Source organism: Cucumis melo, chromosome 11 (genome assembly GCF_025177605.1).
Source record: "Cucumis melo cultivar AY chromosome 11, USDA_Cmelo_AY_1.0, whole genome shotgun sequence".
Classification (NCBI taxonomy): domain Eukaryota; kingdom Viridiplantae; phylum Streptophyta; class Magnoliopsida; order Cucurbitales; family Cucurbitaceae; genus Cucumis; species Cucumis melo.
In genome coordinates this window covers 19,732,296-19,804,384 of record NC_066867.1, presented here as the reverse complement: position 1 = coordinate 19,804,384, position 72,089 = coordinate 19,732,296, and the positions used below count along the sequence as shown (strand labels likewise).

Genomic DNA, 72,089 nt, shown 5'->3' with positions numbered 1-72,089 from the left:
TGTTCTTTTCCTTCTGGATCACTAAATATTACTACAACATATTACTATACGATTACTAAATAGGGGTCTTTTTACAAATAGAACAAAACGACAAAAGATTTATATTGTATAGAACAATTTTGAAAATGGAAAAAGTCCACAGACCCACAATGTAAAATACCAAAAATATCTCATCAACAACGCGCACGTAATATATTTGGTACAAAACGTGTGCGTAATATATTTGGTACACGATCATTTAGATTTGACTATTGTTTGGTACACAATTGTTTATATTTAGTCATTTAATTTGGTAATTATTTTTTTAATTCTATCGTTTAATTTGGTTACATATAAAATTGGTTACATGAACGTTTTGATTTGATTGTTTAGATTTGGGTAGGCAAATTGTTTTTCTTTTGATTTTACTTTTTTTTTACACGATTGTTTAGATTTGTCTACATGATCATTTATTTTTTCAAGATTCTTTAGTACATGATCGTTTAGATTTGGATAAACGATTTTTTTAATTATTTTGGTAAACGATGGTTTAGATTTATCTACACGATGATTTGTTTTTTTACACGGTCATTTAGTTTATTTACACGATCGTTTACATTTGGCTACTCCAATCTAAATGATTTTTTTCAAGATTCTTTATCACGATCTTTTAGATTCTGCTATTTTTTTGTACACGATAGCTTAGATTTGGTTACCCACCTTTAAACGACGTAAAAAAGAAGAAGAAAAGAAGAAAGACGATGTAAAGAAATCGTAGAGGAAAAAAGAGAGGAAAAGAAGAAAGGTGATGAAAAGATTAAACGACGTATAAAAAGAAGAAGAAAATAAGAAAGACGATGGAAAGAAATCGCAGTAGAAAAAAAGAGGAAAAGAAAAAATACGACGAAAGAAATCGCAGCGAGGAGGAAGACGATGAAAGAAATCGCAGCGAGGAGGAGAAGAAAGATGGAAGGACAAACCTGAAATATTTAAAAAATTGCTAATTTTGTGAGCTTTGTTACATGGGTCGTAAATAGTTTGGTGTTTTGTTACCTTCATGAAAATTTGTCTACTAAATATCTAATTCTTTCTTTTGTATCACTAAATATTACTATTTTTTTATTTTGCATTGCTAGATATTATTATATGATTTAGTAGGTATCTAATTTCTAATTTTATATTAATGCTTTAATCATTTTATTTTTAATTTTAGAAAAAGAAAAAAACTATTTCATTATCAAAACATACACAACTTAGTTAACAAAAGTTGACATGAAATATGTTGTTATTCGTCGACAGATCCAAAAACTTATTTATTGTGTTGTGAAAAACGCTGCTTTGAAAGCAAATTCGACACAATTCTAGTGCGAATCGTTCTTGTCGATTGCTTGCCAAAATTAATACAACTCCTTATTTAGACGTGCGTTTATCGGATGAAAGATTGAAATCACGATAGGAGAAGATCAATTGCTTTATTAAATTGAAGATGAGGAGAGAATGAAAAATGAGGATTGCATTTTCAAAATTGAAATATTAAACCTATTAAATCTTCAATGGTGACTAAAATAATAATAATGATAATAAGAGTATTTCTTTCTTTTCACGTGAGCATAATTGTAGTTGTCAGGAGCCCCCCCATACATGCTGGGAAAAAAAACACCCTTACCCACTTTAACAATTTTTGGAAATTTCTAGAAATGATCTTATTTACTATATGTCCCTCCTAATTAATTTTTGAATGCAGAACAAAAGTTCATTCTCAGCCTAGGAGTTAACGATTGCCAGTTTTGTAGTTTAAATCTTTTTCATTCTCAAGTTAAAAGTAAAAAAAGGAAAAAAAAATAGAAAAATAAGTCTCTTCCATTTCTCTTATTCTAACAAACATCAATTTTTTGTTGTTAAATTAAAAATTTAGTCTCCAATTTTAGATATACGTGATGATTATTTAGTTATTCCACTTTCTTTCGATAAGTTTTCGAAGTTATAGTTTTGTATTTGATATTTGTTTATGTCTAAAGAACTATAACCTTTACTTTTATGTCTAATAGATCTTTAAATTTTAAAATTAACGTGTAATAAATCTTTAAATTAATTTCAAATTGAAATTATGTTTGGTTTTATGAATGTTTTTTATTTTAATCTTCAAATTTAAGAAAATAAAAAATGAAAAAAATTAAAACCATGTAATTTTCGAAACTTGAAATAGATTTAAAATATGGTTAGAAAGTAGGATAAAAAGACAGAAATTCAAGGGAGAAATTAAATATATTTGTTTGATAATATACAATATAAATGAAATATGTATAATTTTAATTCCAGATATTTATATGTCTGATTTGAATCTCACTTTCAATGAATTTTAAAATTATTATTTATAGCTAATTTATTATTAAATTTCTTAAAAGAATAATTATTTATTAACCTTTTTACTATGAATCTGAAAGACATATTGATAATTTCTTCTCTGTGAAACTTATAGTTATTTTAAAATAAACTTGGATAAAATTAAACATTTGAAAACACATATATTAAAATGAAACAAATTTCATAGGACGAAACAATATTTTATTCCTTTTTTATTTCTCTAGTGAGATTGAGACATTCCATTACCGCCCCTCCTCCGTCCTAGCTGTCCCTTTTCGCTTTCTTGTCGGTTTCCTTTTATTTCTTTTGTTAAATAAACAAAAACGTCAAATTCCTTTTGTTTTTATTAGGTTTATTTTGTTTTTATATTTTCCCTGAAAACAAATTGTTTTTCTTTTAATGAGGTTCTGTGTTGTGTTTCTTTTTATTAATTCCCATTATTTTAATATGAATCATAATTATCTGTCACTATTCCATTGGACCATTTTTTTCTTCCCTTTAACGGCTCGCGGCGTAATTTTCTCACTCATGAAGACAGCTTTGACCGAAAATAACATTCCCCCACAGATTTAGACGCGTTGTCCTAGCGTTTCATTGGACGGTGTAGATCTGTTGCTCTGACTTCTCATTGGGAACGAATAAAGTCAGAGGATTTTTACTGCCACGTGTATCGTGCTATATAAGTTGACATACAACTTCTAGACACGTATGCGAAGGAACGAAGGTCTGAAGTTCTGAAATTCCTAATATACCCTCTTCTTTTAATGATTTTTTTTTCCTTAAAACACTTCTTGATTATTGAATTATCTTTAATGTTTTTTGTTTTAAGAAGTATTAGGTTAGGTAAATGTAGTTTAGCATGCATACCTGGTTTATGAATCTTATCTCCATACTCCCGCTGTATTAAAAAAGAAAGTATTAGTTCACAAAAATAGTTATATTATTTCATATATTTATTACATGATTACTGAAACCAACGTACTTATTCCATGATATTAATTAACATCCTGCTAAAAAAGAAAAGGGGGTGGTACCAGACAAATTACTCCACTGTTGTGTTTGTATAGTAATTTCAATAATCAACTTTATGCTTAATATTATATTAGGAGTCTAATTGGATAAAGTGTTAATATGCATGTATACAAGACAGTATACTATAAAAAAAAGGTTAAAAATAAAAAATTTATAATTAAGAATTGTGTTTATTAAACTATTTTTCAAAAACTAAATATTTATGGTAAGAGGCATACGCTTTTCTCTAAAGTTGACAGGTTTTGGAAAATCTCAACAAAATGAATTAATAAAACATATAAACTTACAAAAAAAAAAAAAAAAATCATGGACATAGAAATTTTATGAGAAAAGTAGATTTATAAACTGAATTTAAAAAATTAAAAATCAAATAATGAGGGAGCAGTACAATTATCTTCACAAATTCTAGAAGATATTCTTTGAAAACAGTTTCAGTGTTAAAGATGTGTAAATTTACAGTACTAAGAAAAAAAAGACTTTTTTTGACGGTTGTGGTTTTTATTTTTTGAATTTCTTTTAAAAAAATGTAAAAAAAGAGTGATTGGAAGGATAATTCGTTAAGAATTTTTATGAAAAGTTGAAGTAGGCCAATTTTAAGATTTCTTGATTTTTTTAAACGTTAAGTAATATGTATTTTTTTTTTTTTTTTGCGTTTTAAAAACGTTAAGGATTATTTATTAAATTTTTGACGTTTTTTAAAACATAAAAAATATTTATAAATTCAATATTTTTGACGTTTTGTAAACGTCAAGTTATATCAATTAAATTCTTGACGTCAAGAATTTTTATAAAAAGGCGAATGAGTCATTTTCCAAAGTTAAAAGCCAAGATTTACTGAGTAATTAAAATAAATAAAATATTAATTTTTTCATTAATTAAAAAATTAAAAGCACTAAATTTTCTTTACGTGTTTTGCCTCCTACCCATTGCGCTCTGTAGATACTTCTGCTGTTTTCCTTTAATTTCGCCTTGTCTATTGTGTTTCCCCATGTTTCCGACGAGCAAGTGTGTGGTGTGGTTGTGCCGGTTTCCGTCGAACGTCGCGTGTGGTGTGGTTGCACCATATTTTCACCGAACGTCCCGTGTGGTGTGGTTTTTGCTGTTTAGTGGTTGCGCCATGTTTCTACCAATCGTCCGTTTGCTTGTGGTTGTGGTTGTGGTGTGGTTTCCGTCGAACGTCCCTTTCTTTAGTGGTTGCGCCGTTTAGTGGTTGTGGTGTGGTGCGTCGAACGTCTCTTCGTCTTCCCCGTTTAGCGAAAGTTCTCTGCTGTTTCTGCCAAGCACCCAACTTCATCTTTGCTGGAAAACGGATTCTTCACCGTTTCTTCACCCAACACGGTCAAGTTTCTTCACTGGAAAACATCAAGGAGGAGCTTAACGTCAAGTTTCTTCACTGGAAAGACAGAAAATTTCTTCAAGTTTCTTATCTCTTTAATATTTATGAAGTTTTTCAAAACCATGTCTAAATTTTAGATGGAAATTGTGTGGTTTGGATGAGATTTGAAAATTGATGTTCTATAGGCCTTCTTGCTGTATTTTTCTTGATATTGTGTAAAATTTGTTAAATATTGAAGGAAAGGAAATGTTACTTCATCAACCCAAGTACTTTTTGGTCAATCCTCGATGAGGGGTTTGCCATAATATCATTGATTATTTTGTAGTTGGTCTCACCAAGCCAAAGCTCCGCTTTGAAGCTTGAAAATGAGGACTATGAGTTTTACCTTCTTTTCTTATGGTTCGATGGCATATACGGAGAATTCTCTGCACATTTTTTACCCAATCAATGAACTTCCCAATATCCCTCCATTAAAGCTTGGTAGGACAACCATCTTTCAAAAATTCAAGATTTCTTGATCAATTGGTCCGTTTTGATTACTTCTCGGCAACCTTTTCTCAATCTTGGTTGTCTTGGATGTTTCTTGTTTTATCCATAATTTCTACAACATTTATTGATTTTTGTTGTGAGTTGATTCTTTTGGCGAGATTTTTACCGGAACATTCGTTGTATCTCAATCATTCTTTTTCTTTATTTTCTCCATCAAGTTCCTAATTGGATGCAAGCTTTTGTCCAAATCTTGGTGAATACTTGAAGAAGCTTCTACCACCTTACTTTGGTCAATGCAGTTAAAGCTTCGATTTTAGAAATTGGGTTTAAGCAGAACCAGAGTCTTCCCAATAAGGTCATAGATTGGTCAGATTGGTTTGGATGGTTTTTTTGCTAGCATCTTCCTGGTACTCGCAATCAAAGTTCTTCATTGATAAATCTATTTGAGATATTTGTCTTTACTGGAGTGCGTTTATTTCTTTCATTATAACCAAGCTAGTTTTGTCTTTTGTTTATTTCTATAATAGCTTCATCTTGTAGATAGATTTGATGATGATGCTACGGGAGGTGCCAACCTACCTATTGATCTCTAGATCTTTTAATTTATATGTTCACTTTGTTGAGCATTAGTCTTTTTAAAAAGTTTATTTCTGTAAAAAAATTTGAAAGCAATCTAGCCTTTAAATGACGGGGGGTTTGATACTAATTTGATGTAAAGCTAAAACATCCGATGCACATTTATATTGATTTTCAAACAGCAAAAGCTAAAACAACTCGTGAAATATGCATGTTTATAAGCTGGACAACAACACCTTTACCAAGCACTAACAAACCAAATCATTAGTATTTGAGCTTTCTTTTTATTTGGGATTATCCAACAAACTGTTGGATTTTTTCACGGTCACGCTCCGTTTCAATTTACTCTATGCGATGGAATGGAGATGCTACCGTCTAGACATCCTACACGAGACTCTTCACATAGTAATCGTGAAGAACGTCTAGTAAGCAAAATTAAAAGGCAATTGCAAGATGCTTAACATAGAATATAGACTTGATGAATGTAACTTTTATTGATAATCCAAATATAGGTACATCCAGCACTATTACAACATTTGTCACAAAACTAATAAACACGACGAAACAAGGTTTGGAGTTTTCTCGCCTAGTAATACGCTATGCGAGTAGACAATGACCACTACCAAAACGATGCGATTGATGAGGCACGGTAGGCAATCAAGACTGCAAGTTCAATGTCGAATGTCCTTCGCTACCTTGGGGTGAGATAAAACAACACATTTAAAATGTTAGACGAAAATGTCTAGTGAGTGAGATCTTTTATTAAACAACTTAAATACGATCAAGTTTGTTTTATTTTAACATGATCGGTTTCCAAATCAGGCATTATAGTAAATCAATTTTCACAATGTTTATCACTTGTATGACTCTCACATACTAAACGTTTATCTCATAGATTTATTCTGCATATTCAATTATGTTTTTGTACCCTCTCATTGACTCAAGAGTTTACCACACTCTCTTGCCAAGTTATGGTCAAGTGGAGAAATCTCAACGCATTTGACAAATACCATCGATTCCCTCACGCATAAAGCATCTTCTAATTTTAGATAATAGAGCAAGCAAATGGCATCCCATACCAGATCACACAGCAAGTATTAGGCATCCTATTTAAGATCACACAACATGAATATGGGCATTCTATTCTAGATCACGCAGCAAGAATAAAGCATCTTACCCTAGGTCACACAACATGGACAAGGCATTACATCTCGTAGGGTACAAAGATATTCTTATTAGTTGTTTAATATCTCACAAGTATTTTTATTTTTCTGAATAATACTAACCTCATTAACAATGTAAGTTACAAGTCACATGTTACAACACATTTACCATATAAGGTCCAGAGGAAATGGTTTTCGAACCTTTATTTCTCTTGGAAGTTCACATACTATAATGCATGAGTAGTTTACTACCTCATCTGAGATTTTCTATTCATTCATATGTCACACATATTTTGAAAATTTGACAATAAAAGGAAATTCACGTCATCATGGTTTCCATAGAAATAGGGCCGAGTTAAGGGTTCAATTATCTTTCAAAAATTCCTTTCCTTTTGAGAAACATTTGTAAGGAGAACTATTCACAATCAGAGTCGGCTAGCTCCTTAGCCTAGCTTCCTCGACCAATAGTCTCTTTTACACTTCTCAAAATCCTTGCTGAAAATGAATTTGTTTCTCGTCTTGAATCCTTGGATACACCTATGGTTATTTCTTAGCAAATTCAGGGTAAAAGCAACTTCTAAACAACTTGGATTTTCCCATTTATTGATCTCTCTGGTGAGTTTCCCATGCTTAAATGATTACCCTTACTAGCGACGAGAAGTGATTCAATTCCAAAATGCCATGTGTCTTTATTAACACTTTTTATGAACTCGGATTAGGCAGCGGAATCCAATCAATCGTCGACCTATTGATCTTAGGGTCACATCATTGTTTCTAGGTGCAGCAACTCAACTTGCCCAGTTGTTTCGTCGCATAATTATGTTTGCTTAGAGGCCTTTCATCACCTAATCCATTCGCATAGTGTCCTTACCGCATGGCCTTTATTGTGTTGGCGGTATGCGATCAGGGCCTAACAACTACTACCTTTTTATTGGAATTTCATCCCCGAAATTCAACAATTTGATGAAAACAACTGTGAGTGCTTAGCTTTCATTAGTCCTTCATGCTCCCAAGTGGTTTCTTCGATGCCATGATTGTTCCACAGAATCTTGACCATGGGAATCACCTTCACCCTCATTACTTTCTCTCTTCTATCAAGGACGCGTAGATGTCTCTCTTCATAAATCAAGTTTTTTTATACTTTTAGGGCTTGATCTTGGAGGAGATGTGAGGAGTTTGGCATGTTCCTCAACATTGAAACATGGAAGATGTTATGGATTCTAGAAAGTTCTGCAGGCAACTTTAATTTATAGGCTACTGGCCTCACGCATTCTAGAATCTCATAGGGTCCTATGTATCGTAGACTTAGTTTCTCTTTTCTTCCAAATCGGTCACTTCTTTCCATGGTGATAGTTTCAAGGAAACTTTGTCTCCTACCTCAAACTTCAGTGCTTTGCAGACGATTATCTGCATAACTCTTTTGCCTATCGCGAGTGGTTTTCAAATTATCCTTGATTTTTTTTTTATGTTCTCTGTCGTCTCTTGGACTAACTCTTGCCTGTATTGTTTCCTCTTGCCAACTTCTTTCCTGCAAGCTAGCGTTCTACAACGGCTTCGTATAATGCCTCAAAGGGAGCCGTTTCAATGCTAGAATGATAACTATTGTTATATGTAAATTCAATCAAAGACAAGCGCTCATCCTAACTTCTTTTGAATTGTAGAATGTAGGCTCTCAATATGTCTTCCAAGGTTTGAATGGTTCTTTCAAATTGACCATTTATTGGTGGGTGAAACACGGTGCTAAAACGTAAATTAGTTCTCAACGCATCTTGCAATTTTGGGCAGAACTTGGAAGTAAATCGTGAATCTCGATCCAACACTATAGACACAGGAGTCCCGTATTGGCTTACAATTTTGTCAATATATAACTTAGCCAATTTATCCAAGGAAAAGGATTGTTTAATTGGAATGAAGCGTGCCGTCTTAGTGAATCTATCTACAATTACCCAAATTCCATTACAACCACTTGACGTTCTAGCCAATCTAAACAGGAAATCCACCGTTTTCGTTTAGAACTCGACAAAGGACATAGCAACCCACTAGCCTTTTGTCGTTGAGGTTTAACTTATTGACAAATCAAGCATTTGGCTACGAACTCGACTATCTGTTACACCCCACCTCGAGCACCTTCTTGCTTGGCCCAAGATGTGGCGTGAAGTCAACTGATATTGCCCACTTAAAAAACGACATCAATTGACTCTTAACTTAAATCCATAAGCAGTAGTCAATAGCAAAAGCTAACACATAAATTTTAAACACAACTGGATAAAACCCATTTCATTAAACAAACTTTATATAAGTTTACACAGACATGTCTTAACTTTAATTACATAAGACAAAAATCAACACCAACCTTTCCAAACCTAAGTCTGATACCACAAAAGATCAACTTAACATAAGTACAAAACAACAAGACTCATATAATAGGAAAACAAGACACTTTAGCATAACAGATAGTAGCGATTTAGGCTTCGAGGACACCGTCTCTTCCTGAAAAGTGAGAAAACATTTAAAGAGTGTGAGTTAAAAGAGCCCAGTGAGTGATAGTTTTCTAAATAACTTTTCATAAATTGTTCAAAAATCACGATTAATAAATCCTTTGAAACAGTAAATGATAAACAATAACATGAACAATAGACACTTAAGAAATAATAACTTAAATCCTTGTTTTTCCTGCTTAAATACCAAGTATTTACTCCTGGGAGGTGGTAGAGATTACTTGATACAAACTTCAAACTTTCAAAGATGGGCATCCCCAATCCTTGTTTCTAAGAGATAGGTGTCCCTAGCTCCATTCCTAGAGATAAGTTTTCTTACCTCAATTCCTCGACGCCCCTTAATCCTACACCGTTAAGGGATATTTTGAGACATCTTGGTTCCGAGAAGAACATTTATAAAACCAAAAACTTTTAAACTTACTTAAAGCATTTTTTTTTGTATAAAGAGCTTATAAATCACATAATACTCTGGTAGCACATTTTCAGTAACCTTAAACATTCCTTAGTAATCAATATTCTTGAATAAATACTTAAACAATAACATGCTCGAAAAACTATTCCTTAAACATTTTAAACATTTAATACGAATCATTCACAAATCATAGTTTAAGAACATGCTTGAAAACACTTTAATAAATTCATTTTTCACTCACTGATGCAAGCTCAAGTCCTTCGTCTATAAATTTTCTCGATCTCTTCTTGACCTGAAAAATGAAAAAATAATCCATGTTATTTTTTCTGACCATGAAAATATCAAAAGTGTACTTAAAATTTTCAAAAACCACCAAAAACTGCCCAAAACACCTCATAACACTGTCTGGCGCTGAGGGGGTGGGTGGCAGGGCTTTGGCCAACGAGCTAGGTATGCATGCTAACCTCACGCACAAGCACGCTGCATGTCACAATCGTAACCTTTCAAACACGATTGTGCGGTACTTGTTCTGCTCGATCAACAAGTCAGCCATTCAAAATTTGAAATCTGGGGACAAACTCGCGGTATAATGTAGCCTCCCTTCACATTCTTGAGAAAATGGTTTTATAAAATGTGAGAGAGAAAATAAATTATTGAAAACATCATAAAAGAGAACATTGAAGACTGTTAATTGCAAAGAAAAGGCTTAGTTTGCAAAGAGTGCGACAAGGCTCGGGCGGGGGTTCAACTACTATGGTACCCCCTATAGTACATATTGAGATTTTTGGCCTTGACAGGCTTGTATATGAAAATGCCGAAATGTCACACTCTAGCTCGGTGACACGAAAATGAAAGCAATAGACTAAACTACTTACAAGACATAAAGACAAAGCGATTTCGGGGTATTCAGACATACGACCATAAGCAAACAGCGCCATGGACAAATATGCCCGTGACATTCTCCCCCACCTAAACGGTTGACGTCCCTGTCAACTGACGAAGCTGGAGCTCTTCGGTCTTCTGTTTTCACGCTTCAAGATCTTTGACACGTTCTCGACTTGTTACCTGCACGATGATGTTCCTCCACTTCACTAGGAATTTATGTATCTTCCTCGTGGGTCTTCTACCTTTCCTTACTCTGTCAGCAAGGACTTCCTTGACTTCTCTATCTTCTTCCTGTTCCAGGTTGACAAATAACCATACGACATTGTGGCACCGTTGATCAAAAACTTGGTCATCCACTCAAACTTAAGGGGGCATCGATTTTGATCCACTCTTTCCTCCATCGGCCTTGAAGCTTCTTCTAGGCACACTTAAGCGATGTAAGCCATTTGTTCTCTTTCCTTTTCAACTATGTGAACTTGAGGGTTGTTCCCTACATAAGGGCCATCATGACCGGCGGCAATACAAAATGCCTACTACTATCAATCTCAAATTGAATTCTCCTGATCGACGAATCTATCTGAGCACTGTGACCGAACTGGGCTACATTCAGTAGCTGAACCCAATTCCTTTGTCTACCATCAACAAGATGATGTAGATATTCTCCTAGCATACAGTTGAATCGATCGGCCTCATCTTTGGAAGGCTTGGTCCCATCGGTGACCCCAAGACTTGGTCCCTCAATCGTGGCTCGCTTCAAACTATCGAAGGCGGTTTGCCACTCGGGGTTCCCACCCCACTGAATGTTTTCTTTCAACAACTCGATTAGGGAGCTTGCTCTTTTTAAGAATCCTTCCACGAACTTCCTGTTGTTAGTCAGTCTGGGGTATGAGCGTAACTCTACGACTGATTTCGGTATTTCCCAATCACACGTTGCGACAATCTTCCTTTTTCCTACATCAATTCGGTAAAGCTCCACCACATGACTTAGCACGTTTATCTGTCCTTATACAAAGAAACATCTTCCTCCCTTAGAAACTGATTGGTTTTCCTCTAGTCTTCGAAAACCCTTTTGAAGGTGGTCTTGAAAGATCTGGTTCGTCGGTACACAAGAGGTTGCAATGGCATCAGTAAGACTAAATGGCACTATGGGGAACTCATACGCTTCATGTCTTGTGACACAAGTCGTCTCAAGTCCCTTGCTCCGTTTTCTTTACTCGATAATACCTCGGTCTGATGTCTGACTTCGGGAATCACTCCACATGAGCGGTTAAATAGGTTGGTGAGTATAGGAAGTGGATATTTACGACTAGCTGTGAGCTTATTCAGGATACAGCGGTTGATACACCGTTGTAGGTTTTTGTCCTTCTTCTTCAAAGAAAGGACTGGGGCTTCATACAGAGCTTGTGTAGATTTACTAAATCTTGTACTCAACAATTTCTTCGACGGTTTTCGAAGTTCGGCTAACTCCAGTGGTGCCATACGATAAGCATTTTTCGCAGGCATTTTTGCCTCTGGCAGCAATTCTATCCCATGGTCGACCCTTCGCATCGACAAGGATTTTGGCCAACTATTTGGCATCACACCATGACACTTCTCTGGGACACACAGAGTGTCTTTGGGGACTGTCTCCCCTAGTTTTCCCAACGCCCCAAGCAGGATCACAACTGATGGTGGTTCCTCTTGGATGGGACTCTTGTTTAGTTGCATGGCCGATATCTTTTTAAACCCGTTAGGCTGATGAATATCTGCTTGCACGATGGTGGGGAATGATCCACTAATCACTAGACATTTGGCTAAGGGCATTGATATGACCTAATGTTCAAGGAGGAACTCCTAGTACTACATCGAAGTCGTCCATCTTTACAACCACAAAGTCTACAGGGCCTTTTCATCCTCCCAACTTTATCATCGTTCGTTTCACTAGTCCGACAAAAGGTAGGTCAATGAAATTCATGACCTTCATTCTTCTTGAATCCTTCTCCCAACGAAGTCCTAGACGTCTAGCTTCTGCCTCTATTATAAAGTTATGAGTTGCGCCAGAATCAACCATAGTGCACTTAGTCTGTTTTTGGTTGATCCAGGTGTCAACATACAATAAACCCCTTTCCACTGGTACGCTTCTCTCCCCTACCTTTTTCTGGAGAGACGACAGGTATTTTAAGGCCTCTATTCTAGGCTTCTCGCCTTCTTCTATATGGTCCACTTCACCTTCAACTTGATTCGATTTATCATCTAAATCCGACGTTAATGAGGCCTAAAAAGCACAGAAGTTAGCTTTATTCGGGCATTCTCTTGTCAGATGTGGCCCCTTACATACGAAACAACCGAGAGGACACTTAGATGGGCTTCGATTATTCGGCCTTCGCCATGTGTTCTCTCTATTTGATTCGTAAGGCCTACGGTCTCTACCAGAACGTTTGTCTCCTCCGGCAGCTTTGGAAGAACTTGAGCGACTATTTCTATTCCTTTTAGGTGAGGAACTTTGGTGACGTCTCACATCTTAAGAGTCACTAGTCAGATCGAACAAGCGTTCAACTGTTGCATATGCTGACGTGAGGTCTTGGACCCTTTGCTCATATAATTTGGTATTGGCCCACGGTTTCAGCCCTTCGACAAAACAGAAAACTTTGTCTTTCTCTGACATATCGTGAATGTCTAACATCAACCCCGCGAACTATTTCACGTACTCTCAAATACTACCAGTGTGTTTCAGCTTGTGCAACTTTCATCGAGCCAAAATCTCAACATTTTCGGGGAAGAATTGTGAGCGAAGTTCTTTCTTCAAAGCATCCCAAGTATCGATTGTACAACGTCTCTCTTGCATGTCAAAATACCGAGACCTCCACCACAACTTGGCATCCTCAGATAGATGCATCATTGCCAGTGTAACTTTGGCTTCCTCTGTAACCGTGTTCGTGGCCTTAAAGTACTGTTCGAGGTCAAAAATATAGTTCTCTAGGGCCTTTGCATCTCTTGCCCCACAGAAGGGCTTTGGTTTCAGGATCTTTACTCTACTAACCGGAATTGGCCCTTTAACTGAAGCTTGGTTTACCATTGCTCGCATTGTGAGATTCAGTCTCGCGTTCACATCTGCGATTTCATTTCTGACGACATCGAGGGTAACTCAAAAATCCTTCGACATGTCGTTTACCATCTCCAAAAGTGTCTTTTGGGAGCTATCTAGCTCCTAGACACGCTCTTCAATATGGGCAACAGAGTCTGTCGAACTGTCCCCACGTTCGTGGCTACCAGTTCTTCCAACCTTTCCTTTAGAGTGTCAACTCTTACCAATAACTCGTGTATCGGTAATCCTTCGACACGGTCAGCTACCGCATCGATCGTGTTAGATTTCTCAGCAATCTCTTCGAGACGGGACTCCAAGAAGCAGATGGAGTCGGGAACTTTAACTAGGTAGAGCATCTGCTCCTCCAGCTCTACCAGTCGGTCTCTCTGGGCCTTGCCCGATTGATTCGTTGACAACATATTTTGGTCTTACTGTCAAATAGCCGATTTAGTTCTGATAAGAAATTTTGGAACCAATTACAAATGTCACATCATTTACTAAAATAAATGTATTTGGGATTAACTAAAAATTGGCGTGTGTCCCAAACTAAATTTAAAGGCAAATTAGAAAATTCTAATGATGTCACATATCTTTATTATGACAATTGAATCAAATTAATTATTTTGGTTCAATTAAATATTATTTATTTGGGCTAAAATTCAATTGAGTCCAAAAATAAGTTTAATTTAGCTCAAAATTAAATATTACCCAAATCCATGTAATTGAGCTTATGGGTATGGTCCATGGATCAGACCAGGTCCAAGTCCATAAAAGCCCATTAGGGAACTCTATAAATAGAGTAGTTCTCTTCATTTGTGGGGTAGAAAATTTTTTACTCCATAAGGTCTAGAGAGAATTCTCCTAAGAGCTGAAAGACTCCCAACTCCTGAAGTCGACCACCCTTGAAGATTGAAGCTTCTTTGAAGATACAAGTTTTCTTCCAAGACTCCAACTTCTAGAACATCACGTGCTCTGCTTCCTCAAATCAAGCATAAACATCCAGCCGAGAGAGAACCAGATGATCAAATTCCAAAGATCGAACCACATCGTATCAAATCAACATAAATACAACATCAACACAAATTCAACTCTACGAATCAAATTTCTTCGGAAATCTCGTGTGAATAGACCTTTCTCCCTTTTTTCAACTCAAACTGAACTTTCCTCTTTTCCAATTTAACTAGCAGCCCTAGCTTAGAAAATAGACTCAATTTGTAAACTTTTAAGAGTAATTTCAGCTAAAACGCACGAGTGAATTGAGAGAAATTTTGTTCTAAAGTGACCTATTTATACAGAGCCTTGTATGAAAAATTCTTGACACCTCCTACTTGCCGAAATTTAACTTAGGCATGCACATGACACCTGTAAAGCACATAACCGACTTCATCTCCTCATCATCTTGCCTCACCAAAATGCCAAAGTGCCACCATCAAGCCAAATGCGTTGCTAACCTCTCTTAACATGGTCGTAAGTCCCTTGTCGCATAATCATTTCTTCCTTGTGTAGCCAAGACAAACTTAAACGTCCAACTAACCTCTAAGGACACAAACTTCAACCTCTTGGCCGCTTAGCTTAACGCCCAATAACCTCTCAAGACAAAATTTCTCACCTAGCCAAGATCATCTCGCCAAACACACTTGGAGGTTATATCACCCTTCTCGGCCACACACATAAACCCAAGTTTGTCGCATACCCTTTATCTAAATGCCTAGATAACCTCTTTGGAGGTTATTTTCTCATCTTTTGGCCGCCTACCAATCCCAAAACACCTAGCAAAAGGACTTAGCCAATTTTTCCACTTTTTCACCTTCACCTCCTTAACTTTTACTCATTCTTTCTTAACCTTCCTTCTTCCCACCTACCATGACACACTTACAATGACACTTCTCAAGTTTATCCTTCCATCTTAACTTCACTCAAAACTAACCTTTCAAACTCTTTCGGAAAACCCAAGTTTTTTAAGGTTCGGGGTTTACATATTGTTCTATTACATTTATATTAGTGTCATTTTGATATATACTTTTTGTGGTTCGTAGACCTTTTTATGATGTAATGAAAATATCAATTCACCTTTTTATATCAAATATTGAACTTGAAAGTGTGAAAATATTGTTGAACCTATGGTTTTATGCCTAATTTTTTGGATAAAAATTTAATTGGGGTTAAAAATTAGATTAACGATAGTATTTAATTTTTATAATTTTTCTTTTTTAGATTTAGGGGTCTTTACTTTTTTAACTTTTTTTTTTTTTTACCTTTAGCCATCTTTTGATGAGGTAAGGATATATGACTTTTGGAGGGACATTTGACGTGCAAGTTCGAAATCAAATGCATGAGAATTAAATGCATTTGGGCTTATTTGATATGGTTCTGATGCTTGGGAACTACAAATGCCTGTGTTTGGGGTGCAGGATTTGGAACTCTAGATTTTTTATGCCTGTGTTTAGGGTGCAGGTTTTGAATTTCTGGGGTTAGCTAATCTGTTTAGGTTTTTTTTTTTTTTTTTTTTTTTTTGTTTTGTGAATCATTCTATTTATCATGTATTAAATTTTTTAACTGACTTTTATTTTTCATATTTTGTACCTCTAATTCAATTTCTTGTCTCTATTGATTTTCATGACAGTAATGTAAAAACAAGAAATTTTAACATTTGATAACAATAATCTTGATTATAGTTGCATTAACATAAATGGCCTAATTAGGAATACTACAAATCATTCATAAAATATAATAAGTCATGTAATGAGATGGGGTTTGCGAAAGTTCTAGTTAAGCAATATTAAAAAGGGTCTAATAGGTTTCAAAATAAGGATGACTAAAACGGTCATGTAAAAGCGAAAGTCAAGTAGAGTTATATTTTTTCCATTGTTATTGTTGCCTTCCTATTGAATGACTGGAATTCTCAAAGCGGAAGCGTATGGACGTGCAAATGGAATTCAATTTATAAAACCAAAAAATTCAGAGAAAAACAACAGTAAAGCCTAAACATGCTTCTAAGGAGGAAAAGGAAAAAAAACTAAGACCTTTGTAGAACCTCCCAATAACTTCTTTGAATCTTTCAAGAACACCACAAAGTCTTCCTCATTATTCTCAAGGAGAGATTCAATAGAGAGTTGTGGGCTTCTGTGATTTGGTAAATGAAATTTTTTAGGAGATTTCTTTTTCTTTTTGGAATAGAGAGATCGTCCAAATTGCAGAGAGCAAAGAGAGCAGATCTATTATGTATATCTCAACTATCTTAAGAGAGATGGAGGGAAGTTATCAAATAACTCCCTCCCTATCTCTCCCTATCTCTGCCCGAGGGAATTATTTTATTAATTAAATATATATTAATTTTATTAGTATAAATTTAATTCATATTATATCTCATATAATATAAACTTTATATTATATCATATATAATATAACCAATGGTTTAGATCTCTCATATGATCCATAGTACTAATATGAATCGAATTCATATTAATTTAACCTATAGTTTATTTATGAATCTTATTCATATTATTATTAATATTTGAATCATATTAAAATATTAACTTCTCTCATAAAAACTTTATATTGTAAATATATTATATTATTTGTATCATATACAATTTATTCCCTTTAATCAACTTGAACAATTCAAATGAAACCAAAATAAATTTGATTATCATTTATCCTTATTCAGTTAATAAGGGGACGTTATAGACCTACAGATTGCATCTCCAATGATATGAGATTAATTAATTAAACTCTTTAATTAAATTAATCTCTATTCATTAACTATCAGTCATTCCACTAAAGTCTAACGTTGGATTCTTCTTACTATAGATATATTTTTGTGTCCATTAACCAATCAACAGTGCACTGGCCTTTCACAAATTGCTCGTAAGTACAGCTAGGTCAAAAATTATCGTTTTGCCCCTATAGTTACATCTAACTCCTTAAGTAACACCGATTCCTCTATTGAACAATAATTATAGTTCCACTATAACCGAACTTCTCTCGAACCAAGGGATGGTGTGGTACCACATTGTTCAAGCCTTGGAATCAGCTCTTAAGAGAGCAATTCCTTTATTTACTCTATCTATAGAGGAGTGAAGTCCTTCTTGTGTAGCTATATTTCCAACTCCCCAATCAGACAAATTCTCAAAATGGTAGGCATATTGAGTCAGCGACATAGGCCACTTTCACCCATACAAATCAAAGGACTACCTTCATAGGCAATAGTTCACAACTCACTCAGGATTCAGGTCAAGTCACCTATGGTCATCCTGGTGAAATATAGTTTCAACTAGTAACGGTGTTAATAAGAGAGACTATTCATTTCATGGTCCAGTCTTATACAAACTCTTTGCCCGCTCTAATGTCTCGACATAAATGATTAGGATCAAATCATTTGTAGCACTTTAGAACAAATGTAACAACTACAAAGCAGATTGTATTTGTAGTGTCACTAGGATAAGGTATCCAGCCTTATCCATCTATCCATCTACTACATACCATTTAGGTTATCACTTAAACATGATCCACTTATATGTCTCCACATACATGTTTATGTTACAAAAGATAACCTTGGATTTCAGTTTATTGGTTTTATGAGTTAATGCAACTAAAATGTCAAATAAAATAAAATGCTTTATTTTATTAGATAAATAAAATGTTTGTATAATACATACAATTACAAACTATAAGACCACGAGATTTAAGGTATGAACCTCAACACCTATGATATGCATTCAATGTATTTTAAACCATTTTTATCAAAAGATTTTAAATAAAAATGAGTTTTTTAGAAACACTTTTTTCTTAAGTCAATCCAAATAACTCCTAAGTCTTCCAGTTAAATTGACCAATGAAAAAAAAAATGAAAAATGTTATTAAAGTAACAATAAACCAAGGTATATGTGATATATATTTACAATTTCCACTATATTACCAATATATCAATATTTGATTTATACTTGAGATCACAGTAGATAGGTCATCAATTTTCACCTAGGAAATATATAATAAAATAAACAAAATCTCCTAAAATGAAAGAAAGATTAATTTTAAACAAAGAAGAGAAAATAGATAATTAAAAATGATGATCTAATATAATAATTATTAAAAAAACTCCAGAAGAAAAGAAAATAGAAGAATGAAAAAAATGTGTATTTTAAAAGATATTATTGTGATTGAATCAAAAGAGTATTTGAAATGCCTCCAAAAAACAAAGTTTCTCAAAAATTTCTTTTTATTAATTTTTCAAGGTTTGCAGCGGTTGCCAGAGTTGGTGGCTGAATGTTTGTCGGCGGAGTTGTTAGAATGACACTCAGTGGTTGGTCGACAACAGTCACCGGGGGTGTGTTTCGAGTTGGCCAACGAATTTTCTAGTTTGAATTAGAAAAAAAAAGGTAACCCATGAGCTAGAATAATAGTGAAGATGGCCATTGATTGATGGTGAAAACGATCAACAGTCACCAACGTTTAAGACGATTGGTCGCATATCATCATGATAACTAGTCGCCAAGGGTCATGGCCACTATTGGTCATTGACCATCACTATGACCGTTTGTTAATAGACACGACATCGATAATTAACAATAACGATTGATTGTTGTCGATCAAGATGTTCATCCAACGATAGTAACATTCATAGTTGCAGGTCACCAGCGATCAGTATGATTGGTAACCAACTATTAAGACGTCAATAGTCAACAGTCAAGACGATTCGTAGCCAAAAATTAGGATGATCTAGAGCTGAGACGGTTAAGATGATCTATTATCAAGATCGTCGATCGATCATGATCGGTCATCATTGTTGATCGTGAAGTTGGCTAACGTTTGTTGCCAATGGTTGCCAATGATCATTGATAAGAGGTTGAAGTGAAATTTTTTCTAAAACATATGACATTCAATTAAAAAAAAAGGGAAACTTACATAAATGTAACAAAACTGTAAACTATTTACGACCCATATAACAAGCCCATTAAGGCAAATTATTTTTTAAGAATTTCTTATTTGCCCTTAATCTTTTATAACGATCTTTTAAATATGATTTTCTTCATCTTCTCGATTTTTTCACGCTCGTTATTTATGAGTTATTCATCTCGTCTTTTATACATCTTTCATCTTGATCATTCTTTTCCTTTTTCGTAATTTTTGACAACATTCGCTCACATATCCATCATCTTTGATAACATTGTTTCTCTTCTTGTCATCTTGGACAATCAAGATCGTGTATATTGCTCTGTTAATATCGTCTCGGTGATTTTGGTTTCGTTGAGTATTCTAAATATTATTTTTTCTTTGAACTATTTAGTTGATTATTAAATTTCGTTCAGAATTATCTATTTTGGCGTAAAGATAGAATGTTTAGAATATGTAGGTATTACTGTAAGACATCCTATATTTGGTTATGAAGATCATTGAAGATTTTGATTATTGTTTACGTCAATTTAAGAATTTATATTTCAGTATGAATGTCGTTTTTGTTTTTTGTTGTTTGTAAGAATTTAAAGTTTGTTTTTTTCGTTTTGAACTTTTAAGAATCACTGTAAGAATTGTGTATTTCATAATGAAGATCGATAGTTTGAAGTTTTCAAGATAATTTTCATTGAATTACTTGATTGTTTACCTCTATCAACATCATTATTTAACAATATACAGACGATCGTTTTGCTATATTAACACGATCGTCATCTTTATGAACATGAAAATTTTCAATATTTTGTATGATTAGCGTCTTTAAACGATCGTGTATCAAAATCAATACGATTGTTTAAACGATCGTGTATCAAATTCAATAAGATGGTTTAAACGATTAGTATCTTTAAACAATATTGTATCAAATTCAATACGATGGTTTAAACGATCAGTGTCTTTAAACGATCATATATAACTTATTCTATACGATGATTAAATTTATTATATACGATCGTCTGTTGGTGTTAAACGATCCTTTAATATTTATTAACTTCTTTGCATGATCGTTTAGTATTCTCTTATTAAATACCTAATTATATTTTTTTCTTTTCCAGTTTAGAATGTCTATTCCTTTTATTGTTTTTTATGGAGGTTAATGGAATGACTGCAATGTTTATGAGAATTACTCAGTGTCCAGAATTTTGGTAGATATGCGAGTCAGCTTTATTGAACAACTTGAATTGGATGAATTAGTAGAATTATCTGTTTTCCTTGATTTTTGGTAAAAGTAATGTTCAAACTATGGTGCCAATAAAGAAGGAAAATGATGTTTCTTGGTATTTAGCTTTTGTTAAAGATGCAACTAGTAGACATCCATTAGTTGCCTATGTAAGTGTTAATTGTTTGAGAATGTCTTTCACCTAGTAGTGTACATGAGAATGTTGATACGTCACTGAATATAGGTTTTTCTTCTTCTGTTTCAAATGATAAAGTTAAAATAGACATCTCTTATTATTCTTATTTGAAGGAAAAGAGTTTATTTGATAAAGTAAAGAAGTGCTTTCAAAGTGTTTTTGCATAATAGCAGTGAAGAACAACTTTCAATTTATGACTACAGTATCAAATTTGAGATCTCTTGAATTTAGATGTCTGCAAGAAGGCTGCAAATGGTATGTAAGGGCATCTCGTTATAAGAAGAGTGATTTGTGGATGCTACGAAAATACACTTCTGACCATGATTGTTCATTGAGTACTGCCGAAAGTTTTCACATGCAAGCTTCTTCAACAGTAATTGGGAATTGTTTGATAGATGATTTTAGATTCACGTCTACTGATCGTTCCATTTCTAAAGAGATTGTACATAAGGCTCGTACAAATCTTGGAGGTAATATTGGAGGGCAAAAGAACATATGGTAAAGATAGTACATGGTGACACAGTTGAATCGTATGCATTGATTCCAGGATTCTTTGATAAATTGGTTGAATCTAACCCAGGTATGATCAGTTTTGTACATCAAATTTAAATTGATTTGCAAATAGATGTGGATAGACTAATATCACAGTTTATCTAGATAGACCAATATTGGCATCTTTCATATTCTTTCTGTTCTTTTTGGTTTGTGCTGATAGAAATGTGTTTTTAATTATTATACGTACATGCACTGCTTTAGAAATGGATGATAATTGTCATTTCAAGTTTTGTTTTATGGCTTTTGGTGCATCAATTGAGGGGTGGAAATATTGTAGACCTATTATTTCTGTTGATGGGACATTTTTGAAGTGTAAGTTTGGTGGCATCCTATTAACAGCCTCATTATAAGATGGTAACAACCAAATCTTCCCTCTTGCTTTTGCCATTGTAGATTTTGAAAATGATGTATCATGGACATGGTTTTTTGAGAAGATACGAGGTAGTTTTTCAAAGCGGACTAATTTAGTCATTGTTTCTTATAGGCATCTTAGCATCCTCAAAGGAGTTTTAAGAGTGTTTCCTGATGTTGAGTATTAAGTGTGCACAAAACATCTTTTAAGTAACTTGAAACTCCATTTTAAGGATCCACACTTGATAAGTATTTCTTTAGTTGTGCTTATGCCTACACCTTGAAGAATTTGAGTACCACATGAGATGCATGGAGTCTGTTTGTTCAAATATTAGAGATTGTCTTAGTAGTGTTGGTTTTGAGAAGTGGTCTGGGACATATTCACGTAGACAAAGGTATACAATGATGTCATCAAATTGTGTAGAAAGTGTAAATTCAGTGTTTAAAGGTCTTAGAGAACTACATGTGGCTATGATGCTTTGTTCAATTAGAGATGTATTGCAAAAGTGGTTTTATGAACAAACTAAAGCTGCTTCTACAATGAAGAGTCATTTGACTTCTTAGGCTGAGAACGTTCTGCGTTTAGAACATGAAAAGTCGAGAAGATTATTGGTAAGATTTTTTTTTATCTTGGACAGTTAAAGATATATTGCTATCTTTATCTATGCTATCTTTGTCTATCCAATAGATAAAGATAGCAATTTATCTGTTCCTGTCTCATATAGGCACTGATAGATTGATATCTATATATATATTTAATGTATACAGAGATTGAAATCTATTTCTTCTTATTTTATTAATTGTCCTTATTTGTGTTATGTATTAGGTTGATCCAATAAGTACGACTGAATACCAAGTTACGGATGAAATTCAACAGTTTATTGTGAAGTTAAACGTGAGATGTTGTAGTTGTCGAGTATGGGATGTTGAAGAAATTCTTTGTGCACATGCTCTTGCTATTCTACGAATGCTTAATTTAGATACCTATTTTTATGTATCTGAGTTTTATTATAGAGAAACACTATCAGCAACATAAAATGGTTGTATTCAACCTGTTGGATCTCATTTTGATTGGAGAGTTGTAGATTCTGTCATGAAAATATTACCTCCAGTCTTTAAACGGCAAACTGGAAGACCAAGAAAACAAAGAATTCCATCTGTTGACGAATTTAGTAATTCAACCAGATGTTCCAATTATAATTGTAAAGGACATAATAGTAGGACTTGTAAGCAAGGCAAGGTTTGAACAATTAATGAAAATGCATCCTCTCTCTCTTTCATTATTAAGTATACACGTTTGATATTAAATTTGATGGAGAGTTGATATCGTTTAGACATTAGATATATAAACGATCGCTTACTATTGTTTATGTGTATTAAGAAGATCGTTTAGATTTTACTAAACGAGCGCTTAAAGATATATGCATGATCTTTTACATTAGTATGATACATATAAACGATCGCTTAATATTCTTTACATGTACGTTTTGGAAATCGCTTAATATTCTTTAGATATTAGTGTGATTTGTAAATGATCGCTTAATATTCTTCACATTACATTTAGGAAATCGTTTAATATTCTTTAGATATTAGTGTGGTTTATAAACGATCGCTTAATATTGTTTATGTGTATTAAGAAGATCGTTTAGACTTTACTAAATGATCGCTTAAAGATATATGCACGATGAACATTTTTCTACACGAATGTTTTTATATCTTTATACAATTGTTTTGTGATATTTATCTAAACGAATACGAAGATTCAGTCAAAAGTACAAGAACCAAATATACATTTATTTACCAAAAGTATTTATTTGTCCAAAGTTTCAGTACATATTGTTGTCTAAACAATTTCATGTTTTCCATAGTTAGACAATCATGGTCAGCATTTGTTACAAGGCATTCAATAAATTTTGAACAAAAAATGCCACTATCTAATGAACGCCCTTTTTGTAATATGGTATTCGATCTGACTACTGGCCAACGACTATATTTGAAATGTTTTGAATGGAGATTCATTCCAATTACAATTGCGAGTGAGAGGATGCATCGTGCAGGCATTTCAAGAGCTTTATCAACAAGTTTTTTCTCAACATATTTTGGCATTAAGTCGAACACGTAGATCTTGCATTTCCTCATATCAGCTGCAATAGCCAACCAGTGTTCTCTTATGTTGATGCATCCAATCACATAGTTGACATCTCCTCACCCTTCTTTATCTTGGAAATCACCAAGAGCTGTATTAAAATAGTATTCCAAAACTGATTTTGTCCATAGCTCTAAGTGTTTTGTTGTGTCTGTCCATTCAGCTTTCTTATTGTCTGCTGTCAGCACATGAGTATCAAAAAATCGTTTCCAAACATTCAGTGTTGTTTATTGATTCCAGTCTTGAAGAACAAGTAAAAAAATTTAGTCAAAATATAATTATGTAGTTTAACTTTTATAGGAAAAAAATTAAAGAATAACAACTTACTATAAACGTCGAATCTATTACTCTAAAAGTATACTTGCAAAGTTGCTTGATATGCAACATATTTTCTGCAAGTGGGACAATAGCAAATCCATGGTCTACAAAAAAAATTAAACAATTGTTTAGTGAATAGAAACGATAGTTTAAGTGATCGTACAACATTATTTTCCTTACTAAGCGATCGTGTAGTGTATATATATATATATATATATATAAATGATCGTTTAGTGAATAGAAGCGATTGTTTAGCAAATACAAGTGATCGTTTACAACATTCTTTTCCTTACTAAGCAATCATGTAATATATATAAACGATCGTTTGGTTAGATAAAGTATATTGTACTCGATCATATAGTTTTATATATAAAATAATATTTGGAAATAGTACTTACGGCTCCTAGTATCCATGTGCTTTCTTCAAGTTTTTTGAAAAAATTTTTCTTTCTGGTTGTGGACACTACTTTCCTTTCTTCATGAGTTTTTTTTTTTTTTTTTTTATCTTTTCCAAGATAAGTATGCCTTCCATAATTTTGGATCCACTTGCCACATGGGATCATATTTATCTACATCTCTGATTTCGACATCTGGAACAAGTATTGTAGATTCTGATATGATCTCAGTAGATATTATGGGCGGATTAACTTATTGATCTTGATCAAACACCTTTTTATTTGCTATTTTACATAGTTTCCTTCTCTTCATTGGTTTTTGTTGTTCATTTATTTTCTTTAATGCACAATGTTGTTAACTAAGGAAAAAATAAAAAACAATAATAATTAATGCAAAGTACTTCAAAGTTCTTTTATATACATACCAATATAGATTCTAAATCAATTGTAGAACTTTCTTTCTCCGTTATTGGTTCATTTTCAACCAAAGTAACTGCTTCATCATTTTTTTGAATCTCAACCTGTTGTTTTGGTCTTTCCTGAAATGTATCATATTAGACAAGTAACAAACTATTAATTTAAAGGACTACACATTTTGTTGTGTATACATACCAATTGAGATTCTATTTTTTTCAATTGAGGTAGATTGCTACACATTTCCAATTGTTTGATCCTCAGTTACTTGTTCAATTTCTTTTTCTATCTCAACCAAAGTAACTGCTTGATCATATTCTTGTATTTTCTACAATGCATAATATTAGATAAGAAACAAACTCTTAATTCAAAGGACTACACAGTTGTTGTGTATACATACCAGTTGACATTCTTCATTTACAATTGAAATTGATAGTGACACTTCATGAATTTGTACAATTTGATCCAATAGAGCCATTGTAAGTTGTTTGAGAGTACTACTTGATGATGGTAGTATCACACAAAGTGGAAAAGGTTGAATCATAAGTGGAAGGGTAGTAATCATTTCTGGCAGGTCTTTTTCTTTCTGATTTTGACTATTTATATTATCCAATAAATGTCTTATAGTCAATAGCAAGTCTACATCCCTGCCGTCTATGCTAATATCGCTACCTGATTCCTCTTGATGTTTCCTAAACAAAATGAGAAAAAAATGAGAATAAAGAAAAAATACAGTTACTTATTTAGAATGTAAGCAATTTTCAACAATATAAAGCAGTAAACAATGAATGAAATGTTATCTTTTAGGTTTTCTCTTGATGTTCAGTATGTTGTTCTTCAATATATGGTTGGTCATTGGTTGTAACGTCCCGAATTTTTCGAGGTAATTTTTATCATTTTGTGTGATTTTTCGAAAATTTAAAATTTTGGTGTAAATTCTCAGGTTCCTTCGAATAGGGTAGAAAAAGAAATTTAGGAATATGAATTTCTTTAAATTTAATATCTTGTAAATTGATATAATAATAATATAATATTAATTATATTATTATTATTATTATTATTATTATTTATTATTATTATTATTATTTAATATTAATATTATTATTATTATTTAATATTATATTCATTATTATTAATTATTATTATTATTTAATATATATATATATAATAATTTTTAAAAAAAAAAACAACCCTAGCCGCGCGCGCCCCCCCGACTTCGTCTTCTTCTTCCTCGTCTTCACGAACGCCGCTGTCTCTCCAGCCTTCTCTCTTCCGCACTCGCCAGTCGCCATCCCTTATCTCCGTCTCCGTCTCCCTCTCTGTGGTGGTACCGTCTCCGTCTCCGTCGTCGGCAACCTCACCGCTCCAGCGTTCGTCCGTCGCGACCCCATCCATTTCCGATCTCCTTTCGATCTCAGCAACCACAGATCTGCCGGCCGCCTCTGTCTCTACCGCAAGTGGCATCCCCTCCTTCGTGTGCCGTCCGGTGCAACCCAGAAGGTCCAGGCTAAACCGCAGACCGTGGCCGCCGTCCTTGTGTTAAATTTCGTCCGTCGTCGCGCGCAGCCAAGGTAGTCATTCGCGTGTGCGCCGGGTGTTTCGAGAAAGCCGCGAGCCGAAGACTAAGCTGAGCCGCGAGCCAAAGATCGAGCCGAGCCGCGAGCCGAGTCAAGCCGAGTTGAGCCGTGAGTCGTGAGCCACGAGTCGCGAGTCGAGAGTCAAGCTGAGCTGAGCCCCGAGCCGAGGGTGAGCCGAGCCGAGCCACCTAAGCCATTTTCTCCCTCCACTTCGGGTCACGATGAGTCTTCGGTAAGGATTATTTTGGTAAATTTCCTAATGTTGCTATGACCGTTTCGAGTTTGAATATTGGAGTAAGACTTGGTCCTACTTTTTGTTCCTTGAAGGTATTAGGGAGTTGACGCTCAAATTCTCGGGTTTCGTGGCAGGCTTATTTGGAGATAGCTCTCATTTTCTCGGGTAAGTCAACGAATGTTGCTTAGGACCATTTAAAAATGACTTTTACTAGTATCATCGTTTAAAATCCTTGTGATTTCGTTTAGGTGGATTCGTTGAGCGTGGACTCGATCGAGGGGCATAACCAAGTATCAGGTAAGGGATTTCCTACTACTGGACCTTGGATCGAGGCTGGAAGCGTAGTAATCCATAGGGGATTACACGTTAGTAACTGTACTGAATGAATTGATGCATGTTTGACTATTAAGTATCGCTGTTATGCTCTTGTCTGATTAAAGGTAACGTGACCGCTAGTTGTAGCTTGTGTGCCATCAGGTGTAAGGAGTTGTTTACGGATAGACACCGATGCCCGGATGTTCTGTATGTTGTAGTTATGTTAATGGGCTACGTTGTGAACTGGAATTGTATGTCGATGGACTTTAAAGTCTTAAGGTTACGTATGTGGTAGTCTATTGTCTGGATATTGATCATGGAGTTATGTCGTGGAAGGACTATGGGTCCGATTCTGATTTGACTAGTTGACTGGATCTAAGGAAGATCACCATGGTGTGTGAATTAGAAACGCATATAGCAACTGAGGATGTAGTTGTTTAAACCTATACTATCTGACTGGCGAAGCCTATGGCGAAATTGTAATATGAATGTTGTCGAAGTGTGACTGTTGTAGACGGTTCAGTATGGACTGAGGGGTAACAGTTAGCTTCATCTATGGGGTAGTGTACCTTACGGATAGGTGTATCCTTCGGGATCACTAGACTGATATGTGCATCCTTCGGGATCACTAGACTGATATGTGCATCTTTCGGGATCACTAGACTGATATGTGCATCCTTCGGGATCACTAGACTGATAGGTGTATCCTTCGGAGTCACTAGACTGATACGTGCATCCTTCGGGATCACGAGACTGATATGTGCGTTCTATGGAACCACTAGACTGTTTACGTAGAGTACCCCTGAATAGGAAGTTAACTGTTGTTCCCTAACGGGCCCAGTAGTGGGTCCCTTATTGGGTATATTTTATACTCACCCTTTCTCTTCTTTAACTTTTCAGGTAAGGGTACAGCGAGGGGCAGACCGATGAGAGGCAAGAAGGATGCGTGAAGGCCATATGGACGCGTCTGGTTTTATTTATGCTTCCACTGATGTATTTTGTTATTCGTTATTTTCTTGTTGGATCGAGTCATGTTTAAAATATTTGGTTTTGTGATTTCGTGTTTGATGAGTTGAGTACTGTATTTTGAAACTCTCGTGACTGTGATTTAAAATAGGGCTCGAAACTGCTTTTATAATATTATAAAACGTTTTTAAATGAATCGTAACTGGTCCTTTATGAGTTGTGTGTTTTGTGGTCGAGTTTTAGTACTGAGTAGTGACCTCAGCTTAGTCCGGAAAGTTGGGTCGTTACATTGGTGATCATATCTTCTCTATTTTGATGATCATCATTGTCATTTTGATGAGTATGATCATTCTCTTGATTTTGATTTTGATTCTAATAATCAAATAAAAATGAAAATAAAATTAAAAAAATGGATTATTGTTAAACGATCGTGTATATAAAAGTAAACATGATGTATCCTATCTAAACGATCGTGTAACTTTGATCAATGATCGTTGAAATTTGATAGGCGATTGGATATTTTAGTTAAACGATCGTTTATTTAAACAACTGATAAACGAAATACTTTATGAAAACAAAGTTTACCTGGACCAATCTCTCCAACATCTACTTCATTTCAGACAACTCCAATGACTGTTTTCTAATTGTGTCATCCATCTTAGAGACTATATAAGTCAGTGTGAATAAGTCCTTACGAACTTCTTTTATTTCCTTCTTCAGTTTTTTGTAGGATTTCGAATGACTTTGTTGTTCTTTGTCATTGGACTTCTTTGATGTGCAACGTTTCTTGTTGGTGATTTGATGCATTTCATACTGGTTATCCACTATTTGTCTTTGTTTCCTTCGTGGTAACAGTTGTTGAGATGAGTCTGATTGCTCCAATGGTTTATTGTTCATTGCATCATCAGAAGTATTGGTATCACTGTTGTTAATATCTGAAATGGATTTAGCGTCATCCATTTCCATGTTATCATCCCTCGAATTCGAATCTCCATGAAAGCTTTCTCTTGAGTTGATAGTTTCAGTTTAGGTTTAACAACAGTCTGCAATGTTACAATCAAAGAATTGTTAATATAAATGATCGTTTATAAAATAATACGATACTACATATGGTATTCAATATAAACGATATTGCATTAAGCTAAACGATCGTATATGTTCAATTGTAAACAATCGTGTAATTGTATTAAACGATCGCTGACAAGTTTTACTTACATTTTTGTTCTTCTGCAACATTTTGTAAGATGGAGCTTGTGTTCAATTCCATCTTAATATCCTAGGGATTGATCCCTTACTGTTTTTTGTGGCTAAGTGCTCACTTGCAGTTGAGGGTACTTCATAAGCCCACACCTAAAACATTTAAACAAATATGTTAAACTTTGATGTTTAGTTTGTATTTAATTAAAGTGTAACAAATAGAAATCATCTGAAAAGCAAGCACGTAGCCTTTGATGTTGTAGTATGTCACTGCTTTGGAACTTTTCGTCTTCTTTAACTTATATGCTTCTTTTTTCCTTGTAGACTTGTCTTCAAACTGTTGAGCAAACGAGTGTATAAAAAAGTTGACCAATCAAAGTTCTTAAAAACTTCTTCATCATCAACTCTTCCTAAAATATCCATATCAAACTGTGTTTTCTTATCATTCCCGACATCACAATTTCAATAAAAACGGCCAAGGCGACCTTCACAGCATCAAGATCATTTGTAAACTCAAAATTCTTGAAAATTTCCTCAACTTCCAAGCATGTTATTATTTTCTTGTTTTCTTATCCGAATAAAAGGCTTTGTAGGTGCTTATTATCATAATCTTTCTCCAATGTTACATTGGTTGGCCACAATCCAGTTATGATGTTGAATTCCTTTTGAGTGAAATAGATGTTTTTCCCCAAAACTAAAAAATAGATTCCATTTGCGTTGGCTTCTTCAGGTATCTGCCCTCAGCAAGAAAATGATGGACTAACTGGCTGTTGAAGAGCATGTTGATATTCAACAATGGACCAAAAATTGTTTTGTCGAACATCTGCAGTTGTTCCTTCGTCAGTTTATCCTTAATAAGACTGCCAATCTTGTGCACTTGGCATGAGACAGTGGCAGAAAAGTACTTTTCGCTAGGTACAGCCATCCTAAAAATAATGATCATAATATACTTTCGTTATGTACACGATCGTTTATAAAACACTAAACCCTCAACCCTAAAATTAAATTATCGTTTACTTGATGTAACAGATTGTTTAATCCAAACATAAAAACATTCGTAATATAATTAATCGGTAAGTAATGATAAATTAAAACATTTATCAATCTCTAGAATAGAAGTTTAAACGAATCCAAAAACCTAAACGCTTAAGAATAAGAATTTAAGAACGAAACAATAGTTTGCAAGACAGAAGTTGAAACGTTTGAAATATTAAGAAGATGAAGCTTAATGTTATAGTATTAAAAGTTCAGGAAAATATCTTTTGACGTTAAAGAGAAAAATGGAATAGAAAATCTTTGAGATGAAAAGCTGAGTGATCAGTGCGTTTGTGTATTGCGAAGTGACGAAAAACGAAGAAGGCGGTACGTATATATTGATTGCTTTTACCAAAGGGGCAATATTGTAAATTCACATGCCTTTTTTAAAATGTTGAATCGCATTCCTTACTATTTAATATATATATATATATAAACATATAAACGATCGTGTAATTAAGTCAAAACGATCTTTAAAAAGATGTAATTGATCGCATTGTTAAACGATGGGAAAAACATATAATGTTAAACGATGATGTTGTACAACTAAAAGATCATGTAGGATATCATTTATAAGATGTTGTTAAATGATGATGTTGTACAATTTACGCGATCGAGAAGTATATTATTTAAGCGACTATGTATTTATACAATTAAACGACAATATTGTTGAATATAAAAGATTGTGGTAATAAATGTAATTGATCCCTTTATACGTTTTACAAGATAGTGAGAGGATATAAAGAGTGAAATGGAATACAAATTTCTCAAATATAAAATATAGAAATTTTTTAAAGTTAAATTTAAAGATTTGAAGCTTTACAAACACTATAAATCATCTCTAAAATATTTAGAAATTTGTAGGTCGAAGAATGGAGCAGTATCAATGTATTTTTTAGTTGACATTCTTTTTTCGTTTTTCTTGCTACTTTCTTCTTGTGTTGAGACTTTTGTCTTTTTTTGCTGACGAACATTATTTTCCTTTTGCATTTCTTTAATTTCTCTCTTGTTTTCTTTTGTTTCAACTTCTTGTGGTGAATGCTCTTGACTGCTATCAGTGTCAATTTCTTCTTCAGTTTCAGTTTCGTTATTATCAACCTCATCCTCTTAAATCAACTTTTGTTTTCCTTTTTATTGTATCTTTTGTATTTTCTTCCCCTTGTTTTTCTTTTCTTTTTCTTCAACAATTACAATATTTTCCAATTGAATCTGGCTTCGTTTTGTTATCTTCCTGACTCCTATTTTCAACTTCTTTTTCTTTTTCTCCATCTTTAAATTCAATTATCTGAATGTAAAAAGAGAATATGTTGTCAAAATGATTGTGCAAGAAAATGTAGACAGTTGTGCAATATAAAGATCGTTTAAATATGTATATATGATCATGAAACCAGTTGAGTAGTAAAGAATTAAAAAAATATAAATTAAAGAATTACAAACTAAACGAACAGTAGTGTGAAATATATAAACGATCGTTTAGTTATATTAAATGATTGTGAAACCAGATGTATATTAAACAAATTAAAACCTATGTCAATACGTGTGTTTTTTGTTCTTAAATGAATAAATCAGTTGTTCTTTTCGTCTTCTTCATCTATCTGCAAGCACATAAAGTAAGAATGTTCAGAGACATCATGAAGAAAACACATCCAAACAGATAAATTATATCTGTCTATACGAGTTATATTTATTGTTTCGAAAAGAATTAAACCTGCGACAATATTTGTGTTTTGGGTGTTTCTAAATTTGTAGTTGCTATTGTTTCCAAACTACTTTGTGTTTCCAAAACAGCAGTTTCCTGTAAAGAAAAAGAAACAACATAATTGTGTTTTATTTGGAAATTGAGGAACATTAAACAAAACAAAAAAGTACATAATGAATAAGGCACTAACCTAGGACAATGTGTTGTTGCATACTTCACCATTGTATTAACTTGTTCATCATCATCGAAAATATCAAGGCTACAAGTAGGTGGTCTATTTTTCTCCACGACTTTTGTATATGCAATTTCTTTCTCATTCTGCTGTTGTTGAAGTTTGGTTGATGGTGGTAGAATATTCAAGCTTGTCATAACCATTGTCAACATGCTTTTAATTTTTTTTATTCCTTGTCTTAATAATATTTGTTATGTTTCTATTTTTTCTTGATTTTTTTTATTTCTCTTATTTTATTTAACATTTTATTTGTTTCATTGTTTTTCCATTTCTTTCTCTTTTTTTCCTGTTGCTCTACTTTTTCTTTTCTTTCCTGCTTCTCAATATTTTTGAAATATCTCAAAATTGTTTGAGACTCTTCTTCTGATGAGTCTAGAGGTGTCATGGAGAACTACAAATAAAATTATATTAGATTATTAGTGAAAAGTAACAAAGGTATTGATAAACAGTAATAGATTTATATCATCATCTATTCAAGATAGACATGGATAGAAAATCTTTCATTGTCTATCTAAATAGACATATATAAAGCATGCTCTAAGTTTACTTACATTCTTAGATTAAAAAATGTCGGTGTTTAGAGTCCTTCAGTCACTTTTTTCCAAACATTCCTACGTTACAATTGATGGCCCTTCCATTGCAAGCTTTCTTCCAAACCTAACATCTAAATTGGAAAGTCTTGGTTTTTCAAAAACCTAATAGACTAAAGCTAGAGGAAACCCTTGAAGATATACAACATTCTTGTCACTGTAGGATGCTTTTTTCAAGAACTGATATGTTAGGATGTATGATAACCTTCCCCATTGATAGCCTTTGAAGATTTCTTCATTATCCAATATGTCTAGATGTAGGAGATTTATGTGGTTGTGTTGCTGCTTACGAATTAAAAATGCTTCTAAGATATAGAGGTTAACTAGTTTTTCTCTTTCAATGAGTCTTCCTCGTTGCACAATGCTTTGAAAGTTCTTTCTATATCCCTTCTTGTTATAAAGTCATCATGACGAAAAAAATGCATTTTTCAGACCATTTTCTTTTCTTTCTCCTAGATTTAACTCAGGGAATTTGTGACCTTTTAGTCCAGTCACAAAACAAAAGTCTTTCAGCTCAAATTTTATTATATGTCTATTGAAGTTGAAAGCAAGGACATTAGTTTTTTTTCGTATGACATTGTTTTCTTAATAGAAAATTCAGGAATTGTGTTGGTATTTTGGCCATTTTAATGTTAAGGAACTGGCCAAAAGGACTGTTTGTCAAAACTCGAGAAAGAATTCTTTTGTCTATTTTTGACTTGATCTGATTCAATGTTTCTAAACCGTAGTATACAATAATTCTAAGGTTTTTTTGTTCCTCTTCCATAATAATGTCATTTGGATAGTGTTTCACCTGTTGAATGACATAATAAATAGTATGTTTCAAACAAGTGTAAGTTTTAACAAATTTACAAATGCAGAGCGCTATAAAGAAAAAGATACACAAATATACAACGCTATACAAACAGATATTCACATTCTAGTTTGTTACCTTTATTCCATTTTCTTTCTTCATTTTCTTTCTTATGTCTTTGCTTTACACCTTATTGATTTGCTACACGATGCTTGTTGATTCTTGCTCACCATCTATTTGTAAAAAAGAAGACTAATATAAATTATATTCAATGAAATAATATACAATTAGTATAGAAACAGACATTTTTGTATGTGAGATAGATCGTGATAAAATATATTGATCGAAATGAATATAGATTAAGACCTCTTTGAATGCGATATAGATCGTGGTAGATATATGTAGATGATGGAGATAGATTGAAATGAATATAGACTCAGACCTTTTCGTATGCGATATAGATCGTGGTAGATATATGTAGATGATGGAGATAGATCGAAATGAACATAGATTCAGACCTTTTTATATGAAAGTCAGATCTCTGATCGCGACAGTTCTGTTGAAGTAGTTACCAGGATATAAACGATTGACGAGGAAGACGATGAACGAAAAAGTCTGAGCAAGTTCTTTCACCTTTTTATAGTCCCTTCATTTTGATGGCATTTTTGTAATTACGAGTTATTAGAGTTTCTGTAAATGTTCATTTATACTTATATAAACGATCGTTGAAATTTCTCCGCATGATCGTGTATACTTAAACTTTTTCATCATCTTTTACTGTTTATTACCTTATCGTTTATATAATGTACAGAATTGTGTATGATTATCGTTTATATTTTCAAACGTGATCAGACTTACATATGAGATAATCGTTAGAGATAGTTTACACGATCGTTAAAGATATTAGTTAAAGTATTTTGTTATCTTTTAGCGTTTATTTTTTATCGTTTAGCGTTTATTTTTTATCGTTTATGTATTTGGTAATTTACAAGATCGTGTATCAATTTTATATTATTCTACACGATGCCATCTAATAATCATTTATTAACATTAGTCGGGCGCGCGCAGACGATTAATCGCGCGTTTATTGGGATATTTTTGGTATTTCGCATTATGGGCCTATGAGTTTTTTCCATTTCTAAAATTGTTCTCTAGAGTGTAAATAACTTAACGTTTTGTTATATTATTGAAAAGACCCTGAAAAAAAAATAAAACATATACCAAACTCCTGGGTTTGGTTTCTTAATCCTAAGAATTTTATTCCAAGTGTCTAAATATGGGTTTGGCTTCAAATGTCAACCCCACAATTCCAAATCTATGGGCCAAACACCCCAAAGTATTTTGTGTTCCATTGGTTACCATTTTTGTGGTGTAATAGCGGTGAGGTATTTAGGATGATCTTTAAAATTACTAATTAATATATCTTATAATCAATAATATTATTGTTAATTAATTAAATCTGTGGTAATAGTTAATTACATTAAGCTTATTTAAATATAATTTATTTAAATACTAGAAGTGAAATAGTGAAATCTTTGTAAATTTCCTTTAGTTGTTATTCTAGTTGTTAACTATAGAAATAGCGGGAGGAATAGAAGAACATTCAATATAGAAAGCTTTAGTAACCCAATTCGAGAAAACTCACCTACATCTAGAGAGCACTTATCTCAAATTAGAGAATATTATTAAGATTCAGATGAATAATCAACTTATAACATAGAAGGAGAAGAGATTCCTTCTAATAAAAATAACTCTTTTATCTTCGATCAAATACAAGAAATGGAAACTTTCATAAATGTAACAAAACACCAAATTATTTTCGACCCGTGTAACAAAACCCATAAAGTTAACCATTTTTAAAATATTTCAGGTATGCCCTTCCATCTTTCTTCTCTTACTCCCGATTTCTTTCATCGTCTTCCTCCTGCAATTTCTTTCCATCGTATTTCTTTTTTTTTTTCTGCTGCGATTTCTTTCCATCGTCTTTCTTCTTTTTTTTCTTCTTTTTTTATATCGTTTAATCTTTCCATTGTATTTCTTCTTTTCCTCTTTTTTTCGTTGTGATTTCTTTTCTTTGTCTTTCTTCTTTTCCTATTTTTTATGTCGTTTAAATTTGGGTAATCAAATGTAATCAACCGTATACAAAAAATAGCAAAATCTAAAAGATCATGTATAAAGAATTTTGAAAAAAAAATCATTTAGATTGGAGTAGCCAAATGTAAACGATCGTGTAAAAAAAGTAAACGATTGTGTAAAAAAAGTAAACGATTGTGTAAAAAAAATAAAAGATCATGTATAAAGAATCTTGAAAAAAAATTCATTTATATTGGAGTAGCCAAATGTAAACGATCGTGTAAAAAAGTAAACGGTTGTGTAAAAAAAATATCATATATAAATAATCTTGAAAAAAATCATTTAGATTGGAGTTGCCAAATGTAAACGATTAGTGTAAAAAAGAAAGTAAACAATCGTGTAGAAAAAATAAAAGATTGTGTATAAAGAATCTTGAAAAAAAATCATTTAGATTGGGGTAACCAAATGTAAACAAGTAAAAAAAAATTATTGTTTAGAAAAATCTAAATGATTGTGTACCAAAACAACTAAAAAATCGTCTAGATTTGGGTCCCCAAACCTAAACGATCATATAACCAAATTTAAACGTAACCAAATTAAACGATCGTCTAACAAAATTAAACGATAAATTGTAGCCATATTTAAACGATCGCGTACCAAACAATAACCAAATCTAAACGATCGCAAATATATTAGGTGCGTGTTGTCGACGGCGTGATTGACGAAGCATTTTTGGTATTTTACACGGTGGGTCTCTAGATTTTTTTCGTTTTTAGAATTGTATCATACATTGTAAATACTTTGTCGTTTTGTTATATTTTTTAAGAGACTCTAAAACAAAGTATTTAAAAAAATTCGACAAGAAATGCAAACAGGTTTAAGAATTAGGAAGATAAAAGTTGGAAGGGCTAAACCCCAAAAGGAACCCTTCCAGAAATTCTTGAAGGCCCGAGCCAAACACAGGCCTAAGAGAGGGTTTGGAAATAGTTCTCAACCAGCAATTGACGCGCCTCGGTTAGTACTTCACTAACTGCGTCATTTCCCCAAGCGCAAAGATGAATTTCCCTTAATTCCTACTGCTTTTTTCTTTCCTTTTTATATTCCTAACGCCCCTCTTCCATTCCCCATTCTTCCGATGTAGGACCTCTCTTAACTTGCTCAACTCAGAGCCCTCTTTTTTCCTTCTTTTTGGCTGTATCATTTTAATTATTCCTTATGGCTCTGGTTGTTTACTTTAATCATCCAATTTCTTAAAACATTATTAATCACAATAATAGCTCCCTCGTTGTAACTGGACGGACGTATACTGATGCTTATCTTGACTTCATATGCTAGAATTTTTTTTGATTATATTAAAGTTTGTCCCATATGTTATGCTGCTTATGGGGAAATAATTTGAATGTGTAATTTCTATTAATTTATATGTTTCCAAATCTTACCCTTTTATCTCTATGTTTTAAGTCCGTTTCCATTTGATTCTGTGGTCAAAATTTAACACTTTTATTAGCAGTAAGTTGAGTTTTCATTTATTCTCTACATTTCTAGATATGCGCTTCTTTTCCACAACTAATAATAGTCAAGGTTGGCATGTGGGTTTATTTTTAATGAATCAACTAAAAATAAATATGACATGGAGATTGTCTATTAATTTTAATGGTGACAAAAAATGACTGAAAACTAAAAGTGAGCACAAGTAAAACTTGTAAAATCACTTGTAAAATCTACTATCCATATAAGAACCGACTTCGAGGATAAAAATGCAACATTTGAAAGCTTCCATAAATTAGAAATTAAACTCAAGATAAAAATACAATATCTTAAAAAATAAGGTCAAACTATACTTCAAACGCAAAAAACAAAAAGCATACTATTCTTATCATGCCTTTTTATCTCAGAAGTAAGATTGCACTTCCCTATTTCATTTATGCTTATGTTTAACTTTTACCTTAAATTAATATGATATATCATATTATATTTCCAATCATCTACCACATTCGTCTACCAAAATTCAAACCTCAAATCTTTTAGACAATAATATATAATAAAATATGTCAAAACTGATTAAATTATTCTTAGATTTGTCCCCATCATTCTTAGTACGTTAAACATATCACACCAACATTCATTTAATAGTATTGACAATGTAAACTAAATGAAATCTAATAAAATTAGTTCAAGTTCACTTGTATAAGTCCGTAGTGAAAAACTTTTCACCCGCATTTCAACTAAAAGAACATTTTAAAGCTACAATGGTAAAAGTTATAACTCAATCCAGATCACTAATATTCCTTTCATTGTGTTGCAAATTCTTAATCAAATAAACTTGCACGTCAATAACGAAATGAAGTGATGAAAACTGTTTTAGTAAAAAAGTTAAGGCACTTGTTGGCCATGGTTAAAAGATATGATATTTCTTTTGTACCATTTCAGTTTAAACAGCACAAAATTCATGTACAAACCTCATAACTTCCCCATGAAAGGATCAAATTGTATGCTGCCTGTAGTTGAAGTTTGAGAAGGGATAGATGGGGATATATCATCCCGTACAATCCTCCATTGCCTAGATTTTCCATCACAATCTCTTCACTTCTTAATCACAATCTCTTCACTTCTCTACATATTACACATTGCAGACAGTTCACTTTTTGCAGAAGAACCGAGCTCTTCAACTACTGTCAAAAGAGAGGAATTCTTTTCGCAAGCTTCCTTCAACACTTCAAGCCTTTTTTCTACATCGCTCATACCAATTGATGTGCCAACACCCTTTTGTCCAGCAATAAGATGGGTTGATGGTTTGGTATATAAGATAAGATTCGTCATCATTTCCTGAGATTAAGCTTTTTCTTCAGTAAAAATGCATCTAATATGATGTAGAATCAATGGGAAACTATAGGTAACTCTAACAGAACACAATAATGATATCAGGTGTGCCAATTCTTCAAGAACTAGATCACGATGTGCAATGGTATACCTTCAATTCTCATCATTCAATACTAAATTAATTTGCTAAATCCATGAGAAATGGTATGGGAAATGCTCACAACTGTTATCAAATGGCATCATATTAGGTGTTACAGCAAGAGATATTAATTGAAATTAAAAGTTACTCAACTTTAGACTAAATTCCGTACCTTGCGGTGATGCTTTTGGGAGCAGTCTCGCAAAAGAGACCTTGAGAGCTTGTTCCGAAGCAACAAGTTGTTGACTGGGTAAGAATGGAATATGTAGGATGAGAGGTGGTGCAGAGATAGTAAGTAAGCTACTGAACCTCGACTTGCAGATCTGTCAAGGGCACCTGAAACCCATGATTTCACATAAGCTTCCAAAATGGCTTCGTTATCCTGTGAGGGAACCAACTTCTTGCGTTAGATTGACCAGTATATGAATTCAAGAAAAAGCATGTCAATGTTCTAACTAAAAAGGAGGAAGATTTTAAAAAAATATCGAAAATCTAATGCCTACACATTCTGATACTTCATTTATTGTTAATTAACTACTCATAAAAAATAACGGTAAAGTATGTATAAAAGAATCACCAACACTACTTATACAACCCCTCCCCAATAAAGGAAAACAAAAACAAGCATACGAAAATTTCACTAACTTCATAAGCTGTTCATCGCAAGCATCGAGTTTCTATCTTTCTTTTCCTTTCTTTTATTTTCTTGTTTTTCCTGCTGTCTACTTTGAGTATACATAATCTAGTTCCAGTAGCACTGGAACGGTAACTAAGAGACCTTTCAGGAACATACAATCCATTTTGATAGCATAAAAGCTCATCAAATTCTGCCCACAAGAGGGATACCCCCAAAAAGATTATGGTAATTTATGTACTGTATCAGAAAAGTGTTCTATTGTAAATTTGATTCAAAAACTGAAACATGTGAAAAGAATGCACCTCAATTGGTTGTAGATACCCTTCAGCGTCTGCTAAGCACTTTTCAAGAGGTGGAAGAAGTTCAAAAACACGAGCACTATTTAGTGCATTCCAAGCAGCAAGACGTGTTTGAGATTCAACGCATCGGTGAAGATATAGTACAATTTGTCGACCATATAGTACGTCACCATAGGATACAGAGGAGAACTGCTCCACTAGAGTTTCAATAAATAGTGAGTAACTATCATGGATCTCGGATTGAAACATTAGGAACTCTATATTGCTCCTCTTATTTTCCAGTTGTGATGGTAAATGTTTTGCATCCTTCTCCACGATGTCTGCAGGATGTCTACAAGACATAGCTTCGTTAAGACGCTGACCATAGAGGTCTTGCAAAACCTCATAAACATCTCTACTCTTCTCATCATCCAAGACTCCAATATCAGTGAGTAAAACAACAGATAAGGAATGCAATTTCCAAATCAATGGCACACTCAGGACAGGTTTAGGGAAATCATCGGGTAGAAAGGAAGAAAATGCTTCAATGCCTAAAATAAAGAAGAGCCCACTCTTAGCAACATCAAACAAATCACTAGATTCCTGCATAATACTTTGAGCATCAGATTTTTGACGACTAGCATGCTTACTATAACAGATAGTTGAAACTGGACTGAAAAACCAATGCCCAGGAAGTGGAAGTCTTTGGTAAGCCCACTGTACTATCAAACAAGTACAGCCTTCGACCACCCTATTTGTCTCATCTGACTCTTCGTATATTGTATCCAAAGATACTCTGCCACTCTTAAATGTTCCGTCACTTAAGTTGCTCTTATTCTTCACGGATTTGGAACCCTTTGGAGTTAACCACCTATCCTTGTAGTGAGAACTTAATGTTCTACAAAAGATCAAGCAGTCATCTTCACTGTACTTCCAGCCAAATTGCTTCACATTTCCATTGAGTTGGAGAAACCTCTGAATATAAAGATTGAAATTATACAAAATAGGAGCTTGGATCAAAAATTCCATAGTTTTCTCGATCAAACCAATATCTCTTGGGCCAAGAACCAAGCATACAGCCAAGGCAGAATTTATGCTTTGCAAAGTCAAGGATTCTTGAGCAGTCAGTCCATTTAAAGTTGGAATTGTGTGAAATGCTTCAATGAGGGACATGAGAAATGCTGAATCATTTTGTGCTAATAAAACAGCCAGGGACCAATATCCACCACCACACACGCCCCAACCAATTCCTACCCCAGGTGCAGGGCCCCCTCTGCCAAAGGTCTCTATTAACCGCAGAGAATCACACTCCAGAGCAATTTTCTTAGTGAAAAGGTCAAGCATGCTTCTCTGTTCCACGAGGGACGTCTTAAACATCCCAACCCTTAAAATTTCCCCTTCCCTTGAGGAATTAACATCTTTGGGAGGATAAGCCTGGCTCTCAGTCTTAGCTAACAGAATCAGACAGTCAATATTCACAATACTCAGCATCAACCCATGAAGACAACATACAGAAGCCAGAGACATTTCAAATTCACCGTGTTCTCTCCAAAAGCAAAGATCCTCTACAAAAGAGTTACCTCCAGAGGGGCTGGTTTTGGGATTCATATCTGATGCATCGGCAAAGCTCAGAAAGCCATTTTTAATTATCTCAAGTCCAACCTGTGGTACAAACTCTGGTATCCAAGGCACAATCTGATCACTTCCAATCTGGGTCAAGATGTCCTGCGGGATCCTTTCAACCACTCGAGACAGCATCTTAAAGACAGCAGAATAAACCCACAACAATGGCGCCAGTGATATACCTTCAAACACAAAGTCATTCCTAATCCCTTTTTGTGATGAAAAGAATTTGCATATGAATGGATCCTTCTTTGAACCTAACCATTTTATAGCTAAATCAACCATTGGAACAGCACAACTCCAGGACCAAGCTTCAGATTCATCACCAGTAAATCCTGGTTCTTGACTGTCTAAATGTTTCTCTGAAAAAAAAATTGGAAGTCTTCTTGCCAAAGCCTCTAAAACATGGTATGCCTCCATAGAAATTGTTGTAAATTCACGCAGGACATTATTCTCTATAAGTTTTCCAAAATTTGGTGGGTTCAACCATAAGCACAAGGAAGGGAAAACATCAGAGAAGTAAGATACACAATATCCATACTGAATGCAAACCTTCCACAGCCTTAATTGTTCAACCATCAAAGTTGATGAAAGTTTACATTTTTCCTTCCCCGACTTCAACCATTGATCGATGGAGGAAGTATAGTGATACAAATGCCATATAACGGTTAGAAAAGCACCACTTTTCACAAATGCAAAACAGTTCTTCCTGTCTGAACGAGCTAAAACCTGTTGTGTGGAAAACAGAGGCAAAAAAGCAAACTCAGTCCGTATGACTGATGAGAGTGAAAGAGCCAAACAGTTTAATAACATACAGATAAAAAAATATTGGAACACAACACGCACTAGAAAGTACCTTCAAAAGAACAACCGATTTAATCTTTAAGGAAAGAATATCTATTTTCTCGCTCATTGTAAATCTCTGGACAATCAACTCAATAAGCCTGTCGCATTTCATGATTGCTTGGGCACATATTGGGGAATGCCTTGCTATTGCAACAAGTATTGAAAGGATGCACTCTTCTAAGGCTACTGAAGGATCTGCCTAAAACCATAAAATTTGTCAAATATTGGAAAGCATGTGCAGCAACAATGTACATGTGAAGTAAAAATATGAAATAACATATGTAAAATCTTTACCACTGTAGAAACTAAACTAAATGTTGCCGTCAGTTTTATTGGAATTTTGCTTGTGGGTAATTCTGATATTTTATAGGTTTTCTTTGAGTTTGTGGATGTACCCATTGAAGTTTTGGCATAATTTTCTTTTTACCTATGAATTTTAGAGGCTGGTTTGAAGCTTTGAAAGAGTTAGAGTCGCTTTCCAGCAAGGGTGATGCATGTTTGGTCATTTGTTAAGTTTTGTGACCTTGAAACCCTTTTAGCAGTTTTCTTCAGGTGCTGGAATTTGAGTTTTTCAACCCTTATTCTTGCTTTTTTGTATAGGTTGGAAGGATTGCCGAAGATTTAGAGTGAATTGGTGGTTTGGTGACTTTTGGAGTGATTTTGCATTTGGAATTAGGTTCAAAAGGTTGGAATTTAATTTAGTTTGTGCGATAGGGTTTGATTCAAGACTCCTCTACGCCAAGAAAGAGATTTGGTTGCTTGGATATAATTTCAGAGCTTATCTTCCAGGTAAGGGTCGTTCTGATGACGGCCTTATGGCCCGTTGGATGTGTAAGTTTACTATTTGAAACTTTCCTTGATAATGTGATGCAGTGTTAAACATATTCTGATGCTTTTCTACGTCTGTGATTTATGTGCTGCTCATTACATGCATTGATGTTGACATCGGTATGAGACAAATTTTAACTTATTTATGATACGTGAGCCATCTACATTTACTTGTTTGTGTGACGTAAATGTACCTGGCACAAAAGTTCATTGACTTTGCTAAAAGCGACAAAGTAAAGAGACACCGAGTTACTTGGAAACCTGATTACAGGAAAAAAAAACCATAATTTACTTTTCTTAATAATTTCTCATATTGACATGTGATACAAGAAGGGAAATAAATAGGTTACAGCATATGATAAAAACAGGAAAGGATGTTAAGAGTAAATCCTTCGTTGGGACAAGCCCACTAAATCTAACACTCCCCCTCAAGTTGGGATGTAGATATCAATGAGACCCAACTTACTATCACAAAAATCAAAGTTCTATTTGAGAAGCCCCTTAGTGAGAACATCAGCAACCTACATAATGCATATGTTACCATTGTCTATTCTTTCTTTGATGCAGTCTAGATCAATCTCTACACGTTTAGTTCTATCATATTAAACTGGATTGTTGTCAATGCTAATAGTTGCCTTTATTGTCACAAAATAATTTCATTGGCACCTCACAATCCTGATGAAGAACAGACAAAACTTTTGAAGCCAAATCTCCACACAAATCCCCAAACTCGGAGCCTTGTACTCGACCTGAGCACTACTTCCGACCATAATTCCTTGTTTCTTACTCCTCCAAGTTACAAGATTGCCCTATACAAAAGTACAACAACTGAAGATGGATTTCCTGTCAACAACAAACCCAGCTCAGTCAGAATCAGTATAAGTCTCAATAGTTTTCCTGTTTGTCTTTCTAAACATCAATCCTTTACTAGGAGTTGTTTTTAAGTACCTTAGAATTTTGTTAATTGTCTCCATGTGTTCCTCATAGGGAGCCTGCATGAATTGGCTAACAGCACTCGCAACATAGAAAATATTTGGAGTATGGGACAGGTAAATCAACTTACCCACAGGGTACTAATATTGTTCTTTATCAATTGAAACTTTATCACCTGAATTTCCCAATTTACAATTGAATTCAATGAGAGTATCAGCAGAACGCATCCCATCATACCTATCTCAGTCAACAAATCAAGACTATACTTCCTCTGAGATACAGAGATACCTTCTTTAGATCTAGCTACCTCCATCCACAAAAATATTTCATATTTCCCAAGTCTTTGATTTCAAACTCACCCATCCTCTTTTTCAGTTGGATGATTTCAGGAGTGTCAACCCAGATAAAACAATGTCATCAACATAAACAATCAGTAATGCGATCTTTCCAACCTTGGAAACTTCTGTAAACAAAGTGTAGTCAGAGTGCCCCTGACTGTACCATGGGACTCGACAAAAGTAGTAAATCTATCAAACCATACTCTAGGTGATTGCTTCAAACCATATAAAGATTTCTGAAGTTTACAAATTCGATGACCAAACTGGACTTCAGACCCTAGGGGGGCTAATATAGATTTTCTCCTCCAAGTCTCCATTCAAGAACACATTCTTATCATCTAGCCAATATAGAGGCTAGTCTTTGTTTATAGCAACAGATAACGAGACTCTAAGTTTATTCAGTTTAGCAACTGAGGAAAAGTTTCAGAGTAGTCAACACCACAGGTTTGAGTAAACCTTTTTGCAACTAACCACGCCTGTATGTCAAGGGTTCCATCTGCCTTGTATTAGAGTGTGAACACTCATTTACATCCCACAGTTTTATCTCCCTTAGAGAGAGCACAAATCTCCCAAGACTTATTCTTTTCAAGGGCCCTCTTGTCTTCCATGACAGCAATTTTCCACTCAGGACACTCTCTAAAGCAATACGAATATTTTTTGGTATCACGGTAGAGTCAAGGCTGGCTGTGAAGGCTCTGAATTGTAGATAGACTATCATAGGAAACATAGTTACAAATATGGTATTTCGTGTAGGACCTAGTACATTTTCTCAGCACAATGGGAATGTCTAGAAAAGAATCATACTCATCAAGATTACCTAAATGACCATAGAGATACTACTACTGGAGGTATCATTGTCAAGGATATAGGGTCCCCTACTATGTCGAACAGCGCAAATAGCCCTCCTCGAGCTCAAGTCTCGAAAAAAAAACAGATTCAGGTAAGAAAGTAGTTTTGCAATTCAACTCAAATTATAGGAAAATCTTAGGCATATGCAAAACATTCTGGAGAAATCATTTGTCCCTTCATAATAATTGGGGCTAAAGAACCATTAGCTATTAGGATTTTTTCATTACCAAAACAGGGAATATAAGGAATCAAATTCTCAGAGGAACTTGTGAAGTGATCTGTAGCCCCCCAAGTCTAGAATCCAGGGATTCTTCCCATCAGCACCGATAAGACTAAGGGGTTGAGACATACATGACTAAGCAATGACTCCTAGAGCGGAGGGTGGACCGTTCTGGTTTACATTAGGGTCAGATGGTTGAGAACAATTTGATAGAACTCTATCATGGTATGAATCTTTTATTTAGTTCTCAAGAGAATTACAAACAGAATTGATAAGGAATCAATTCAAGAAGACTCTTGTTGAACTTTCTCTCAAGATTCAACAACTGACTTCATACAAAAAGACTGATTCATTAAACATATGAATTTGAAAATACCTTTCCGCTCATGAATCTGGATCATCTCTGACGTACACCGACATTTCGACTTTTTTAAATTTGCTCCGATCGGCTGAAGTTTCTTTGATCTCTGTTTTCTTCTCGTATCGGCCGTCTCCGCTATTTCGGTCCGAATCGGTTGATTTACTCGACGTCGCCTCACTTTCTTTTCCTTTGGCTATCACAGACTCACGCGCGGCAGACTCTGTCGTCCGATCACTTGCTGCTGTTCTATCCTTCGCGATCGATTCCATCATCAACATTAACATTTGCTGCTGTTTTTCCGATTGTGAACGCATTACCTCCAGATTCTTCATGATATCATTCAAACTCAACTCAATCACAAGCATTTTCCCGATCTCCTTCTTCAATCCGACAATTTCTTGGTCGATCAACTCCAATCTTTCCTCGATCCTCTTTTGAACCATTTTTCTTCCAAGATCATTGCTCTGATACCAATTTGATAAAACACTGCTATAATATTTCTTCTTTATTGATATCTAAAGAGAAATTACAATATGGCCTTTTGTTTACCCCTCTCTCTCAAGGAGTATAGCAGTCCCTTGACTTCACTAAAATCTTCATACCCCCTCTTCTCTCCCCAACTTCCTATTTATAACCCTCTAACTACTACATATGTAAACCTTTATACCCCTGCCCTATACTAATATAGGTATTTAACAAAGTGCCAACAGGCTCACTCACATAAGCAAGCCCTGAATTCTGTTTATCGTTGGAGGAATGTTTCTTATCTCCTGGGGGACAACCGTGGAGTTTTCAATACTGATTCTTAGTATACCACTATTTGCAATGCTCAAAGATAGAGATTGGTTTCCCATTATTCTTTTCACTATCATGGGTCGAGGATCTAGCACTAAAAGCAGCAAAGTCAGTATTTAGAAGTAGTCAGTACACTCATGGCATTCGTACAGTCTTCTTCTAGATAGACTTCATAACACACTTCCATTAAGGAGGGAAGATGTCTCTTTTCAAGTATACGACCACATACAATGTCAAACTTGGGGTTGAGACCTAAAAGGAAGTCATAAATCTGATCAGCTTCTTCAAGTCTAGCATACTGTATACCATCACTCGAAGTATCCCATACTGTCTCTCTACACAAGTTCATCTCTTGCTAGAGTAGAGAAAGTTTATTGAAGTAGAAGGTTAAATCCAAAGTTCCTTACTTGCAATCAAGGACTTGTTTCCTCAGCATATACAACCGAGAAGCGTTATGATGATACAAATAGAGTTTATGAGTCGTGCCCCATAGATCCTTCGCAAAAGCTGCAAAAAGCAGAGGCCTATTTGTGGTTCCATAGTATTAATCAACATGGACCGAATAAAGAAGTCTTCCCCTCTCCAAAAACATTCCAGGGCATCACTAGAAGGGGGACGGAGAGTTTCCCCTGTTAGAAAGCCGAATTAGTGATGACCCTCGAGAAACGTCTTGATCGATTGAGACCAGAAAAAATAATTCAAGCCATGCAGCTTCTCTGCTGGAAAAGCCCTTGTAGATGGTGCTAGAGAACTAGTTATATAATTTGAGGACAAGTTAGGGAGCGAAGTTACCGGGTTTTTGGAATGCATAGGCAAGTCGGTTGGTTTAGATTGCGACAAGGATTCACCAACTTCGACCCTTGATCTATTATGAACTTGATCGACCCCGATACCATGGACGTGCAATTGCTGTAAAGGGTCAAAGGACAGCGGTGCGTGAAACCGTAACCGTCCACAAACCGAGGGTAGCAGAGGCGTATGGAGGTGCAGCTGACCAGAAGGGTATTGTGGCTGGACTTGGGAAGACAGGTGGGAGAAGACCGACTGGTTCATGGGCATGTTGGGCGGCAACGTGTAAAGGTACGCACTAGGCAACAACGGCGAGTGGGTGGCACGTTGAAGCGAATGCAGCTGGTTTACGCCACTGGGCTACGTGGCTGACACTGAGGGTAGGTCCACTATGACTGTCGGCGTCTTCTGAAGTTGGTGAAGCAGCTTTTACATGGTGGTGGCAATGGCGGCATCCATGGTGGCGGCAATCCCGACGGCGGCAACGGCTGTCTCTGTTTGGGTTTCACCTACACCTATGTCTAGGGTTTCGTCTTTACCTCTCTTTGATACCATGTTAAAAGCAATAAAGTAAAGAGACACCAAGTTACGTGGAAACCCGAGTACCAGGAGAAAAACCTACGATTTACTTTTCTTATTAATTTCTCATATTAACAAATGATCCAAGAGGGAAAATAAATAGGTTACAACATATGATAAAAAAGAAAAGGATATTAGGGTAAATCCTTCCTTACGCCAAGCCCACTAAATCTAACAGACTTGCATCATGCATATTCTGTATGTGACTTTGTTAAGCCACCAATACTTTTCACATATAACCGTAGAAATAAAGGGAAGTGGGCACATGAGATGAAGGAGGGAAATGTGGGATTAGGGGAACTGAATGGTGGGCCCAACAATTAGTTAGGATTGGGGGGAGTTTTAATAGGGAAGATTCAGAGGAGGGGGGGGGGGGATCAGGACTATCTCACTCCTTGAGAGATAGGAGGAGTAGTATCAAGTTCCATCGTTTTGGTTTATTGTTTTCTGTAATTACTTTTCTATTTTGATTTTGTTTTTATTGCTGGTTAGAAGTCTTCTGTTCTGGTTAGGGCAGGATTGCTATCCTAGTAGTGTGCTTTGATTTTTTCTTTTCATTTCCTATTATAATTAAGTTTGAATATCAATAAAGTAGACTCACTATACTGGTGTTCTATCAAACTTGCATCATGACAGCAAGTCATTAAATTTTGCTTATGAAAATTCCCCATTTATCCCCCTGGGGACTTATGATGGGGAAGCCTCAAACTCCACCGAATGGTTGTTAGCTACTATTGGCATGAGTGAGTGCTCCGACAAACCCACACTCATTCAACATAGAGTTAGTCACACGATACATGAGATAATTGTCCCAATTGGCCACGCAAAGGCTAGACTTAAAAGAAGGTCCCACATTTCACCTTTGTTTGTCTGTGTGCGTAGATATACATGTCTAACCCCATCCGAAGGGTTGCTTCCTGAGTACTTTTAACACTCACCCTATCCACATTTTTTTCCGGGATATGGCAAAGGCGTGTGAGGCAAGAATGAGTTGTTGCTACTGAGCCATGGAACTGTGTCGTGTTGAGCTTCCAATTGGAATGTTTTGAGAACCATTTATTTTATTTTTTATATAAACTTTTAAATGTTTTCAAGGAATCACTAGAATAAAAACTTTGTTTAAATTATTACTTTAAGTTGGCTTGATGCTTTCTTTTTCTTCTTAAATATTTGATTCTATTCCTTTGAATAAAATTAATAAAATTTATTTTAGCATCCATGAGCAACACTTGTACTCTTGTCTTTGGAAAAGCCGGGTTGTTACAACATGTATTTAAGAGTTACAAAATCAGTAATTTGTTTACTTGGAAGCCCTGAGGTAGATCCTTTCATTAACTGCATCTCACATATGTAGCATTGGCATAGATAACTATTCTTTACAGTTCACACAATATATAGACGTCAGTGGGAGATCTAATAAATAGTTCATTATTCATTGAGGTTGTCATTACTTTCTTCATCAAACACATGCAAATTTAGTACTGTTGAGATCCATTAGTATTTTCACATAACCTAGGAAAAAAGCAGAATAGTCACCCTCAATAGTCAAATTAAAGAGTACAAAGTCCAGAGAATGAAAATGCATACCTCTAGAAGATAGACGAGCCTAGGAAGAATTCCCATGCGAACCATACCTGCTGCAATATCTTGTTGTGCAACCACAATATCATCCTGGATTGTATATTTTACCCCATCTTCAACAATCCCAAAATCTTCGGTAATAGGAAGAATATTAGAAGATTTAGCACTATACTTCCAAAATCCACCTTGGAGGAAACCAACATTGATCTCTGGTTTACTTCGGAATACAGCAGCAGTGTAGAGATCCTTTTCATAAGTTGATGTTTTCTGAAGAAAATAGACTCAAACTAAGAATTAAAATTAGAAAGAACATAAAAAGGAGAAAATCTACGTTATAATGATCCTACCTCTAGGCTATCAAAGAAGGACTCGTTCAAATTACAGCTCAATACACTCTGAATAACTTCAGCACAAGCTAGAACGACAGAGTTATGATTATCGTCCAGGCACATCCTATACATTGATAAAAATAAAAAATAAAAAAATAATCAAGCAACTTGGGACACTGAAAATCATGACACTTCCTAGAGGTGGGTAAGGGAAAAAACGTAAAGCTTTGAGGTCAAGGTGAAGTCACCAAATCTTAGGGTAACATAATATTTAAATGACAAACCATGGGTCAGCTTTTACAAATTTGAAAGGATTGTAGCAGCAACAGTCAGGCTAGCATGAATCAAGCAATGAGTAGGTCAAACCATGCATTAGGTACTTAAACACCTTGGAGAACCACACCGCAAAAGCCGGCTATTGGGGTGGGAGAGACAAGTCACTTTAAGTACCACATTGGCTATCCTATTCTAACTGATATCCTATTCTAACTGATATGGAACAAAGGCATCTCATAACTATTTTGATTCCTAACAGCATTTTAAATGAATGTCAATATAAAAGTGTTCAGAGTCTTACCTCAGGGACAAAGCAAGCTCCGGTTCAGGGCCAAGAATATAAGCCCAAATTGCATTGTAATCAACAGAGCTCCTATTTTTAATCATTGTGGACCCAACTTGTGTTAGGTGTGTATTAAGCAATGCCTTGTCAAGCACATTTGAAATGACATGCAACCCAAGGACACGTTGACCTGGTATCTGACACCAACGAGAAGCTAGAGTGAAAATTATTGAAAGAGACAAAAAGTATAACACATCAATATACGTGGAAACTTGTAAAGGGAGAAAATCTACGATGGAGACTTTTCTTATTATTTTCTTATGAAACATGAAGATACAAAGGCGAAGAATTAACAGGCAACAAAAGCTTTAACAAAAACGGAAAGAAACAGTAGGTAAAATAATTTACATAAATACCCTTGAGCTTTCAACATACAAGAAGCCCATAAATTCTGACAGAAGGTTTAAAGAGTTCAAAATAACAAACTTCTAGAAGATTTGAAATAAATGAAAAAAGAGCTATTTCATAACGAATAAGAAAAATAAGGGGCCAAAAGTGGAAAAAAACTAACAGTTATGGTTAAAAAAAATTGTCACTACAATGAAGCAACTAAACTGACCACACTCCTCGTCAGTGCCACAGCTTCGTTAATTGTATAACCTGCAGCACTTGGATCCCCCTCAGTTCGAAGAAAATCTCGTGAAGCAACATTCTCAGTGCTGTACCCATGAACTGCATAATCACCCGCACAAGAAAAAATATAGAGTTAGCCAACATTATAGAAAAATACATACGTTGTAAACATAGTACATTTGTATAAGTTCAAATGATGATTGAAAGCTTTGGAAATGAAAAAGAAAAAAATAAGAATCCCCAGCAACCTAATTAAAAAGAAAATGATGTAATAATTACTGGCTCTTCTTGAAGAAACGAAAAATATTCAAAACACGTGACAATTGACAAAAAGGTTCACATTATTCTTTAGCAAGCTCTCTTTAGTTGGGTTGTGTTCTATTCATTCCCCAAGAATGTGTTTTGTCTAAAAGTTTTCTGGTTTTCGTGCGGGGAATCTTAGTATACTCCTAAAGGAAGTTCTATACCAACTTCTCACATTTTTTAATGAAAATTTTGTTGTCTTGTCAACCAAAAAAATCCATATTGATATCAATTCGTTTTCTATTCAAAAACCCATCTGCAGCATTTTCCAGCTCAAGTCCTAGCATCAGCTACAGCTACACCCTTGCAGGATCTCTAGCATTGCAAATTAATTAATTGTAAGAATGTTTTAATTTGTCTATTAAAAATGTAGTACTAAGCTGTCATTCTATTGATGACATTCATTTCGAAGTTATGAGTATGAGTTTTTACATGCTTGTGCTTCTTTCATTCTCATGCAAATTTGAAGACAGGAAATTGGAAGCATACCATCATGGTTATTCAAATCCCCTCAACATCACGACACCAACTCACTTATTGGACAGAATCAAATGAATAACTACTAACGAAGAAGCATAAACATTTCATTCTGAGACATTTAATACCCCTGCCCACTATCAAAAGCCTCATATCAAAAAACCCATTAGTTCTTTTCTTGGAGTGTTAATTAACTTGAGTTAGTTAAACTATTGGGACCAGTTGTTGTCAACTGGTCATTAAGTAACTATCAAGTCCTCTATGGAACTAATGAAAATTGTAAATGCCGGAGACTTGCTCATCCGAAAGAAGCTCTCCATAATTTTAGATGAAAGAAGAGATAGACAATATAAACAAAAGTAGCAAGGAATTTTGTTAACCAGAGGCACCATCACCCTTCCCCCAAAAAAAGTGACCATAAAATAATATAAGTCTCACCATTCTTTGACTGTTGGAAAGAATAGCTTTCAACTAGATTGCCTTCCAGGGAAAACCTTAACGACCTTACAGCTTCAACCCTTTCATTCCATGCATTCCATATACTGCTACCTGAATCAATTTTCTGCACTGAAACATCCTGAAGCCCACTCTTTGTATCCTTTAAGGTTGTCTTAACAGACGTTACACCATTCTCTTTGTTAGAAGAACCATTTCCATCAATTCTACTTTCTTTTTGTAGATTACCCAACTCATAATTACTGCTCACGTCAGGCTTTGATGACCCCTGCTTCAATTTTCCCTCACCCCTCATTTTCAGGGCTTTCACTAGTGCTGGGCTCATCTTCTCCATAATCTCAGCCTGTGCTTCAGCAATCTCCTCTGGTGACATTTTTTGCATCCTTGCACGGTTCTCTGCATCAATCTGGCTTTTCAGTGTCAAGAATGCATCATCTCCCTTAATATTGGACTGAAAGCAGGGAGTCATTTCGGAATTCAAATGATGCCTTGTGCCCATATCCCGCAACGAAGTACCATCCAGTTGCATACTCTCATTAACTTCACTCTCTGAAATATCTCCTCGTTGATCACGAACATCTTGAAGATTCTCTGGAAGATGTTGTTTATCTGACCCCTTCAACTCAAAACCAGCGCTGTTTGTCTTGTTTCCAGTTGAATCATTTACAAAGTCAGATGAACTACGTTCACATTCCATAAGAGAAGGTGCAAGCACATGGACTGAGAAGGGCCTGCATGACATATCATCTGTACCGGTATTTGCTTCCCCAGCACGCGATAGACTTGCAGTTTTTGCTAAGCTTTGAAGCTCCTTTTCCTCTCTGTTTGCTGCACCATGATTGTGGTCTGGGGAAGCCTCTCTCCACCGGCCAAAGTCTAAGCTACTTTTCTTTTTCCTCTGTATTGGATTCGCAAAATTTGCTATAGAGTCAGCCACCATCATTGTTTCATCTTCTTCCCCATCCTCCCCCCTGTCAGCTTTGATATTATCCCCACCCTTTTTACTAGTTACTGATTCCCAATGCTGAGAAAACAGATTGTACTGTTAATAACATTAGGACTCAAAATCCATTATTATGAGGAAACCAAACTTCCCGCCAATGACTTATGTTCTCCAAATTAATCTATTTACTCCCGGAGAAACATTATTTGCTAGGAAATAGAAGTTAAATATTCTGCTCATTTTCATGTCTACTATTCCACTATCATTTCCTTTCTTCCAATCATTTTACACAATATTAACGTTACATTATTTATAAAATAAATAAATAAATAAACCCTTGTACTGGTATAGACTACTCCCGTATAGCTTAAAATCAAGTTAATCTTACCGGACCGTGAGACCGATGCCGAGCGACCGGGAACGGCAAAACGGAAGGTCTGGGAGCGGGTGAGAAAAAGGGTGTGCTTTGCTCGGAGTCGGAGACACCTTTTTCAACTATTCCACCGACTAATCGCGTGGCATCGTCCTCACTTAGCTGAAGAGAGTTGGTCCCGAATACCTTTGCGCGAGCCGAGCTATTGGATTGGCTTCTTCTACAGCTCTGTGTCTTCTTCTCCATGAGAAAAAAATAGGTTTGGAATTGGAAACTGAAGACACAACAGGGTTTTTCCTGGTTTTCTTGTATTTAAAAGCTACTGCCTACGGGATAAGGAACTGGACTAGTCCGGTTTGGTTAGTTTGGATCGATTATGATTAAGATTTAAATGAAGCAAACCAAACCAATTGGTCCGTTCTTCGGTTAAAAACGAAGCCATTTATAAAGAATCTACGGTTCAATTCATTTGCGCCAAATCCCACCAATTCGTTCATTTGCATTTCCACCTCTCTCTCCTTATTTCCTTGTAGTTGTTTCATCTCTTACTATTATTCGATCAAGTTAGGTTTTATCCATACAAACCCTACACCTGTTGGGTTGGGTCATGAGGTTAAGAAATTCGACTCAGACAAGGTCGAATCTCACCCTTATTAAAAACTATTCTTTTATCGGAAAGTAAGAACAAAAGAAACAAATTAGAGTACAAAACAAATAAAAGAAAGTAGATAGAACAATTGTACTTAATTGTGATCAATATTACAAATGCACAATATATTTATTTATAAAACATAGGAGAGTGTATAGTTTGATCAAAATATTGATGATCCTTGTGTTTACGAGAAAATCATCAAAGGTACAATAGCTTTTCTTGTATTGTATGTGGATGATACTCACTCATAGGAAACAATTTAGGTTTTCTTACTGACATTAAAAGTTGGCTAGCAACACAATACCAAATGAAAGATTTTGGAAAAAGCACGTGTTGTTTGGAGATTCAAATTACAAGAAATTAGAGGAATAAAACGTTAGCCCTATTGGGATGTATTGTCACACCCCGCCCCACGTGCATCTTAACCGGCCATGCGAGACGTGATATTACTTTGAGTATTTCTGATTCATTAAAAGCCAAAGAAAAAACAACTCAGCCTGAGGTTCTTAAGTTTTGCTTCATCGCCTAGTAGTTTCTTTGACTTAACTTATAATTTATAAATAAACATTGGGCGATATACAAACTTAACACAACAGAAGTAACCAAAACTTAAAATTTGTATTACTTCAGTTATGTGTTTACAACACTTTACAAAATATACATAAATACAACTCTTAAGTTCAATTGAACGCTTTGGTAGTCTCTTTTCGTCTAGCAAGTTTCTCACCCTTTTCTTACTTTGGCCTCAACGCTTGATACCTAGAAGGTAAACTTTAAAACATAAGTCAAAAGACTTAGTGAGGTTTTAAGAAAACTTTTCGTGAAATACCTTTCGTAAGCATCATTTATTCGCATCAAATCGCTTAAACACATCTTTTCACATAAACATATTATCACACCCCCTCCCGGATCACATGCTTAGACCCGGAAGGTGGCATGATGTCAACTAAAACCATCCATCTTTGAAACAATTTCAATTGACCCTTGACATGAAAACAGAAAACATTTGCTAGTCGAACTCTTTAAACTCTAGGAACAATCTTAAAATTTAGTGTAATCCATAATCTTTATAAATACCAAGTAAAATGTATATATAAGAGATGGAAGTATAAACTTTCATAAAAATATGATAATACTTTTAATAAACTTATTTCCTTTCATGACTGAAAACTGATTGGCCTAGTAGTAGTAAGTTCAACACACAACTATTCACAATCTGTCCCTGGAAAAAGGGAAAACATTTTGAAAGAGTAAGTTAAAGGATTTAGTGAGCAACAGTTTTGTAAAACAAGTTTTCATAAATAGTTTAACATAAAACTGAAGCTTAAATAACATTTATCATTTAACAGTCATTTCATAAGATGATACTTGAAACATTTGACTTTCGAGAACATTTTCATAGCTTTATGAAGACATGATCCATAGCCACAAACAGTGTGAACCCTCTTCATCCTAATACGGAATAGTTAATAGGAAACAGTTTTTACTGTAATCCTCCTCCTTTAAGACATAAAAATCTTCCTGATGGCCCATCAACTATAGGCTCGTCAACCCTACCATCAGGGTGGAGTTAACCACATGTATACAATAGGTCTCATAGAATATTCGGGCTAGGATAAAACATATTGAAAAACATTGAAACATTTCCTTTGCTTTCATAGTTCATCAGTAAATCATTCAAACATAGCATATCTTGAGAAATCAGTTCAATAATAATTTATCATAAAACATGTCTTTGAACAATAACTTGGAAATAATGCTTTATAAATAACTTTTAAATCAATGTCACTCACTATACTTGAACTAATACTTAGTTAGGAAATTCCTTTAAAGTCTCCTTGACCAGAAAATACTACATTCATTCCTTAATTAATCCTTTTGGTTAAGAAAATATCCAAAACTTTCCTTAAAATTCCCAAAAGTAGCAAAACAACCCAAAATGGTCTTATGACGCCTAATGGCATGATGGTTGGGCTTGGCGCACGCACATGTCCTGGGGGCTTTATCGCGTGCTAACCTCACTGAGGAGTGCCACGCGCATCTTGGCTGCATTCCCAATGTGCCCTTTACTACGTGCCTTGCGTGTGTTGTGCAGCGTGCACCTATCCTTGCACGCTAACCTCTCTATACATGGTCATGCGCGCAGCCTGAGCGCATCCCTTGCCTCTTATCTATGCCATGGCCATGTCGTGTGTCTCGAAACAAGCTTAATAACCCCTACACAATATAAAACCATGCTCATCACGCCCAGTCATGCTTGACACTTACCCATTGCCCAAATATACTTTTTCATCCAAAAACATGATCCGACTTTAAACAATTGTAACTTTAAATCCAAAACTATATTTTTATAAACTTCCTTATATAAACTTACTCTAAATTGTCTTAACTTCATTACCACAAAATCTCAGAACGAAATTTCAAAAGACATGCTCTATAGCCTTCTGAAAGTGCACCTTACTTACATTGTTTCTAAAATTGATCTTCTCGCCTTCTCTCAATCTAAATGCCAATCTTCTGGCCACCAGATTGCACAGCAACTCAGAACTATGAACTAGACACAAATTCTGATCTCTTGGAAGTGATTTGAAGTAAATAGCACAAGTGGATTGTCATAAACCCTTGTCTGAAGTTGCCTATTTATAGTGATTCTTACATGAAACTTTATTAACACCTCTTACTCTCACTTTTCACCTCATGCTTGCATGAATTAGTCTTGACACCACCTACTTTATCCCTTTATACCTCATACTTGCATGGCTACATTCGACATACCTCCTTAGCCACTTTACACCTGATGCTAACCTCTTCACACTCTAAATGATTTTTTCTTTCAAAATTTGGTACACGATCATTTAGATTTGCCTAAACGTTTTTTTTTAATTCTTTTGGTACATGATCATTTATTTTTTTATACGATCCTTTATTTGCATTCTTTATACACGATCATTTAGATTTAGTTACCTTAATCTAAACAACCTAAAAAAAGAAAAACGATGGAAAGAAATCACGGTGAAAAAAATAAGAGAAGAAGAAGAAAGACAATAAAAAGAAATGATAGAAAAAAATTGCAGCAAAAAAAAAAAGAAGTGTAAAAGAAGAAAGACGATACAAAGAAATTGCAGCGAAAAAAGGAGGAAAGAAAAAAAGACTATAGAAAAAAATTGCAGCAAAAAAAGACAAAAGATAAATCTAAAATATTTAAAAAATAGTTAACGGACCGTAAATATTTTAATAATTTATTATATTTATGAAAATTTACACTCTTTTCCAAAAAAATAAACTTTTCCATCTTTTGATTTTCTCAAATTTCCTTTTCTTCCCCTTCCTAAATAAAAACTTATTTTCCCCGACACTCTCCCTTCTTTCCTGAATTTCTCCAATCACGTTGCTCCAGTCATCCGTTTGTGTGTAACCACCGCAGCTTCAATCGTCCGTTCGTGCGCCACCACCCGAGCTTCAGCCGTCCGTTCGTGCAGGATCTTCCTCCACCACCCAAGCACCAAACAGGAGCCATTCATGTCAGCCACCTCGCACATGCGTTCTGATGGCAGCCGTTCCCTCCAGACGGCAGCTATACATTCCCTCCACAGGCACCGCGCACGGCTGAGGACAGTCATCGTCCCATGCACAGGCACCGTTGACGCACGACTAGAGACTTAGACGCTTCAACCAGACGCTTCACGCACAGGCACCGCCATAGACGTTCACGCACAGGCCACAGCTAAGGTATGGTTGAGTAATTGCTCATGATTTAGATGTGTCTAATTCCTACATGGCTGATTATTCCGAAAAATGAAAAGAACAAACAGAAAAGAAAGAAAGAAAAGATAATTTCTGGTTTGGAGTATCCATTTACATCTAAAATTTAGTCCCTTTCATGGGAGTGAAATTACTTGATGATGCTAACCTCATAACCTTACCTTGTACTTGAAAAGGTGTTGGGGTAAATCCTACAAAATTTAGTCCCTTTCATGAATTTAGTCCAAATTTACATCTGAGATAGCATCAAGAAACTCTCTTGTCATTTGTTCTATTGCGTAGGTTTTGTCACCGTCTTGGAATTCCGGATAGCGGATCCCATACTTAACAACACGTTGATTTCTTGGAATACCGTAAGGTTTTCCTTTCCTTGCTAGGATGTTAAGAATGGAAATTAAATTACTGTTTTCCCATCGTAGTGAAGTAGGTTTATAGTTGCTAGTAAATAACATTTTGCTAAAAGCAATATGTGGATTTTTGTTTTCTTTCTATTTTGGAACAAGTTTTCCATTGGTGTGGCTCTAATTGAAACGGTGATTTTTTGATTCATGATTTTGTTATATAGTCTCATCGTTTTCGTGATTCGGTTCATATGGTTGATTGTTTGGGTGAATGGTTGATTCCAAAGCCATGGTAATAGTGATGCAACTGGTCTTGCAACATCACCTGCGCGATACCCAATATCTGCTCAGCAAGTCATTTATGAGCTTCGGATATACTCTTTGAAGGAGGCAATGTAATATTTCTTTCACAATTCAAAATATTGTAGATAGTGATTAATATTTTTTCCTTTTTATAACCTAATTTTATCTCTCATCATTCTTTTTCTTTTTATTTAGGTCTGGTCTGGTACTAGCATCTCGAGCCATAAGAGCTACCCATTGTCTAACATCTATATAGGTTTGTTAATGATAATGACTGTTATGTTCCTTTGAGTACCTTAAACGAGCATGAGTTTGTTTTTCTACACATAAATTCTCCAAGACCTTTTTCTAATTATGAAAAGCATTTTCCACTACGCCTTTTGTTTGCAAATTCTATGTAGTGAAGTGCAAGCTGTGCAAGATAATGTTTACTGTGAGAAGATGTGGCTCAGAGAATGGAAGGATTGAGTTCAATGTTTAGTTAAGGTTTGAAGAATTCAGGTGTATTTTCATGCATAGATCAATGTCTATACTTTTACCAATTAATTGTATAAATCCTTTTCATAAAAGGGGCATTTATGTAATTCTGGGCTTCGCAAGTTGCTTCATTCGGCAATACTTTGATGAGGTTGAGAGGTTTGCCTTCTTCTACGAGTTTGATCAAATAAATTTTCAATTATCCTTTGTCAATTTATCTTTTTGCCAACCATTGGAGTCTTTTCCTGTTGTGTGGTTGGCTGATTATTTTCTAATTACACAGTCAATTCTTCTATTCATCTTGAAGGCTAAGCTTCTTATTAACAAAAATCCTCCAAGGAAACTAGTTGTACCAACAGATTGGCCTCTTTTTTTTTTGTAATTTCTTTTCTCTTTCTTTTTTCTTTTGTTTACTTTCTAATCTCCATATTAGGTAAACCTTGTTGCTTTGTGTTAAGCAAGTCGACTGGTCAAGCATGCAGTGAAACAAAATTTTGTTCCAATAAGACGTGAGAAAAGTACCCAATAAAGTAATTTGGATTTTTGGCTTGGGCGGTTTGCAATGGTGGGATTTGTAATTGCAATTAGTGTTGAAATTGCAACAGGCAAGGGACTTTTAGAGGTATGACCTTTCTAAGTCATTGGTACTTATATTTGTGCTAGATGATAAGAAATTGTTAAAGGATTTCTTTAGCTTTTTGAATTTTAAATTTGGCTTATCTTATTGGTGAAGACCTAATTATTAGTCTTAATAAGATTTTAGCTGCAATATGAGGTTTGGTTGTGTTCAATTGACACAATAAACAGGTATCATATTTTTTTTCAGGAAATTGTTTTCTCCTTAATTATTTATACGAAAGTATCCTTTTGTATCACTTTGAATATTCCATTTGAAGTGTTGAGTTTGTTTTAAATATGGGTCTTAAAGTGCATATGGGTCTTAAAGTGCATCTAGAATGTTGTCATCTATATCTCATAGATGGACATTTTCACTTCTCATTTTTTGCTTGGTTCATTCTTAAGGCAATAGAACTGCATGTTCTTAATATTATATTATTCCATTTGCAGGTCTTTTACTATGCCCAGAAAGTTGTACTTCACCCAAGGTCCACTTTTTTATCAAGAAACTCAAACTCTATGCCTAGGTGTATATGGGCATTGATTGATATATTTTGTTCATATTAAACATAGAGCTAGGTGGAACAATTTCTTTATATGGTAGAAGTTTGGGTTGTTGTAAGTATGTAATGACCAACTATATGTGTATTGAACAGTATGTAATAACCAACTATATGTATATGATTCTATGCAATTTGATAAATATTAGTTCTTTGATGGAAAGTTTGGGTTGATTCAATTGTTCAATTAAAACAGGTGCAATAATTATATGGGTATTCCAAATTGTACAATTTTTCACTTGAAAAAAAAACCTTGACATGCAAAACATGTCAAGAATTAAATATTCTTATTCTTGACAATTCTTGACACTAGATTACATAATGGGTAATTGACGGGTAATAAGTATCAAGATTGAATATTCTTGATGAATAATACATGTCAAGAATAAACAAATTCTTGATATGTAAAAAGTGTAAGTAATCTTATATACTTTACGTTTATAAAGTGTTAAAGTACATTTTATCTTGGCGCTTAAAAATTGTCAAGGAAAAAGCTCTTACTCTTGACATGACGCATTTACACTATAAAAAATCAAAGCTTTGTTGACGCGGAAATAGGTGTCGGGATAAAGGATGTCGTAAGAACCTTTTCGCGACGCCATGAAGAAGGCGTCGACATTGTGGAGCTCTGACAATGTCATGTGGATGGCATCAATGGAGGATGGGGCTTCCATGACGTCGTGCAAGGAGACGTCGTGAAATATTTAGTTTAAATAATAATATAAACTTTTTGCGATGTCATGCATGTACACGTCGTCGTTGCCTCAACAACTGTCGACATTGCCTGCAAGGTGTCGTGATAGGTTAACCTTTTGCTGACGTTGCTTTGACCGCGTTTGCAAAGGTTACACATTTAAAAAATTATGATAACCATTTCACAATGCCAAAATGCATGGCGTTGTGAGGGGTTGAACCTTTACGCTGACGTAGGGTAGGAAACGTCTCAAGATATGTGATGTTTTGATTGCTTTTGACAAGATTCTGACGGCGTTCTTGGAGAATCGACGCTGACGTAGGGTAGTTCTTGGAGAACTGACGACGCCATAAGTGATGACGTCGCAAGTGGGAGGGTTCTCCCAACATTTTCGGGTTGCACTGGGAGATCCCCTCTCATTTTAGTTCTATATTTTACAGAACACAAAACCATACGAAGAAAAGAAAAAAGAGAAAGAAAGAAAAGAGAGGAGAGCGAAGTTGTCGTCCGTCGCACATCTACCGTCATTTGTTGCCTTTTTGTCCATCGCCTACCATCCTCATGTCGTCGTTCATTTGGTTCATCGTCTGTATCGGTAAAAATAGTGTATTTCATTTTTTTTCGTTTATATATTGTATTATTAGATTGTATGTATTAATTGTATATTATAGATTGTATGAATATTGTATGTGTATGTTAGGAATAATGTATATTGTAGATCATATAAAGTATTGTGGATTGAATAAGTAGATATCTTTGTAACTTAAATTGTAAATTGTAAGTGTTTAGAGTGTTTTTAGTTAGTAATATATATTTAATTGTTTATGAACCGAATTATACGTATGAATGAATTTTTTACAATTATAATATGTTAGGGAATAATTATTATTGCAATTTTGATAATAATTATTGAAATTGTGATTATGATTGTTATTAATTGTATTGAAATTTTAAAATTTATGAAATTGAGGAAATTGAATAATTTGAAACCTTTTATTGATGTGTTGTGTCGATCTTGCAGTTGTGGTAGCTGTAGTTTATTATTTGTGAACACAAGTTGTTTGTTAGAAGTAAGGTATCATTTACTTAGTTAGAATTATGGTTGCCCTTAGTGCAAGATAATTTCACGTATTTATGTTTTAGGTCTTTAACGATAAACAAAAGTTGGATGAACATTAGAAATAAGTTATCGGTTGAGTATAGAGAGGTAGTTTTCAAATTTTTAGATGTTGTAAAGTATCACGTTGATGAGTACAAATGGATAAGGAGTCCATGCAAGAGATGTATGAACTCGAATTAGGACTCATTAGTGAGTGTGGAGAGACATTTATTAACCACTAGAATGTGCCTCTTCTACACAGAATGAGTCTATACTTCTTCAGAGGTATAAAAAGATTTGATGAAGGAACTAGTAGTGACCATTTCCATTGAGGAACTAGCAGTGACCCCTTTCATATTGAAGGAACTAGTAGTAATCCGTTTTCTGAAGACAATGACCTTTTTCTAAAGACAATGGAATGTTGGGAATGCTGCATGATTTACAAGATCTGATTGAACATGAAGAAGAAACAGTAGAGGAAGGTTTGGAGAATAACATGTCGTTCAATAGTGGTGTAAAGAGGAGGCGAATATATTTTAGTAGTTATTAAACTAAGCTCATAGTGAGCTATACTCTGGCTGTTCGAAATTTTCATCCCTAAACTTTAGTTACGTTGATGCATGTCAAGGTTATTAATAGTTGGAGTAACAAGTCCTTCGACATGTTATTTTAATTGTTAAAACGTGTATATCTAATATGTAGTACTACTATACCTAGTTCTTTATATGAAGCGAAACAAAAAGTGCGTGACTTGGGCTTGGGATACAAAACTATTCATGCATGTAAGTATGATTGTGTGTTGTATTGGAAGGAGTTCGCCAATTTGGAACATTGTCAACTTGTGGTGAGTCTCGGTACAAGGCTAGTTCTAACCGAGGGAAGAAAATTCCGCACAAGGTATTGTGGCACTTTCCATTGATACTAAGATTACAGAGATTGTTTGTATTGCAAGAGGGCTCATCTAAAATGAGATGACATATGGATAAACGAGTCGAAATAGATGACGTGTTGAGACATCCAACTGATATAGAGGGATGCAAGCATTTTGATTCTAAATTTCCTGAGTTCACTTCAGATTCACAAAACATTCATTTGGGATTAACTTTTGATGGGTTTAATCCTTTTGAGCATATGAGTACTACCTACAGTATGTAGCCGATAGGAAAATTGATGTTTACCACCAACCATTGATCGGGGAACTGAAATAGTTATGGAGTCTTAGTATTCATAAGTATGATTCTCTTACCGCTCAGTTTTTTCAATTGTACGCATTTTTGTTGTGGACTATTAATGACTTTTCAACGTATGATGACTTATTCGAATGGAGTATGAAAGGATATCAGACATGTCCCATCGATCTGTGTGGGAGATAAATCGTCCTTTGAGATAAGAGGAAAAATAGCTTTCATGAGACACTGACGTTATCTTCCAGATAATCATGTTTGACGTAGAAGTAAGTTACATGATGGAAGTGTAGAGCGTAGGCCTCCTCCAGTTGTCTTGAATGAGTATGATATCTTGGAACAAGTAGATTCCTGATGAGTAAACATCCATCACCTAGAGATAAAAAAAGAAGGAGAGCTCTGAATTGGACGAAGAGTATCTTCTTCGATATGCCTTACTAGCCAAATCTACTAATATACGTCATAAATTGAATGTAATGCATATTGAAAAGAATGTTTGTGACAACTTGGTAGGTACTAGAATGCTCGGCTGGACCTTCAGGATTTGAAAATAAGAAAAGATTTACATATGATAGAAGTCGGTAATAGATTGGTGAAGCTCCATACAAGTTACACGTCGACTCGCAGCGAACGAGTTGCATTTTGTAACTTCTTGAAATCAGTTAAGTTTTCTGATGGGTTTGTTTATAATATTTCACAATGTGTGAATAAGAAAGACGGGAAAATATCAAGTCTTAAGACCTACGACTATCACATTTTGCTTCATCGACTTCTACCTATTGGTATTCGAGCACACTTACCGAAAAATGTGTACACCGTTGTTACTGTGCTTTATAGTTTTTTCTGCGACCTATGTGCGAGGATGATAAGGGTAAGTGATTTGGATCATTTGCAAGCAAATATCATTGTCATACTTTGCAAACTGGAAAGAATATTTTCACCTGCCTTTTTCAACGTAATGATACATCTTGCTATTCACTTACTGTATGAAGCAAAAGTCCTTGGTCTGGTTAATTATAGTTGGATGTATCGCATTGAGAGAAGCCTACGCACACTGAAGCAATACGTCTAAAACAAAACACGTCCCGAAAGGTCTATTGTCGAAGCATACTTTATGAATGAATCAAGTACCTTATATTCGAGATATTTAAGTGGGATTGAAACTTTAGTTTTTCGGGATGAATGAAATGATGATATCATTTCCGAGGACGAGATAATTGGTGACTTTGAAGTGTTCATGCAGAAGGTACGACCATTAGGTACGACAAGTTCAAGATCTTTATCACAAGAAGAGAAGCGCCAGATTCATTCTACATCTTGAACAATGCAGATGAAATTGCGGAGTACCGCAAGTATGTACTTCCAACTCTAAATAGTTCAATAGTGCTTTATGTTTTCTTAAGTTGTAGTTGTCACAAGCTCACAACAATGACCTTTAGGAATACTTGAGGTTGATACGTCGTTAGACAAGCAACATTGTCGACTTATTCAAAAGACATCAATGGACATTTCCTGATTGGTTCAGAGATCAGGTATGTATGTGGAGTACATAAATCCATTTGGAATTTCCCTGGGCTTACTTTAGACTTATATATTCATTAACAAAACAATTTCAGATCATCGAAATGCGTGACAGGGACAACCTTTCGCATGATTTCTTCTCACTTGCGATGGGACATTCACTTGACGTTTGATCCTACATTAGATGCATCGTGGGTGAGGTACAATTTCACATGATAGATCGTGATTTCAGACGCACAACACAAAATAGTGGAGTCATGGTAGTCGGTGAAAGCAATGCAAGTGGAGTGACGACAATAATTTTTACGGTGTATTAGATAAAGTTCTTTCCGTGGCATATCCGATGGGACACCATGTTTGATTATTGAAGTGTAGATGGTTTGACATGGACAAGAATAAAAATTATAGAACACACGTGGAATTGGAGTACAAATCTATCAACAATCCCTTTTTGGTTTCCGAAGAAACAGTCATTCTCACAATCCAAATACATCAAGTTTTTTACATCGACGACCCAAAAATGGTGCCAATTGAAAGGTTTTTTAGGTGGTCCAAAGTAAACGTATATGAGACGTACTCGAAATGGATGATATTGAGGATCAATAACTGAATGTACCTGAAATCGTTGTCGGTCATTGTGTCACTAATCACATTGAGGACGACACCCTGTGTAGAGTTGACGTTGATCCTACAGTGGTGGAAAGACCAATTATGCATCATGTCGTTGATGACTTTATAAATGATGATGATGAATAATTATCCGTCCAAAGCAGATCAAGCGATGACGAAGAACAATAACTGACAAATCACGTATTCATAGTTTTTTGTTTTTTTATATGTTCAGTTTCAAGTACTCTCATATGTTTAATTAATTTTGGTTTATATGTCTTCAGGTACTATGTCTAACTTCCTCGCCGGTTTCGATGAGAGCGATGATCTTTTTAATTTTAACGTCGAGGAGTTTAATATCGTTCCAGACACGTCATCGGTTGGCGACACATCATGTTAGTCATGGTTCATAAACAATTATTTGCATAAGTCTTTTTGTTATGTTTATGAAATTATTCTATTTTTGTAGATGCCTTTCAACCTATTGCTCACACTCCTAGGAGGCGTGAGCACTCCAGGAACCTGAAGTTGGATATATATGTTGCAAAAAATGGGAAGATCCCCATATCTATCGCTTTAGGCTAGGATAAGCCTATCTCGCCACATGCCGTTCACTTTAGCAATACCATCAGTGTTAACACTACTTTTTTAGTTCACTTTCTTAAGTGGGATGATATGACACCAGGGTACACTGAGCTCGTTAAGGGTGGTTTACAGGTAAGTTTTTAAATCACCCGTACATTTATGTTACGTATATACATAGACTCAATCCTAACTCGTGTGTTCTTTTCTTTTACTGCAATAGTTCATGCTAAATTTCACTGGTTTAGCACTTACTTGTAGTTTGTTGAGCATCAAACGCTTACCGTGTAGAAGGACTTCAAGAGGGGCAGAACCACTGCCATTTCAAGAAGTTCGATGATTCTAAACGGGCTCGTGCCAATCCACCCCTAGATTAAGGAATCGAGTGCAAGATTGGAACTTTCTTTGCAACAACTACCTCCCTCGACAATTTCAGGTGATTTATAGCTTTTAATGTTCTCGAAATGGTACTTCATTTGTTTTTTTATGCAACATTTTGATTTGTTTACATATAGGAGCAATTGTCAATGAACAAGGCTACTAGAGTGAAGCAGGCTTATAACTACAGCAGCGGCGTTAAGTCATTTCTACAATGACAGCACGAACTCACTGAACAACGTGGTCATCTGATTGATCGTATGGAGTTATTCAAGAAAAAACATGCTCGGGATGGCCAATTCATTTCACAGGCAACTACAGATGTGCATGTAAGTTTATAAGCTGTCATTTGTCTTATTTCACACAACAGTTAATTTACACTTTTTACTTTATTAATAAAAATTTTATTTGCAGAATCAAATGCTGGAACTCCAATCCCAATCTATCCTAGAAGGTTCTCAACCACTCTCTAGGGACGAGATATGCTAGACATTTTTGGGTAGACGACTAGACTACTCAAAAGGTCTTAGTTGGGGTCCAAGCTAAAATCCCAACACTCTATTGGTAGTTCTTCGTCTACATTTATTGAGCGAGAGCTGGCGCACGCCAGAGAGGTAACAAGCTAAAAACTCGTCTTGAGGTAGTAGAAGAAGAGAGTAACAGAAAGCACGAAGAAAGTGCTCGCTTGTTAGAGGCACATACTCGATAGATGGAAGAAATGATGAAAATGATTGGAGAACTCTTCCGGACTTCAAGAGGACCTTGATTTCATTGAGGTACTAAATTTTCAATTTTTACTTTCTTTAATTTCATATTATTGGTGATATATATTTAAACTTAATTTCATGTCATTGTAGGTTCGAAGGCATGAGGCACCGACGCTTAGATTATGTATTTAGTTTTTAGTTTTCATTATTTATGTAATTTATGAACTACAAATGTGTATTTTTGAATTATTTTAATATAAATTTCATTTGATATTTTATTAAATTTACGTTAATTTTTTTAGTATTTAAATGAATTTAAATCGAATTCGATTCCTATCTACAAAAAAATTAAAATTAAAGAAAAAAATTTAAAAAATATTATAATAAGGTTTTTTGTGACGTACCTTATGCATTGTAAATGGTTGTTTTGCCGATGCGGCATCGCAGAAGGTTTACCGATGCCATGTCGATGGTTCATTTACGTTGACGTACTTGACGACGTCGGTAGTAACCTATTTGTTACGTTGTTACCATACGTTGGTAACCTCACTATCGACGTGTTGACCATGTTGGTGAACAGTACGTCGATAGTAATCTTTTGCCGACGTCGTCTCATTTACGCGTCGAGAGTGTCTTTCACGACGCGTCTCTCACGACACCCTTGCCAACGTCATTTTCTATGTCAGCATAGCCTCTCTCGATGCAACCCTGACTTCTGTCGATGCATCACTGCATTGGCTGACCCCGTACTTCTTGTAGTGTTAAAATCGTCAAATAAACAAATACTTGACATGTAAAAAGCATCAAGTAAGGGTAACTTTGTAGTAGTGTTTAAATCTCATTTTCTAAAGGCTTAACAAGTTTCCAAAAGTCTTAGAAATTTGGGGTTTCACACATATCATATTGCATAAACATACATTTCACATAAACACACATTAGTTATAAACACATTCCTTTCACAAAGAACCCGAATCATTCTCTACGCAAAGATTTATCATCTAGCGTTTAGATTATTGAGATGATCTTTCCATCAGCAGTATCTGAGAGTATCCTGATTCATTCCTTGTTGCTCAGGCTGAAGCACAACACACATCTTTTATGCATTATCCCATCTCATTTCACCATGCACACCTTCTATACATGGTAGCTTTTATTCTTTATGTGCACATAATAGTTAGCTCATTGATAGGAAGAAGACTAATGGTTTGAACACCATTTCACAATCATTGGAAGTCAAATAAAACATATTTTCATCATAGCATAAACTTTTAATTTGAAATGCCCTTAGAAACATCCATAAATCAAACATTATTTCAAATCAGTAGAAGCTTAAAAAAAAATTTAAAACATAACAAACTCTTTGAAAGAAAAACATTCACTATAACTTGGTTGCCTTAAACTTAATTGCTCATATACTTCTTCTTCTTGCGTAGTCCTTCAACAACACTTCAACACTTTAGTTTTCTCTTCAATCTTTCAGAGTAACAACACTTAATCATATGGCTTCACGCCCTATTTATACTAATCCTACAATGGATTAGTCATGCTCAAACTCTTAATAGTCTGCCAGCTCCTACACTTAGTGGTACACATGTGAACTTCATATTTAACTTAATTGTGCTTAGCTTAATCTTCTACATGTGACCCAATAAATACACTTAGAAAATTTTCCAGAAGTTTCCTTACAATCCTCACGTAGTTTCTTAGGTTTCCTCACCTATCTGTACTTAAACGCCAAAAATCCTATCGCGTAACCTTTCTTCGCGAATTACTCAAATACCAACTTCTTGTCACATAGACTGCTCAAAATGTCTTCTTTAGAAAACTCAGTTAAATTTTAGCCTCTCCTAGGTTCCAGTCACACATGTATGCCTTAATGCCTTGTAATTATATTTTATTTGAAATAATATTTATTTATTATTTTGTGCCTTCCATCTCTTATTCTGCCTTTTTCCTCCCATCTTCTATTTCCCTTCTTCTTTCTTTCAATCTTCACGAAAATCTTACATCCTTGATACAAATTTATCAATCCTTCCATCTTTCATGAAAAAACAGCAACCAAGAGCCTCCCTCGCAGTCGGTCCTCACGAAAAAAGTGTTCCTCCCCTTTCATTTAGCCTTCTAATTTTGTCGTCACAAGGTATGTTTATTTACTTGTATGATTTTATTATTTAACCAAGTCATAGACTAGGTCCACAATTTTGTTATAAAAATAATTTAATTTATGTTTGTTATTTGATTCTAGTAAAAATTATTTTGTTTTGTCATAAAATTATTTTGTTTTGTCATAAAATTATTTGAATTTATGTTTGTTGTTTGATTTTAGGGAGAATAATTTGATTTAGAAATAATAATATGATTTAGAGAGAATTTTGGTTTTGGCTATGTTATTTGAATTTCAATTTTCTTATATTGGGGGAGTTATTTGAATTGTGATTTTAGGGTAATAATAGTTTAGGGAGTTTAAATGAAATTATTTGATTTTAGGTATCTTATTTGATTTTAGAGAAATTACTTGATTTTAGATATACTATTTGATTTTAGGAAAAATATTTGATTTTAAAGAAAATATTTGATTTAGACAAAATATTTGATTTTAGGCATGTTATTTGATTTTAGGAAAATTATTTGATTTAGGGGGTAATTTGGAATGAATATAATTGATTTAAGGTATCCTATCAAAATAAAGAAAAAACAATTCTTTGAAAATAATTTGATATAAGGTACTTTAAATTTTGAGGACTAGAGATATTTTAAATGTTAATATATGTGGGATGTTATTTAATGTGGTGAGTTCACTCATAAATAACCCTAAACCTATGTAAGTATGTAATTCATATAATGATAGCATTTTTAAAACTTAAGGATCCAATTATGTATTGATTAGGCATTATAGACTTTAAATGTAATTTAGGCATATTTAGAGTTTGAATTTGGTATTAAACTATTAGGTTTTGTTTAATTAGAGTGATGTATCTCTGATGGTGGTCCTGATATTTAACATCTGATTAAATATGTCGATGCGACCTAAAATTCTAGTGGTTTTTTTTTAACCTGGTAGTGATGGAGATAGTGATATAGATGTAGAGGTTGATGAATTATTTGGTAATGAATAAAATATGGGGCAAGAAAATGAAATGCTACCTTCTGAAATGTTTACACAAATAGATTGAGGCATTACAGATTCTGTTTGTGAGCAAGGGTCTATATTGGGAGATAGGAATGTATCTACAAACACATCTTGTTTAATTCAAAAGGTAATGTTATTTAACTATAAGGAAGATCTTCAGTTGGCCATTAGAAAGTATTGTATCAAAGAACATTACAAAATTATTGTAGTTGAATCAAACTAAAATATTTGGTATATTCGATGCAAGCAATGGAAAAATGGCTGTAACTGGAGGTTACGTGGAAGTAGATATAAGAGCCACAAAATGTCTGAAATTAGGTCGAAGGAGATCACTCATGTCTGTACTTAAAGTTAACACAAGATCACTCACAACTCAATTATAATTTCATGAGTGTTGAAATTCAAAATATGGTTAGAGTTGATCCTTGTGTTGTTGTGCCAGTGCTCATGGAAATAATAAAACAACAATATGGTTATAGTGTCAAGTACAAACTAGTATGACAAGCAAAGAGAATAGCACTTATTGCTGTTTTTGGCGATTAGGAAAAATCATATAACGAGCTTCCATTCTAGTTGAGTGTTGTTGTACACTACGATCCTGCAACCCAAGTTGATTGGTCTTTTCTTCCATCTGATGTACTAGGATGACTATTTTTGGAAGCGCTTTCTAGTCATTTGGTCATACAATAGAAGGTTAAAATATTGTAGGCAATTAATTCAGATCGACGGAAACCATTTGTATGGAAGTATAAGGACAAAATGTTAACTACTATTTATTGATGCAAATGGTAACATATTTCCTCTTGCATTTATTATTGTGGAAGGGGAAAACACCTTCAGTTGGTCATGGTTTCTTCATGCACTACATCAATACATTACTAATCAATATTGTATTTGCTTGATCTTCGATAAGCATAATGGCATTCTTGCTACCATTAACAATGAAGAGGTAAGTTGGAGTGAACCTCGAGCATGCCATCGATATTGTCTTCGTCATGTTGCAAGCAATTTCAATATGAAATACATATCGAAGCAACTGAAAGATTTAGTGTTTGAGGCAGGTAATCAACACCAAAGGTGTAAATTCATAAAGTGCATGAGAGAACTAAAACAATTGAATTAGGAGTGTCTTAAGTACTTTGAAGATATTAACCTAGAAAAATGGACTTAGTCACATGATAGTGGGTATCAATATGAGTGGATGACGAGCAATGTAGCTGAATGTATGAATATAGTGTATTTAAAGGAGCTCGAATATTATCCATAACTTCTTTGGTAAGATTGACATTTTATCGCACAATTCTATATTTTGAACGTTAAAGAGATGAGATATCTAAAGCACTCGACCGAAGAAATGTTTATACAGAATATGAAATAAGAAAGCTTAAAAGGTGAGAAAAATGGGCTTCTGCATATTTAATGACATCTATTGATAGAGAAACCTAAACATTTGAGGTTCACACAAGAATGAATATGATTTCTCCATACAAAGGCTAACCACCTAGATGGTAAGTTTGATGGAAGGAACCTGTTCTTGCAACAAGTGGCAGTCATTTAAGATTCCATACTCACATGTTATTACGGTTTGATTACATGCACTTAACGTATGTACCTTATATTGATGAATGCTACTTATTATCCAACTTCAAGTGCTGTTACGACGGTCGATTCCATCTAATACAACAAATATCCAAACGATTGGCCAGAGTTATCATTCACTGAAGTTTACCCAAATGTGGACTTACTTAGAGAACCAGGTCGACCTACAACTACCAGGATCCATAATGAAA

The 72,089-nt window shown here is 34.7% G+C and overlaps 1 protein-coding gene, 1 long non-coding RNA gene and 1 other non-coding gene across 9 annotated transcripts; 1 reads left to right on the top strand and 2 right to left on the bottom strand.

Annotated features, from left to right (window-relative positions):
- Positions 1-36,899: 36,899 nt before the first annotated feature.
- Positions 36,900-37,050, bottom strand: LOC127144095 (U4 spliceosomal RNA). The gene has a single exon (XR_007815718.1). It is a non-coding gene; the product is annotated as a U4 spliceosomal RNA (small nuclear RNA).
- Positions 37,051-38,352: 1,302 nt separating this feature from the next.
- On the bottom strand, positions 38,353-54,010 carry LOC103490563 (transcriptional elongation regulator MINIYO). Of its 4 annotated transcripts, none has more exons than XM_051079172.1 (11): positions 53,698-54,007; positions 52,349-53,390; positions 51,117-51,229; positions 50,516-50,694; positions 49,957-50,062; positions 49,616-49,876; positions 42,347-42,535; positions 40,518-42,219; positions 39,892-40,418; positions 39,125-39,334; positions 38,353-38,819 (listed from the first exon to the last, which is right to left on the bottom strand). In XM_051079172.1, exons 1-11 carry the CDS (start codon positions 53,926-53,928, stop codon positions 38,607-38,609), a joined length of 4,773 nt encoding a protein of 1,590 aa, XP_050935129.1. In that variant the 5' UTR covers positions 53,929-54,007; the 3' UTR covers positions 38,353-38,606. The 4 variants fall into 4 exon arrangements, 3 of the variants coding, with proteins under 3 accessions (XP_050935129.1, XP_008448341.3, XP_050935130.1); XR_007815464.1 differs by adding an exon at positions 38,965-39,036 and having other exon boundaries at positions 38,680-38,819; positions 39,892-42,219; positions 53,698-54,010; XM_008450119.3 differs by having other exon boundaries at positions 39,892-42,219; positions 53,698-54,006.
- A 3,633-nt stretch (positions 54,011-57,643) lies between these two features.
- LOC103490564 (uncharacterized) lies at positions 57,644-60,538 on the top strand. Of its 4 annotated transcripts, none has more exons than XR_007815379.1 (5): positions 57,644-58,063; positions 58,379-58,449; positions 58,662-58,832; positions 58,936-59,839; positions 60,286-60,538. It is a non-coding gene; the product is annotated as an uncharacterized LOC103490564 (long non-coding RNA). The 4 variants fall into 4 exon arrangements; XR_007815378.1 differs by lacking the exon at positions 58,379-58,449 and having other exon boundaries at positions 57,647-58,063; positions 58,725-58,832; positions 58,936-58,996; positions 59,142-59,839; XR_537901.3 differs by lacking the exon at positions 58,379-58,449 and having other exon boundaries at positions 57,645-58,063.
- The last annotated feature ends 11,551 nt before the right edge of the window (positions 60,539-72,089 follow it).

What these genes read in the sequence shown, in the direction of transcription:
- LOC103490563 (XM_008450119.3), bottom strand. Translation starts at nt 53,928, where the DNA reads ATGGAGAAGAAGACACAGAGCTGTAGAAGAAGCCAATCCAATAGCTCG. An exon ending in CCTTCTTTGATAGCCTAGAG is followed by an intron (nt 49,877 to 49,956) that starts GTAGGATCATTA and finishes TATTTTCTTCAG; the next exon opens with AAAACATCAACTTATGAAAA. An exon ending in CCCAAAAGCATCACCGCAAG is followed by an intron (nt 38,820 to 39,124) that starts GTACGGAATTTA and finishes GCTTAATCTCAG; the next exon opens with GAAATGATGACGAATCTTAT.